General features: G+C 43.0%; 2 protein-coding genes across 6 annotated transcripts; both read left to right on the top strand.

Moving 5' to 3' along the window:
• Positions 1 to 37,642: 37,642 nt before the first annotated feature.
• On the top strand, positions 37,643 to 55,329 carry LOC106576239 (pendrin). 2 transcript variants are annotated; one of them, XM_014153305.2, is made up of 21 exons: positions 37,643 to 37,797; positions 39,511 to 39,660; positions 39,815 to 39,954; positions 40,271 to 40,381; positions 40,585 to 40,781; positions 40,985 to 41,149; positions 41,326 to 41,478; positions 41,846 to 41,928; positions 42,648 to 42,795; positions 43,302 to 43,415; positions 43,501 to 43,578; positions 49,470 to 49,565; positions 49,818 to 49,924; positions 50,477 to 50,546; positions 50,637 to 50,729; positions 50,843 to 50,938; positions 51,161 to 51,412; positions 52,386 to 52,440; positions 52,990 to 53,135; positions 53,242 to 53,325; positions 53,435 to 55,329. In XM_014153305.2, exons 2-21 carry the CDS (start codon positions 39,521 to 39,523, stop codon positions 53,456 to 53,458), a joined length of 2,352 nt encoding a protein of 783 aa, XP_014008780.1. In that variant the 5' UTR covers positions 37,643 to 37,797; positions 39,511 to 39,520; the 3' UTR covers positions 53,459 to 55,329. The 2 variants fall into 2 exon arrangements, with proteins under 2 accessions (XP_014008780.1, XP_014008779.1); XM_014153304.2 differs by having other exon boundaries at positions 39,508 to 39,660.
• LOC106576240 (chloride anion exchanger) lies at positions 55,247 to 69,963 on the top strand. Of its 4 annotated transcripts, none has more exons than XM_045699880.1 (21): positions 55,247 to 55,549; positions 60,060 to 60,228; positions 61,090 to 61,229; positions 61,698 to 61,808; positions 61,982 to 62,142; positions 62,298 to 62,462; positions 62,835 to 62,987; positions 63,934 to 64,016; positions 64,112 to 64,259; positions 64,414 to 64,527; positions 64,940 to 65,017; positions 65,295 to 65,390; positions 65,541 to 65,647; positions 66,460 to 66,529; positions 66,646 to 66,738; positions 67,211 to 67,306; positions 67,670 to 67,897; positions 68,005 to 68,059; positions 68,195 to 68,340; positions 68,489 to 68,566; positions 68,789 to 69,963. In XM_045699880.1, exons 2-21 carry the CDS (start codon positions 60,113 to 60,115, stop codon positions 68,813 to 68,815), a joined length of 2,265 nt encoding a protein of 754 aa, XP_045555836.1. In that variant the 5' UTR covers positions 55,247 to 55,549; positions 60,060 to 60,112; the 3' UTR covers positions 68,816 to 69,963. The 4 variants fall into 4 exon arrangements, with proteins under 4 accessions (XP_045555836.1, XP_014008782.1, XP_045555837.1 ...); XM_014153307.2 differs by lacking the exon at positions 55,247 to 55,549 and adding an exon at positions 55,589 to 55,656; XM_045699881.1 differs by lacking the exon at positions 55,247 to 55,549 and adding an exon at positions 58,961 to 59,555 and having other exon boundaries at positions 67,670 to 67,774.
• The last annotated feature ends 2,126 nt before the right edge of the window (positions 69,964 to 72,089 follow it).

The following is a 72,089-nucleotide window of genomic DNA, read 5'->3' as shown; positions in this document are numbered from 1 at the left end:
ACATTTCACATTCTTAAAATAAAGTGCTGATCCTAACTGACCTAAAACAGAATTTTTACTGGGATTAAATGTCAGGAATTGTGAAAAACTGAGTTTAAATCAAATCAAATTTGATTGGTCACATACACATGGTTAGCAGATGTTAATGCGAGGGTAGCGAAATGCTTGTGCTTCTAGTTCCGACCGCGCAGTAATATCTAACAAGTAATCTAACAATTTCACAACTACCTTATACACACACAAGTGTAAATGAATGATTAAGAATATGTACATATAAATATATGGATTAGCGATGGACGAACGGCATAGAAAAGATGCAGTAGATGGTATAGAGTACAGTATATACATGATATAAAGTGGCATTGTTTAAGTGACTAGTGATACATTTATTACATCCAAATGTTAATTCTAAAAGTGGCTAGAGATTGAGTCTGTATGTTGGCAGAAGCCACTCAATGTTAGTGATGGCTCTTTAACAGTCTGATGGGTTTGAGATAGAAGCTGTTTTTAAGTCTCTCGGTCCTAGCTTTGATGCACCTGTACTGACCTCGCCTTCTGGATGATAGCAGGGTGAACAGGCAGTGGCTCGGGTGGTTGTTGTCGTTGATTATCTTTTTGGCCTTCCTGTGACATCGGGTGGTGTAGGTGTCCTGGAGGGCAGGTAGTTTGCCCCCGGTGATGCGTAGTGCAGACCTCACTACCCTCTGGAGAGCCTTACGGTTGTGGGTGGTGCAGTTGCCATACCAGGCGGTGATACAGCCCGACAGGATTCTCTCGATTGTGCATCTGTAAAAGGTTGTGAGTGTTTTTGGTGACAAAACACATTTCTTCAGCCTCCTGAGGTTGAAGAGGCGCTGTTGCGCCTTCTTCACCACGCTGTCTGTGTGGGTGGACCATTTCAGTTTGTCCATGATGTGTACGCCGAGGAACTTAAAACTTTCCACCTTCTCCGCTACTGTCCCTGCTGTTTCCTGAAGTCCACGATCATCTCCTTTGTTTTGTTAACGTTGAGTGGGAGGTTATTTTCCTGACACCACACTCCGAGGGCCCTCACCTCCTCCCTGTAGGCCATCTCGTTGTTGTTGGAGATCAAGCCTACCACTGTAGGGTCGTCTGCAAACTTGATGATTGAGTTGGAGGCGTGCATAGCCACGCAGTCATGGGTGAACAGGGAGTACAGGAGAGGGCTGAGAACACACCCTTGTGGGGCCCCAGTGTTGAGGATCAGCAGGGTGGAGATGTTGTTTCCTACCCTCACCACCTGGGGGCGGCCCATCAGAAAGTCCAGGACGCAGTTGCACATGGTTTGGGTTAAGACCCAGGGTCTCGAGCTTAATGACGAGTTTGGAGGGTACTATGGTGTTAAATCCTGAGCTGTAGTCGATGAACAGCATTCTTACATAGGTATTCCTCTTGTCCAGATGGGTTAGGGCAGTGTGCAGTGTGGTTGTGATTGCGTCCTCTGTGGACCTATTGGGGTGGTAAGCAAATTGGAGTGGGTCTAGGGTGTCAGGTAGGGTCGAGGTGATATGAGCCTTGACTAGTCTCTCAAAGCACTTCATGATGACGGAAGTGAGTGCTACGGGGTGATAGTCGTTTAGCTCAGTTACCTTAGCTTTCTTGGGAACAGGAACAATGGTGGCCCTCTTGAAGCATGTGGGAACAGCAGACTGGGATAGGGATTGATTGAATGTATCTGGCTAAGGTGTAAGTAAACTAAATGTATTTGGCTAAGGTGTATGTAAACTTCCGACGTCAACAGTAAATGAGAGAGCAGCATTGTGATTCACATCAATGACTATGCAGATATATCCTATCGCCGTAGACTACACCACTGCTGTTGTCTTTATCTCCGAGCGTTTATTCAAATTGGATAATCTTTATATGCCAACAGCAGTCGCACCATTGAAAGACAGCTTGGAATGTCGCCCACAAAAACCTAATCCTGCTCTTTTCCCACGATCCATCAAACACATTTGGTGTGTCATCATAGTGGTCTCTGACGTGTGGTCAGACACGCTCAGCTGGAACAAATTTAAACTTGCGCCTTTTTTCAATTTTGATTTGAATGTCATTGAGAAAACAGAGAAGTGTCTATTTTTTTTCTCGCTAACATCCTCTGAATTTAAAAGTCATCCTTGAAGTAATCATCTAGTTTTTCAAAAGTATCTGTAATCTGATTACAATTTTTTTATTGGTAACGTAACAGATTACCGTTACCGGATTTTATTCTACTCCGTTACCATACCTCTTCAGGCCATTTCAATGCTACGGCTATACAAAAATAGGAGTCAACCTCTGACTCTCTGAACAAAGATACCAAGGCAATCTGACTACTAATGTCAAAAGTGTTGGAAGACACAGCTGGTGAGGACGGCTCACTAACAGGCACAGCAGGAACGGAGGCTAGCCTCACTGTCTCTGCCTTCAGTTCCATCTGGCGCATGTTGAACTCCATCTGCTGCTGTTCTCTTTCTGCCTCAATTTGACACATTTCCAACTGGAGATTTTCTCGCCTAATTTGGGCTCTCTCTTCCGCCTCCAGGTGGAGCTGTGTCGAACGGCCATCCCTCATGGCATCACCGTTTGACAGTGGGGAGAGTGGCTCAAAACGGGGCAATGTGGCTGGAGCTTTAGCCTCGCCCTCAGACACCAACGGGCTTATAGGAGCAGCAACATCCCCTACATGGGTAGTAGGCTCAGGCGGCGGTAACACAAGCACTTGCTCTTCCAACAAAACATTTAACACCAGTTGTTTAACCTCTGCTTTAACTAAACTCTGCAACTAAATCAACTCTACAACATTTGTCAAAAACCTCCCATGTAGGCTTATCCAAAAAGGATTTCAAATCAAATGTAGCCATTTTGAACTACCACTAATACACAAGAGCCAACAAATAGAAAACACTAATGCTACATCAGCTATTCCCAGCGGTGACGCTCAACACTGAACTAGACCACTACAATAATTTGCATGAGCGGCATGGGTGTCAGTAAAGACTTGATCCCGGATGAGCCCCCACTTATGTTACGAACCCCTTTAGCCCTGCAGTCTAGGGGGGATGGAAACGAGACCCGTAACATATCTCATGCAATGTAACGGCGTTGGTAGTCGTGATTAGGAATGAGGCGCAGGAAGCAACGAGCACAGGGAGTGTTGTTCTTTTAATAACACTTTGAGAAAGAAAATCAAAGTTCCCAAACACAGGGGAATAAATAAAGTATGACAATGCCAAGCCGAACATGAACAAGACAGTCTGACACAACAATTAATCCCGCACGAAAAGGAGCGGGCCAGCTAACCTAAATAGCCCTTCTAATGGCTAATTTACCACAGGTGTGAAAAATAAAAAAAAGGGAAAAGCAAAGGGAATCGGTGGCAGCTAATAGGCCGGTGACGACGACCGCCGAGCGCCACCCGAGCAGGAGGGGGCGCCACCGTCGGTGGGAATTGTGACATGCAAATCATAATAGTGAAAAGGAACAGTGAGAACTAAAAGAAATCCACAGACAACCTAAACCTACCGTCAAACACTTTAGGTTTATTGGAAAACACACGGTAATGGGGTGTGGGAAAGGGGCTGAGCTGGACCCAAGGAAAGAACTAATACATATCAAAAATAAATAAGCTAGTCTTGCCTGCTTCAAGAACAGCTCGCTAACTAACCAATAAAATACAGTGGGTGGTCCGCCCAGTTCTAACTAGGGTACTTAGACAAAGTTTTCCTAAGGGTTATGTATGCCCAAGGGCGACTTGGCTTGGTATCCCCTTTTCCCACCAACAAACGAACAGCCATACACCACAGCAATACATGCTCACATAACGGACAATGTGAGTTGTAGGCGCAAAAACAAAAGAGAGATCCAGAAACAACTGATTGGGTTTCTTTTAAACCAAGGGAAAGGGGATGTGACTGGGTAAGAGAAAAGGAGCAGGTGTGTCTTCAGATTGGCGACTGATTGGCGACTGATGACTGCCACCTGTGACTACAGCAGAAGGAAAGAAAACAAATACACACAGGATACCTGTATCCGTAACACTCCCCAACCAGATAAAGCCAGCAGCCCTTCTATGTTAATCAAGCATCAGAGTTGAATAATATGATCAATAGGAATATAAACTTGAGATCATATGAGAAGAGTGAAATGAGAGAGCATGACATTGATTTCTGATGTGGGAGATGTAGGACTACTGTACCTGCTCCAACATCTGTTCCTTTACCACTGGGTCATTGAGGTCAGCTCCTGAGTTAGATTTCAGAGACATCCTTACAATGGTCTGCTTCATTCTCTTTTCTAGAAGGACATAGGAATGGTAAGATGAGATAGCCACTCAAATTAGATTCAGCTTATTTACAAGAAATATACATTTTCTTCCACTGTCCTTTAAAGGCTGTGAACTACTTTGGAACTGTATAGTATCAAGCCTCTATGTTCTATGTTTACCAGTATGGAAATATTATCTCATAATAGAAACCACATGAACACACATTTGCATGTGTCAGGACAGGTTTGAATCTGGCATAGTGTCCTCTAATGCAACCTCTGTCTATCTTTCCCTACTGTCATCCTCGCTTTCTATCTGTTTATAGAAAATATAAATGTAAAATAAAAAAAGATTATAGCCTTACTTCCAGTGTAAAGGAACAGTCTCTTCAGAGAGCAGTCTCTATTGTTCAGGGAGGCCTGTTCAGTCTGTCCATGGCCCTTACAGGTCAGAGAGCAGCAGTTACTACCACCCAGTTGAGGATGATTGTTAGGGCTCAATATTACAATATTAGATGGATTTACACTAAAGCGTTAAGGAAATAGTATATAAGCATAAACACTCACATGGATCGACTGCTCAGGTGTCACTGAAGGACTGAAGGACTGCTGGCTAAAGAAGAGGTCAGGTGCTGCACCTGGAAAAAAATGGATTTGACTTTATATTTTGGAGAGCAGAGTTTATATAAATACAGCCCATCAGTGCAATTGTGTGTCAACATTACAGATGTCACAAACATCTCGCCCCCTGATAATCAAAAGACAGTATTAGGTCAAAAGTTGTTTACTGAGATGTCAGGTTCATTGTCATTGACAGTTAAGATGGACTCCTTCAGTCCTGCTTGAATTATTGATAAAGTCAATTCAGTCTAGACATCACTGAACACCTCTCAAATCATAGGGTTGGATTATGACCATTTTAATTGCTTTTGATTCATCACTCAATGTACTTTCTATGAAGAATGAAATTTCACACTGTTCAAACTCTAAATGGATGTTTAATCAGAACAGAGATGAAAGGAAATACAAAATAACAATAATTACATTCTAACTAAATAGCGTTCTGAAACAGTACATATCACACAGGAGTTAAATGCTACATTTTCAGTTAATACCCTTTACTTTACCTTTCTTTACTCTATTTTAAAACAATAAAAGTATTACAGTAAATTATAGGTCAAATAACAATGCTTATGAGTCAGTCTATGTACATACAGTATCATGAAGTAATATCATGTAACAGAGATGATAATATTAAGAAAGGTAGTAGTAATAGTAATATTATAATAATAAGAAAAGTAGTTATAATATTAATAATAGTAATAATAGTAATATTAATAATAGTAGTTATAGTGGTGTAATAATATAATGAATTGAATTGCAGGTTCCTTCCAGACCATGAGTGTGGTAGTCTCTCTGGTAGATCAGTGTGGTGTCTGTCTGCAGACTGTCCAGGCTGCCATGGAGAGCCCTCTAGTGGAGGTCTCTTGAAACATCATATACTGGATGAGAGGACATTTATGAGAGGACATCAATGTATCCTATATGACCAGGCCTTGCCATTATGTTTTAGATTATTCAAAAGACTGGGTCTAGACTCTGTAAAAGGGAGGGAGTTAAAGGGAGGAAAGAGCAATGCAGTAGGTTGAGCCTTATTCAATGGGGAAGTACAATCAGAGCATTGTATAAAGTAATACATTGAATAGAGCTGACATGAGAGTCAAGACAGTACATCTCTATTCTGCAGTAAACCATGACAGTTCTATGTAATATTTGTCTATCTGCAATGTTCTGAATGTCCCACCCCACTGAACAAGCCCTAAAATAGGAGCTCCAAAGTTGAGCAATGTACCTTGACATATGAAGGGTAATTCCTGACGACAGGAAGCATCCAGCCACTTCAGTTCTCCGTTACCAACCCGGACCATCTTACCACAGTGGTAATTGATGGGGTTGAGGGGGAAGCAGCTGTGCCACTCACTGTACTTCACCACCTCATCAACATCACCACTGGTCCACAGCCAGGGGGCGTTCCACTCAAAGATGGACCGCTCCAGACCGCTCCAGACCAATGCAACAGAATAATGAGTTGTTAGACCGCTCATCTGTATGTGTTCTACTGCGGATGGGCCTCTGGGAGATAACACTGACAGGAGATTTACGATGACTTTAGGGATACCGCATTCCAGAGCATGAGTTAATGTATTCTGTTCTATACGGTACCAGGGAGACATGGCTCCCGTATGGATTTGGAGGGCCAGACACTGGTCTCTACACAATGAAAATGTATCCTTCATACAAATCTTAACCTTGTGACCCATTCTATACATCTGGTGTTCGTCATGTAGGTTGAAAGGGGTGTATCTTGGCTATAAAAGACCTTTGTACTTTTGTCTCGGGGCTCTCAACAAATCATCTGAGGGTGATTCGTCGACCAGCCATTATTATCGTAGAGCACTCAATCGATTCACTGTATATGTGTGCGTTGTATTGACTTGCTCCCTTATTAATATGTGATTAAAGATTTAGTTTAAGTATAACTCTGACTTGTGTGATAAGTTTGTCTCTCCTGATTTGATAGTAAAGAAATTAACCACCACACAGGACAGGAAAATTGGTAAATTCGCGCACTTACCAAGAGAACATAACAGGTCATACCTTCTGGTTCTGATCTGGTAAACTCACTAAACACACATGCATCATTTGTAAATGAGTGTTGGAGTGTGCCCCTGGCTATCCGTACATTTAAAAAAAAAAACCAAGAACATCTTAATATAAGGAATTTGTAATGATTTATACTTTTACTTTTGATACTTAAGTGTATTTTAGCAATAACATTTACTTTTGATACTTAAGTATATTTACGCCAGCATCCCGGAGTTGCCTCTTCACTGATGACGTTGAGACTGGTGTTTTGCGGGTATTATTTAATGAAGCTGCCAGTTGAGGACTTGTGAGGCGTCTGTTTCTCAAACTAAATCAAATCAAATCAAAATCAAATCAAATGTATTTATATAGCCCTTCGTACATCAGCTGATATCTCAAAGTGCTGTACAGAAACCCAGCCTAAAACCCCAAACAGCAAGCAATGCATGTGAAAGAAGCACGGTGGCTAGGAAAAACTCCCTAGGAAAAACTCCCTAGAAAGGCCAAAAACCTAGGAAGAAACCTAGAGCGGAACCAGGCTATGAGGGGTGGCCAGTCCTCTTCTGGCTGTGCCGGGTGGATATTATAACAGAACATGGTCAAGATGTTAAAATGTTCATAAATGACCAGCATGGTCAAATAATAATAATCATAGTAGTTGTCGAGGGTGCAACAAGCACGTCCGGTGAACAGGTCAGGGTTCCATAGCCGCAGGCAGAACAGTTGAAACTGGAGTAGCAGCACGGACAGGTGGACTGGGGACAGCAAGGAGTCATCATACCAGGTAGTCCTGAGGTATGGTCCTAGGGCTCAGGTCCTCCGAGAGAAAGACAGAAAGAGAGAAAGAGAGAATTAGAGAGAGCATATTTAAATTCACACAGGACACCGGATAAGACAAGAGAAATACTCCAGATGTAACAGACTGACCCTAGCCCCCCGACACATAAACTACTGCAGCATAAATACTGGAGGCTGAGACAGGAGGGATCAGAAGACACTGTGGCCCCATCCGACGATACCCCCGGACAGGGCCAAACAGGAAGGATATAACCCCACCCACTTTGCCAAAGCACAGCCCCCACACCACTAGAGGGATGTCTCCAACCACCAACTTACCGTCCTAAGACAAGGCCGAGTATAGCCCACAACGATCTCCGCCATGGCACAAACCAAGGGGGGGCGCCAACCCAGACAGGAAGACCACGTCAGTGACTCAACCCACTCAAGTGACGCACCCCTCCCATGGACGGCATGGAAGAACACCAGTAAGCCAGTGACTCAGCCCCTGTAAAAGGGTTAGAGGCAGAGAATCCCAGTGGAAAGAGGGGAACCGGCAAGGCAGAGACAGCAAGGGCGGTTCGTTGCTCCAGCCTTTCCGTTCACCTTCACACTCCTGGGCCAGACTATACTTAATCATAGGACCTACTGAAGAGATAAGTCTTCAGTAAAGACTTAAAGGTTGAGACTGAGTCTGCGTCTCTCACATTGGTAGGCAGACCATTCCATAAAAATGGAGCTCTATAGGAGAAAGCCCTACCTCCAGCCGTTTGCTTAGAAATTCCAGGGACAATTAAGAGGCCTGCGTCTTGTGACCGTAGCGTACGTGTAGGTATGTACGGCAGGACCAAATCGGAAAGATAGGTAGGAGCAAGCCCATGTAATGCTTTGTAGGTTAGCAGTAAAACCTTGAAATCAGCCCTTGCCTTAACAGGAAGCCAGTGTAGGGAGGCTAGCACTGGAGTAATATGATCAAATTTTTTGGTTCTAGTCAGGATTCTAGCAGCCGTATTTAGCACTAACTGAAGTTTGTTTAGTGCTTTATCCGGGTAGCCGGAAAGTAGAGCATTGCAGTAGTCCAGCCTAGAAGTAACAAAAGCATGGATTAATTTTTCTGCGTCATTTTTAGACAGAAAGTTTCTGATTTTTGCAATGTTACGTAGATGGAAAAAAGCTGTCCTTGAAACAGTCTTGATATGTTCTTCAAAAGAGAGATCAGGGTCCAGAGTAACGCCGAGGTCCTTCACAGTTTTATTTGAGACGACTGTACAACCATCCAGATTAATTGTCGGATTCAACAGAAGATCTCTTTGTTTCTTGGGACCTAGAACAAGCATCTCTGTTTTGTCCGAGTTTAAAAGTAGAAAGTTTGCAGCCATCCACTTCTTTATGTCTGAAACACAGGCTTCTAGCGAGGGCAATTTTGGGGCTTCACCATGTTTCATTTAAATGTACAGCTGTGTGTCGTCCGCATAGCAGTGAAATTTAACATTATGTTTTCGAATGACATCCCCAAGAGGTAAAATATATAGTGAAAACAATAGTGGTCCTAAAACGGAACCTTGAGGAACACCGACATTTACAATTGATTTGTCAGAGGACAAACCATTCACAGAGACAAACTGATATCTTTCCGACAGATAAGATCTAAACCAGGCCAGAACTTGTCCATGTAGACCAATTTGGGTTTCCAATCTCTCCAAAAGAATGTGGTGATCGATGGTATCAAAAGCGGCACTAAGATCTAGGAGCACGAGGACAGATGCAGAGCCTCGGTCTGACGTCATTAAAAGGTCATTTACCACCTTCACAAGTGCAGTCTCAGTGCTATGATGGGGTCTAAAACCAGACTGAAGCGTTTCGTATACATTGTTTGTCTTCAGGAAGGCAGTGAGTTGCTGTGCAACAGCTTTTTGTAAAATTTTTGAGAGGAATGGAAGATTCGATATAGGCCGATAGTTTTTTTATAATTTCTGGATCAAGATTTTGCTTTTTCAAGAGAGGCTTTATTACTGCCTCTTTTAGTGAGCTTGGTACACATCCGGTGGATAGAGAGCCGTTTATTATGTTCAACATAAGAGGGCCAAGCACAGGAAGCAGCTCTTTCAGTAGTTTAGTTGGAATAGGGTCCAGTATGCAGCTTGAGGGTTTGGAGGCCATGATTATTTTCATCATTGTGTCAAGAGATATAGTACTAAAACACTTTAGTATCTCCCCTGATCCTAGTTCCTGTCAGAGTTGTGTAGACTCAGGACAATGGAGCTTTGGAGGAATACCCAGATTTAAAGAGGAGTCTGTAATTTGCTTTCTAATGATCATGATCTTTTCCTCAAAGAAGTTCATAAATTTATTACTGCTGAAGTGAAAGCCATCCTCCATTTGCGAAGGCTGCTTTTTAGTTAGCTTTGCGACAGTATCAAATAGAAATTTCGGATTGTTCTTATTTTCCTCAATTAAGTTGGAAAAATAGGATGATCGAGCAGCAGTGAGGGCTCTTCGATACTGCACGGTACTGTCTTTCCAAGCTAGTCGGAAGACTTCCAGTTTGGTGTGGCGCCATTTCCGTTCCAATTTTCTGGAAGCTTGCTTCAGAGCTCGTGTATTTTCTGTATACCAGGGAGCTAGCTTCTTATGACAGATTTTTTTAGTTTTTAGGGGTGCAACTGCATCTAGGGTATTGCGCAAGGTTAAATTGAGTCCCTCGGTTAGGTGGTTAACTGATTTTTGTCCTCTGACGTCCTTGGGTAGGCAGAGGGTGTCTGGAAGGGCAACAATCTTTGGGTTGTCTGAGAATTTATAGCACGACTTTTAATGCTCCTTGGTTGGGGTCTGAGCAGATTATTTGTTGCGATTGCAAACGTAATAAAATGGTGGTCCGATAGTCCAGGATTATGAGGAAAAACATTAAGATCCACAACATTTATTCCATGGGACAAAACTAGGTCCAGAGTATGACTGTGGCAGTGAGTAGGTCCAGAGATATGTTGGACAAAACCCACTGAGTCGATGATGGCTCCGAAAGCCTTTTGGAGTGGGTCTGTGGACTTTTCCATGTGAATGTTAAAGTCACCAAAAATTTGAATATTATCTGCTATGACTACAAGATCCGATAGGAATTCAGGGAACTCAGTGAGGAACACTGCATATGGCCCAGGAGGCCTGTAAACAGTAGCTATAAAAAGTGAGTGAGTAGGCTGCATAGATTTCATGACTAGAAGCTCAAAAGACGAAAACGTCATTGTTTTTTTTTGTAAATTGAAATTTGCTATCGTAAATGTTAGCAACACCTCCGCCTTTGCTGGATGCACGGGGGTATGGTCACTAGTGTAACCAGGGGTGAGGCCTCATTTAACACAGTAAATTCATCAGGCTTAAGCCATGTTTCAGTCAGGCCAATCACGTCAAGATTATGATCAGTGATTAGTTCATTGACTATAACTGCCTTGGAAGTGAGGGATCTAACATTAAGTAACCCAATTTTGAGATGTGAGGTATCACAATCTCTTTCAATAATGGCAGGAATGGAGGAGGTCTTTATACTAGTGAGATTGCTAAAGTGAACACCGCCATTTTTAATTTTGCCCAACCTAGATCGAGGCACAGACACGGTCTCAATGGGGAAAGCTGAGCTGACTACGCTGACTGTGCTAGTGGCAGACTCCACTAAGCTGGCAGGCTGGCTAACAGCCTGCTGCCTGGCCTGCACCCTATTTCATTGTGGAGCTAGAGGAGTTAGAGCCCTGTCTATGTTCGTAGATAAGATGAGAGCACCCCTCCAGCTAGGATGGAGTCCGTCACTCCTCAACAGGCCAGGCTTGGTCCTGTTTGTGGGTGAGTCCCAGAAAGAGGGCCAATTATCTACAAATTCTATCTTTTGGGAGGGGCAGAAAACAGTTTTCAACCAGCGATTGAGTTGTGAGACTCTGCTGTAGAGCTCATCACTCCCCCTAACTGGGAGGGGGCCAGAGACAATTAATCGATGCCGACATCTTTCTAGCTGATTTACACGCTGAAGCTATGTTGCGCTTGGTGACCTCTGACTGTTTCATCCTAACATCATTGGTGCCGACGTGGATAACAATATCTCTATACTCTCTACACTCACCAGTTTTAGCTTTAGCCAGCACCGTCTTTAGATTAGCCTTAACGTCGGTAGCCCTGCCCCCTGGTAAACAGTGTATGATCGCTGGATGATTAGTTTTAAGTCTAATACTGCGGGTAATGGAGTCGCCAATGACTAGGGTTTTCAATTTGTCAGAGCTAATGGTGGGAGCCATCGGCGTCTCAGACCCCACAACGGGAGGAGTAGAGACCAGAGAAGTCTCGGCCTCCGACTCCGACTCGCTTAATGGGGAGAACCGGTTGAAAGTTTCTGTCGGCTGAATAAGCGACACCGGTTGAGCATTCCTACAGCGTTTCCCTCCAGAAGCCATGAGAAAGTTGTCCGGCTGCGGGGACCGTGCGAGGGGGTTTATACTAACGTTACTATCTGTACTTACTGGTGGCACAGACGCTGTTTCATCCTTTCCTACACTGAAATTGCCCTTGCCTAACAATTGCGTCTGAAGCTGGCCTTGCAGCACAGCTACCCATGCCGTAAGGCGATCGTTCTCCTGTATATTATAAGTACAACGACTGCAATTAGAAGGCATCATGTTAATGTTACTTAGCTTCGGCTGTTTGAAGTCCTGACGAACCATGTCCAGATAAAACCTCCGGGGTGAAAAAGTTGAATGAAAAAAGTTGAGTGAGGGAAAAAGTTAAAATATATGGTAATGAAAAAGTAAAAAACCGTCAGGTAGCAAAGTAAGATCGGCAACAAAACGCACAGCAGCGTAAACAAGTCTGCAAGTTGTGACCGGAAACTAGACACTAATGTACTTGTCCTCTTGCTCAGTTGTGCACTGGGGCCTCCCACTCCTCTTTATATTCTGGTTAGCCTTCCCTGTGGCTCAGTTGGTAGAGCATGGTGTGTGCAACGCCAGGGTTGTGGGTTCAATTCCCATGGGGGGCCAGTACTACAAAAAAAAAGGCATAAAATGAAATCGAAATGTATGTATTCACTACTGTAAGTCACTCTGGATAAGAGCGTCTGCTAAATGACGTAAATGTAATGGTTAGAGCCAGTTTGCACTGTTTTGTGAAGGGAGTAGTACACAGCCTTGTACGAGATCTTCAGTTTCTTGGCAATTCATCGCATGGAATAGCCTTCATTTCTCAGAACAAGAATAGACTGTCGAGTGTCAGAAGAAAGTTCTTTGTTTCTGGCCATTTTGAGCCTGTAATCGAACCCTCAAATGCTCCAGTCTAAAGAAGACCCGTTTTATTGCTTCCTTAAATCAGCACAACAGTTTTCAGCTGTGCTAACATAATTACAAAAGGGTTTTCTAATGATCAATTAGCCTTTTAAAATTATAAACTTGGATTAGCTAACACAACGTGCCATTGGAACAGGAGTGATGGTTGCTGAAGACTAATGGGCCTCTGTACGCCTATGTAGATATTCCATAAAAAAATCTGCCGTTTCCAGCTACAATAATCCTTTACAACATAAACAATGTCTACACTGTATTTCTGATCAATTTTATGTTATTTTAATGGACAAAAAGTGTGCTTTTCTTTAAAAAACAAGGACATTTCTAAGTGACCCCAAACTTAGAAACGGTAGTGTATGCGCTAACACAAAACCACAAATACATATACACTCAAGGAGATATCTGCCATTAAAAGCCCAATAACTGTCACTTGTACACCTTTGTGCAGATCCATGCCTGACACTCACCAGGATGGATGGAGAAGTTGTACTACTGGGGGAGGATGTGGGCTTCCTGTTTGGGGAGTTGGGACCTAATGAAGTGGTAGTTGATATGGTGGTGGACTATCCATTAGTAGTGGTAGTTGGTGAGGTGGTGGACTGTCCATTAATAGTGGTAGTTGGTGAGGTGGTGGACTGTCCAGTAGTAGTGGTAGTTGGTGAGGTGAGGGACTGTCCATTGGTAGTGGTAGGTGGTGTGGTGGTGGACTGTCCATTATTAGTGGTAGTTGGTGAGGTGGTGGACTGTCCCATTAGTAGTGGTAGTTGGTGTGGTGGTGGACTGTCCAGGAGTAGTGATAGTTGGTGAGGTGAGGGACTGTCCATTAGTAGTGGTAGTTGGTGAGGTGGTGGACTGTCCATTGGTAGTGGTAGTTGGTTGGTGGTGGCCTGTCCATTATTAGTGGTAGTTGGTGAGGTGGTGGACTGTCCCATTAGTAGTGGTAGTTGGTGTGGTGGTGGACTGTCCATTAATAGTGGTAGGTGGTGAGGTGGTGGACTGTCCATTAATAGTGGTAGTTGGTGAGGTGGTGGATTATCCAGTAGTAGTGGTAGTTGGTGAGGTGAGGGACTGTCCATTGGTAGTGGTAGGTGGTGAGGTGGTGGACTGTCCATTAGTAATGGTAGTTGGTGAGGTGGTGGACTGTCCATTAGTAGTGGTAGGTGGTGAGGTGGTGGACTGTCCATTAGTGGTGGTAGTTGGTGAGGTGGTGGACTGTCCATTAGTAGTGGTAGTTGGTTGGTGGTGGACTGTCCATTAGTAGTGGTAGTTGGTTGGTGGTGGACTGTCCATTAGTAGTGGTAGTTGGTGAGGTTGTGGACTGTCCAGTAGTAGTGGTAGTTGGTTGGTGGTGGACTGTCCATTAGTAGTGGTAGTTGGTGAGGTGGTGGACTGTCCATTAGTAGTGGTAGTTGGTGAGGTGGTGGACTGTCCATTAGTAGTGGTAGTTGGTGTGGTAGTGGACTGTCCATTAGTAGTGGTAGTTGGTGAGGTGGTGGACTGTCCAGTAGTAGTGGTAGTTGGTGAGGTGGTGGACTGTCCATTAATAATGGTAGGTGGTGAGGTGGTGGACTGTCCATTTGTAGTGGTAGTGTAGGAGAAAATTCATGACTATAGGTGATTTTCCATTACATGTATTATGCACTTCAGAAGTCGTAAGCAGAATCAATATATGGTTAATGAATAGACATGTGCAAGCAGAATAAAGGCTGAGATCAGGTGAATGAACAGAGCTGGGTCAACATGGAGTTAATCACTAGACATGTACAAACAGAACGTAAGAATAAAATGTATGCCTGTGCTGTTATAGACCTGAGGGAAGTCATTACCTGGTCCTGTGAGTAGCATTGAGACATGCAATTACATTATGTATGTATGCCTGTGCTGTTGTAGGCCTGAGGGAAGTCATTGCCTGGTCCTGGGACTGGCTTTAGGGAATGTAGTTGTATTGTATATGTATGTCTGTGCCATTACAGGCTTGAGGAGAGCTATTGTGTAGTCCTATGAGTATCATTGGACAGACACCTGCATTATGTATGTGTCTTGTTTTTTGTATCATTGCTATGGATACGCCACCAATAGAATCTGTAAACAAGCAAGATTTGAGACAGAAAGATAATGGTGGTGAGAGGCCAATGAGTGTATATCATCTACATAGAGGGGAGTGACCATGTGTGTTATCTGAAGGTGGAAACCTATAAGACCTGAGGTCTGTAACAAGAGAAGGTAGTTGTTCCATGGAATTGCTCGGCTTCTGTTACTTTTATAATAAAGTCTATTTGAATTTACAAGTTACGGTATTTGAGAAATATTTCATTCAATATTTCCACGACAGTAGTTGATGAGGTGGTGGACTGTCCATTAATAGTGGTAGTTGGTTGGTGGTGGACTGTCCATTAATAGTGGTAGTTGGTTGGTGGTGGACTGTCCATTAATAGTGGTAGGTGGTGAGGTGGTGGACTGTCCATTAATAGTGGTAGTTGATGAGGTGGTGGACTGTCCATTAATAGTGGTAGTTGATGAGTTGGTGGACTGTCCATTAGTAGTGGTAGTTGGTTGGTGGTGGACTGTCCATTAATAGTGCTAGTTGATGAGGTGGTGGACTGTCCATTAGTAGTGGTGAGGTGGTGGACTATCCATTAATAGTGGTAGTTGGTGAGGTGGTGGACTGTCCAGGAGTAGTGGTAGTTGGTTGGTGGTGGACTGTCCATTAGTAGTGGTAGTTGGTGAGGTGGTGGACTGTCCAGTAGTAGTGGTAGTTGATGAGGTGGTGGACTGTCCATTAGTAGTGGTAGTTGATGAGGTAGTGGACTGTCCATTAGTAGTGGTAGTTGATGAGGTGGTGGACTGTCCAGGAGTAGTGGTAGTTGGTTGGTGGTGGACTGTCCATTAGTAGTGGTAGTTGGTTGGTGGTGGACTGTCCATTAGTAGTGGTAGTTGGTGAGGTGGTGGACTGTCCATTAGTAGTGGTAGTTGATGAGGTGGTGGACTGTCCATTAGTAGTGGTAGTTGATGAGGTGGTGGACTCTCCAGTAGTAGTGGTAGTTGGTTGGTGGTGGACTGTCCATTAGTAGTGGTAGTTGGTGAGGTGGTGGACTGTCCATTAGTAGTGGTAGTTGGTTGGTGGTGGACTGTCCATTAGTAGTGGTAGTTGGTTGGTGGTGGACTGTCCATTAGTAGTGGTAGTTGATGAGGTGGTGGACTGTCCATTAGTAGTGGTAGTTGGCGAGGTGGTGGACTGTCCAGTAGTAGTGGTAGTTGGTGAGGTGGTGGACTGTCCATTAATAGTGGTAGGTGGTTGGTGGTGGACTGTCCATTAGTAGTGGTAGGTGGTGAGGTGGTGGACTGTCCCTTAGTAGTGATAGTTGGTGAGGTGAGGGACTGTCCATTAGTAGTGGTAGGTGGTGAGGTGGTGGACTGTCCATTAGTAGTGGTAGTTGGTTGGTGGTGGACTGTCCATTAGTAGTGGTAGGTGGTGAGGTGGTGGACTGTCCATTAGTAGTGGTAGTTGGTGAGGTGGTGGACTGTCCATTAGTAGTGGTAGTTGGTGAGGTGGTGGACTGTCCATTAATAGTGGTAGGTGGTGAGGTGGTGGACTGTCCAGTAGTAGTGGTAGTTGGTTGGTGGTGGACTGTCCAGTAGTAGTGGTAGTTGGTTGGTGGTGGACTGTCCATTAGTAGTGGTAGTTGGTGAGGTGGTGGACTGTCCATTAGTAGTGGTAGTTGGTTGGTGGTGGACTGTCCATTAGTAGTGGTAGTTGGTGAGGTGGTGGACTGTCCCTTAGTAGTGGTAGTTGGTGAGGTGGTGGACTGTCCATTAGTAGTGGTAGTTGGTGAGGTGGTGGACTGTCCATTAGTAGTGGTAGTTGGTTGGTGGTGGACTGTCCATTAGTAGTGGTAGTTGATGAGGTGGTGGACTGTCCATTAGTAGTGGTAGTTGATGAGGTGGTGGACTGTCCAGGAGTAGTGGTAGTTGGTTGGTGGTGGACTGTCCATTAGTAGTGGTAGTTGGTTGGTGGTGGACTGTCCATTAGTAGTGGTAGTTGGTGAGGTGGTGGACTGTCCATTAGTAGTGGTAGGTGGTGAGGTGGTGGACTGTCCATTAGTAGTGGTAGATGGTGAGGTGGTGAACTGTCCATTAGTAGTGGTAGGTGGTGAGGTGGTGGACTGTCCATTAGTAGTGGTAGGTGGTGAGGTGGTGGACTGTCCATTAGTAGTGGTAGGTGGTGAGGTGGTGGACTGTCCATTAGTAGTGGTAGTTGGTTGGTGGTGGACTGTCCATTAGTAGTGATAGTTGGTGAGGTGGTGGACTGTCCATTAATAGTGGTAGTTGGCGAGGTGGTGGACTGTCCATTAGTAGTGGTAGGTGGTGAGGTGGTGGACTGTCCATTAGTAGTGGTAGTTGGTGAGGTGGTGGACTGTCCATTAGTAGTGGTAGTTGGTTGGTGGTGGACTGTCCATTAGTAGTGGTAGTTGGTGAGGTGGTGGACTGTCCATTAGTAATGGTAGTTGGTTGGTGGTGGACTGTCCATTAGTAGTGGTAGTTGGTTGGTGGTGGACTGTCCATTAGTAGTGGTAGTTGGTGAGGTTGTGGACTGTCCAGTAGTAGTGGTAGTTGGTTGGTGGTGGACTGTCCATTAGTAGTGGTAGTTGGTGAGGTGGTGGACTGTCCAGTAGTAGTGGTAGGTGGTGAGGTGGTGGACTGTCCATTAATAGTGGTAGTTGATGAGGTGGTGGACTGTCCAGGAGTAGTGGTAGTTGGTGTGGTGGACATCTTGGTAGAGGGAGTTCCAGTTGAAGTAAGGCTGGTGGTTTCAGGGGTAGAGGAATATGTGCATATAAGTGCCTGTTTCCTATCTTGTCAGAAACTCTCTAAAATATTCCATTGTATTAAAACGTGGAGCTCCTTCGTGTATATTCTATACAACTTAGTCATAGATGATGATTAAGAGTCAACACTAGTTTGATAACACTCTCACAGGGTTCAACTTACCCCCATAGCACAGGAAAGCTTTTAGAGTGTAACAATTTTCTGATGTCCATTTTCTGTCATTTTCTGAGTTCAGCGTTACACAGTTTCCACCTCTCACATGCATTGTATCGTCCTATTTCTGAAATTGGTCCCCGCTCGACCAATTCCATTGGTTTGTCTGGTGCTTTAGTCCAATCCAGGTGTGGTCCCACTTAGCTACCTCATCAAAGGCATCCTGCTATTTCTGGTTGCAGATACTCGCCAGATCTCTGCAGTTTATTGTCTTGTAGTCTTTCAGAGCTTCCTGCTTTGTCTGCGTTATATGTAACAGCTCATACACATTCTCTGTTGTTCCACTACCATGATCAACTTATAGGAGGGAAAGTTAATAAGTGACATCAGATTTCATGGAAGAGTTAGACTTTTGAAAGAGAGAGAGAGAGAGAGAGAGCACGCACGCAGCAGCTTACCTAGTTGTTGACACAAATACTGCTTACGACCGCCACAATTCTCTGGTTGCCAGTGAGATGAAGCAGAGATGACACAGTCATGTCCCATGAACTCGCCAAAGTCTGCTGCCCAGTTAAAGAACATGAAGTCCTCTCCATCAGACCACTTCCACTTTTTAGTTGAACCAGGCCTATGGAGCCCAATCCACACATCACCACTGAAATTACCCAAAGAGGATTGAATTGCCTTCCAATCCTCTTCTGTGTGTATGATGGACAGGTTTGTGTAGTGCTGTCTGCAGTACTCTTGTGCCTAGGCCCAGTTTTCTCCTCAAGGACAAGACTGTAATTTTTGGCTGAGTAGGTGACTGTTTAAAATACAGTGGAAAATGCTTATCAGACTGCTTGTTGTGTTGCGTGACAAACATTACCATCTTTAGCTTCCACTATCTATTCTAAAATATAGGCAACACAAACTGTTTGATAGCAGAGTAACAGAGCACGTGACAGAGGCAAATTCATACATTCACAAACTCATTCAAACCTCCAACCAATTTGTTTCGTGAATATGGACATGTCCTCTGCATCAATGACAAATAGTGAATACATAGTAGTGATAATACTGTATTATATTCTATAGACTACAGAATATAGACTTCATACATCATTGGTCTGTAAAAGCTCTCTTTAAAGAGCTCTGATGCTTGATTGATGACATTCAATAAGTTACACCCTTAACAGAGATGATGGAATAAACAGAAACACAACATGACAGAGGTAGATATCCATGTCTATGTTATCCTGTTTAAGAGGGCCTATTAACAAAGTCAACCTCTGTGAATATTAGATATTGACTAGATGTTCAATGACCAAAATAAAGGACAGCTCAAATATACATTAACTGTATGTACTAACCTTTACCACTGCAGTGTCTCAGAGAGTACCCTGAGGTTGCATGTTGGAGGTGCTGTATTGTAATGTTGGATGTATCACTAGATAAGGCCTTCAGGAAACATTTGTTTCTATGGGATAAATATCACAAGGAATGCGGTAGTACTTATCAGACTGGTGCTGATCTTAAACTTATATTGCGGCCTGTATTTCCCTAAGCACAAAGAAAGACGCTTTTTGAGCCTGTACCTATGATCTTTTATGTCTGCCTTTTCCCCAACAAATGTGAAGTACTGGCACCTGTCATTATTGTTGCATTTCTGCCTGCATTGACTTGAATTTCCGGTTGTTAATGGCTGATTCGTAATATTGTTCCCCAAAAAATCCACTCCATCCAATAGGTCCCTCTCACAACCTGTAACCAAGACATACTGTATTTCACCACTCAGACCATCAGAAAGGGACAGAGGATCAAGCACAACTAGGCAGCAAAAGGACATTACCAGCAGTACAGACTTTGTTAGGAAGAAAAAACACATGAACACACTGAAACACAATAGGGATGTATAAACATGTATAAACATTCAGACAAAGTGTCACGCCCTGACCGTAGAGATCCTTATTATTCTCTATGTTTGGTTAGGTCAGGGTGTGACTCGGGTGGGAAACTCTATGTTTTCTATTTCTATGTTTTTGGGCCGAGTGTGGTTCCCAATCAGAGGCAGCTGTTTATCGTTGTCTCTGATTGGGAATCATACTTAGGCAGCCTGTTTTCTTCCTGTGTTCGTGGGAGGTTGTTTTCTGTTTAGTGTCTGTACCTGACGGAACTGTGCGTTTTCATTTTCGCTTTTGTTATTTTGTTTGAGTGTGTTTATGAATAAAGTAATCATGGACACTTACCACGCTGCGCCTTGGTCCACTTCAACTACCACTTACGACGAGCGTTACACAAAGAGATGAACACACAAATGGCTGAATCCTAACTTGAGGCACAAGCACATAACATAGATTTTTGTGTAAATCGTGTATTGAAAGTAGTGGTTAGCTTGTTTCCAGAACTGCATGTGCTTTTCCTAATCCATTGTCATTTTAAGTCAAACATGGCTTGACAATTCCATAAGGAGTTGGCAATATAGCAGAAACAGTCTGGCAACCAGGCTAGGTAGTGGTAGTGTGTGCAAAAATGTAGGTTAAACACAAATCTAAAGTTGTGATTCAAGCCAAAGTCATTAACATACAGCATTGACCATAAAAAGAGACATGGCATTTGCACAGCACAATACTCATAATGTGAAGGGACCTGTAGCAACTGAAAATGTAATATTTGCCAATAATGTAACAGCTGCTAATAACGTAATAATTTTAGTATTTATAATGTAATAAAAGTTGATAATGTAATATATTGCCAATAATGTAATAAATATGCTGAAGGAATTACGTAATAAAATGTTTGCTTTATTATTACATTATGTGTTGATTATTACATTAGAAAGTGGGGGGAGGGAGGGTGCTATTGCACTTCCGTTCTGACCATGCAAACATCGTCGGAGAAAATAAAATAAAAACACTACTCAATATGAAGTCACACCTTGCAGTCATGTGACTGGCTAAATTCTAATGATCACAAAAATATTCAACAGGAGTTTCACTCCTCCTTATCCCAGGATTGACCAGGCCACTTTGCCAGAGTGGAGATGGAACCAAGCTTAAACTCCAGGGGATGTTGTAAGGACATTTGGTACCATTCTGATTATGTCCCCTTAAGGGCTTCAGCGAGACGTTATCCCATTTTAGGAAAGTTAAAAGATCGCGTTAACCTGTGGACCATCAGAGGACGTTCAGTACAGGTCCCGGTTTTTGGTCACAGTATAATGTTATAATAAGGTATTTTGATGTCCTTTAGGGAACGCTATGAAAATGATTCTATTTGGTTCTGATAGGGACGTTATCCATGGGACATTCAATGACTACAAGCCAAGGGGACATTTCAAGATGGTCAAGGGGAAATCTCATGATAGTCAAGGAGACATCGCATGATTGTCCCAAGGGAACCTTCTCTGTTGGACCATTGTTTAGCTCCTTGTAAGTTACCAGGACATCACTGAGGACCATGTCAGGATCTTTTCAGGATGTTCTCAAGACTTTCATTTTACTAGTCATTAGGAGGTTGTGTGATGGTCCCAAGGGAACGTTCTCTGGGGGACCTATATCTAGTTCCCTGTAAGTTACCAGAACGTCACTGAGGAGCATGTCAGAGCCAAGTCAGGACCTTTGTAGGACGTTTTCAGAACTTCCCTTTTACTTGTCATTAGGATGTTGTATGATGGTCCCAAGGGACCGTCCTTGCGAAATGGTCTTATTTCAGCAATTTGAGTTTGGTTTTTCATTATAGTTGTCTAATGTTGGTGGGGAATATTATTATGTTTTAATGTTACTCTTGAATCACTATAAATATAATTGTTTTTCATGAGTGTATTTTTTACCAGAGCTGAGATTTACTTTAAGGTACAAAGTGTAGGAATACAGGTGAAATCAGTCATTGACACAGATATGGTGGCGTAGTGGGATGATTAGAATTCAGTGAGTTGAAAATCTAGGTGAGGACATGTTGAATAATAATTACTGTATGAATAAACATACACAATGTCAAAGTGTGCAAAATATTTAAGTCGAAAACACTATGTTAAAAGTGTTGTTTGAGTGTGTTTGTGTGTGTGTGTGTGTGTGTGTGTGTGTGTGTGTGTGTGTGTGTGTGTGTGTGTGTGTGTGTGTTTGGTTTTACTATCCTTGTGGGCATTGTTAATTTCATCAGCAATAACTATGGTGCAAAATACTCAACTACCTCTTACTAAAAACTATGATAATGAAACGAGATAACCTTAAGAGAAAAAAATAAAAACAATTACAAATGACTTTAACATTAGATGTCCTAATGTTTTTGTTTGCAGGTTTATATCTGTAAAAAACATTGCATATCAGTTGAGATTGTAGAAATTGTTTGCAACAACAAAAAATGTGCATGCAGAAGCACACACACACACACACTCTCTCTCCCTCATTTACGCAGACAGACACACTGAAAGACTCGCTAACTCATTGTATCAACGAGTGACAGTATATTGGGGGCTCAATTGTGTCATTTGAAAGTCTTGATATTACTGCTAAAGTCCAGTTTAGAGCAACAGTATGGTTCAGGAATGTGGTTTGGTGTGTAGTCAGCTATTACTGAAGCATAACACTTCGAGATGCTTGAACAAAAAAAAAAAAAGAGGGTGAATATTATATTATTGGTTAAAGTTATTACACAATTCATGGAAAAAGAAACACCCACTTCAGAATGTAATAATCAACACAATGCAATAATTATCACATTATGCACAAAAGCGTTATTACGTTGTGTGATCAGCGTATTTATTACATTATCAGCATTTATTACATTATCAGTATTTATTACATTAGAAATGCAAAAGTTATTCCATTGTCAGCAGCTATTACATTGTCATTTTATTACATTATCAGTTGCTACAGGACCTAAAAGGTTAATCAAATGGTAACATCTGTCTGAACAAAACGAATTGAAAATAGTATAACGTGAGCAACACTTACCTTTCACTACCTTCAGGCTGTATTGTTCAATGTAGTACATGTTGTGTCCAGGGACTTTGACAAAGCAGCAGTAGCTGCTGCTGTCTGCAGGCTCAAGGTTTGAAATGGTGAGGCTCATTCCTGCACTAAAGTTACCTGTAAGACTGTATTTGTATTCGTCTTTACTGTAGGTGACCTTGTTTGTACTCTTCCAAGCTATGTAGTCAGAACAGATTCATCCACTCTGTGTATTAAAACAGTTTTTACCCCAGGTTGTACCAAGAATGACATTCTCTGCAATGGGATAGCTGGATTTAAGGGTCACAGATGTCCCTCCAGTACTGACACCTCAGTACCCATCACTGGTGAGGACCTGGCTGCTGTGGGGTCAAAGGTCACATCAGAAAGATGTTACTAATAGGATGGTCTATCCCTGTTTTCTATATACTGTAGATTGTGACAATAAAAACATTGGGACTTTGTTATTTACTTTTAAAAAAAATCTTTAATATCATATTACATTGTCCACACAAGCAGGGAGCTCTGTTTTAAGAGCAGATTGCGTCTGTATGTTATGAAAATTCCTGAAAGTTTCAAAAGCTAACAGGAGTATCCCTTCCCTTTGCAATCGTATTCTTCTTAAAAACAATATTACAACATATGATCAATGCTGAGGACATTGAGGCCCATACACTATATTGTCAATGAGAGGCACAGAATTGCATTTCACTATAAGATAGTATACTGTGTCATGAATATTCTTTGAAAAAGCTCCAATAAGCTACGGTTAAAATGAGACTCGTACGTATCTGGATGTTGACAGGTTCTGCACCACTACCCAACTACTTTGAATACATGGTCAGCTAGATAACAGTCATAGCAGGTTGGTTTATAATACCAAGAGAGGAATATTCATCCCATCTGATTAATACTCAGTAGCAGGTGTAGAAGTACTGGCTGTATCATGGCCTGTCACAGGTGTCGTATTGAAGAGACCAAGGCGCAGCGTGTATAGTGCTCATTCTTACTTTTAATGAAAACACTTCAAAAAAACAAAATAACAAACAACCAACAGTTCCATCAGGTAACAACAACTAAATGGAAAATAACCACCCACAAAACCCAAAGGAAAACAGGCTGCCTAAGTATGGTTTCCAATCAGAGACAACGAAAGACACCTGCCTCTGATTGGAAACCATACTTGGCCAAACAGAAAACGATGCATAGAAAATGAAAACTAGAACAAATTCCCCTTGAACCAAAAAACCCCAAAACAACTCCCTTGCCACGCCCTGAGCATTTTACTATGGCAAATGACCCTTTTCACTGGTCAGGACCTGACAGTACCCCCCCCCACGAAGGTGCAGACCCCGACTGCACCTCAAACAAAAATCCCACAAAAACAACCCTAGTCTGGTGCGCCATTGAAGCTGGCTATACACACCAGGTCTCCAGCGCGCCTTCACAGCCCAGTACGTCCTGTGTCACCACCTCGTACTCTCCCTGAAGTTCGTGTCCCTAGTCCGGTGCGTCCTGTGCCTGCTCCTCGCACTCCGCCTGAAGTGCGTGTTCCCAGTCAGGTATGTCCTGTGCCTCCTCCTCGCACTCTCCCTGAGATGCGTGTTTCTAGTCCGGTGCCACCTGTACCGGTGTCACGCATCAGGCCTCTAGTGCGTCTCCCTAGTCTAGTACGTCTTGTGCCTGCTCCTCGCACTCGCCCTGAAGTGCGTGTCACCAGTCTGGGGCCACCTGTCCCGGCTCCACGCACTAGGCCTCCAGTGAGTCTCTCCAGTCCGGTGTGTCCTGTTCCTGCTCCCCGCACTCGCCCTGAGATGTGTGTTACCAGTCTGGCGCCACCTGTGCCAGCCCCACGCATCAGGCCTCCAGTGCACATTCCCAGTCCGGAGCTTCCGGTGACAGTTCCACGGCCCGGAGCTTCCGGCGACAGTTCCACGGCCCGGAACCTCCTGAGACGCCCCCCCCCCCCCCGGTCCGGAGTCTCCAGCGAAGTGCCCCGGTCCGGAGTCTCCAGCGACACCCCCCGGTCTGGAGTCTCCAGCAACACCCCCCCGGTCCGGAGTCTCCAGTGACGCCCCCCCCCCCGGTCCGGAGCCTCCAGCGACGCTCCCCGGTCCGGAGCCTCCAGTGACGGCCCCCCGGTCCGGAGCCTCCAGCGACGCCCCCCCGGTCCGGAGCCTCCAGCGACGCCCCCCCGGTCCGGAGTCTCCAGCAACGGTCTGTGGTCCGGAGTCTCCAGCGATGGTCGGCGGTCCAGAACCTCCAGCGACGGTCGGCGGCCCAGAGCTTCCACCGATGAGGGCGGATTTTCAGGATGAGAGGGTTCGTCGTCCTGCACCAGAGCCGCCACCGACATTAGCCTGTTGGGGATAGGGGGCAGTATTTGCACGGCCGGATAAAAAAACGTACCCAATTTAATCTGGTTACTACTCCTGCCCAGTAACTAGAATATGCATATAATTGTTTGATTTGGATAGAAAACACCCTAAAGTTTCTAAAACTGTTTGAATGGTGTCTGTGAGTATAACAGAACTCATATGGCAGGCCAAAACCTGAGAAGATTCCAAACAGGAAGCGCCCTCTCTGACCATTTCTTGGCCTTCTTTGTCATCTCTATCCAAAACAGAGGATCTCTGCTGTAACGTGACACTTTAAGGCTCCCATAGGCTCTCAGAAGGAGCCAGAACGTTGAATAATGACTCTGCAGTTACTGGCTGAAAAACAGTAGCGCATTTGGTAAGTGGTCGATCTGAGAATAATGAGACGGGTGCGCGCGTGCACGTGAAGAGTCCATTTTCTTCTTTGAGTCTTTGAATGAAAACAACTTCTCCCGGTCGGAATATTATCGCTATTTTACAAGAAAAATAACATAAAAATGTATTTTAAACAGCGTTTGACATGCTTCGAAGTACGGTAATGGAATATTGACATTTTTTGTCACAATATGCGCCGGCACGTCACCCTTCGTATAGTGTCTTGAACGCACGAACAAAACGCCGCTATTTGGATATAACTATGGATTATTTCGAACCAAACCAACATTTGTTGTTGAAGTAGAAGTCCTGGGAGTGCATTCTGACAAAGAACAGCAAAGGTAATCACATTTTTCTTATAGTAAATCTGAGTTTGGTGAGTGCCAAACTTGGTGGGTGTCAAAATAGCTAGCCTGTGATGGCCGGGCTATCTACTCAGAATATTGCAAAATGTGCTTTCACCGAAAAGCTATTTTAAAATCGGACACCGCGATTGCATAAAGGAGTTCTGTATCTATAATTCTTAAAATAATTTATGTTTTTTGTGAACGTTTATCGTGAGTAATTTAATAAATTCACCGGAAGTGTTCGGTGGGAATGCTAGTTCTGAACGTCACATGCTAATGTAAAAAAAGCTGGTTTTTGATATAAATATGAACTTGATTGAACAAAACATGCATGTATTGTATAACATAATGTCCTAGGAGTGTCATCTGATGAAGATCATCAAAGGTTAGTGCTGCATTTAGCTGTGGTTTTGGTTTTTGTGACATCATATGCTAGCTTGAAAAATGGGTGTCTGATTATTTCTGGCTGGGTAATCTGCTGACATAATCTAATGTTTTGCTTTCGTTGTAAAGCCTTTTTGAAATCGGACAGTGTGGTTAGATTAACGAGAGTCTTGTCTTTAAAATGGTGTAAAATAGTCATATGTTTGAGAAATTGAAGTTATAGCATTTGAGGTATTTGTATTTCGCGCCACGGGATTCCACTGGCTGTTGACTAGGGTGGGACGCAAACATCCCACCTAGCCCAGAGATGTTAAACACCCACCCTAACCCTCCCTTTTTTTTCAGGTTTTGCGTTCGGAGTCCGCACCTTTGGGGGGAGGGGGTACTGTCACGTCCTGACCATAGAAGCTTTTATTTTCTATGGTAGATTAGGTCAGGGCATGACAGGGTTTTGTCTAGTTTAAACTTTCTATGTTATGTTCTAGTTTCAGTTTTTCTATGTTGTTTTTTGGGATGATCTCTAATTAGAGGCAGCTGGTCATCGTTGTCTCTAATTGGGGATCATATTTAAGTAGATGTTTTTCCCACTTGGGTTTGTTGGAGATTATTTTGAGGTAGTGTATGTTTCACCTCTTCGTCACGGTTTGTTATTTTGTTTAGTAGTTTATTTGTATGTCTTGCATAGTTTCACAGTTACAATAAAATGTGGAACGATACACACGCTGCGCCTTGGTCTCTTTCATCATACGACAAACGTGACACAATAACCGAAAGGTTGCTGGTTTGAATCCCCGATCCAACTAGGTGAAAATCTGTCAATGTGCCCTTGAGCAAAGTACTTAACCCTAATTGCACGCCAGGGTTGCCATCGTTAGTGGCTGATCTCCGGCTGTGACCCCACTCTCTGAGGGTGTCTCAAGGGGAGTGGGATATGCAAAAACAACATATTTCCAATTCATTTGTGAAACAGGACAAATGTAGACACCTAATTATTATAATGATGTTACAACAGTCTCCATCTTTACAGTTCTCTGAACCATACCACCATGATGTGGGCAAGAAATTCAACACAGTTTCGATTTGTGCCTCCCTCTCACCATCCATGCTAGAGGGTGAAAATAGTGATAATACCATTGTCACTAATCAAACATATTTTATTTAAGAATGTCGACGGTTACATCCATAAGTGAGTGTGAATGAAATAAACTGATGAAGTGTCTTGTAAGATCAGGTTAGAGTAGAGTTGTAGTGTACCAAGACTAAAGACTAGTTGTTGTTGGATGCTAACAGCCAATTGGACTCCGGCTATAGAGTGAGGTGGACAAGAATCCAATGTATTGTAGCACCAAAAACCATCCCAGCATAGAGGGCAAAACATGTTCATAGAGAACTGGCAAAAGTATGTTTTTGTCATGAACTCATACTGGATGAGTGTCCTCTGATGTCTGCCGAACCAAAGATTGCTTGGGGTGCTCGGCAGTCACCTTTATAGGGTAGGTTACCTGACCAAGAGGCCATCTTGGTTCAGGAAATGTCCTTTGATAGTGTATTCACATCAATGAATTCATGAATAGTGTGTAACATATATTTCGCATTATGAAGAATTTTACACTTGTCACGCCCTGACCTGAGAGAGCCGTTTTTCTCTGTTTGGTTAGGTCAGGGTGTGACATGGGGTGGGCATTCTATGTGTTATATTTCTATGTTCAATTCTATGTTTAGATTTCTTTGTGTTGAGCTGAGTATGGTTCCTAATCAGAGGCAGCTGTCTATCATTGTCTCTGATTAGGAATCATACTTAGGCAGCCCTTTTTCCACCTTCAGTTGTGGGATCTTGTTTTTGTACAGCTCAGTTAGCATGCAGAACGTGACTTTCATTTTTTCTTTGTTTGTTGTTCTGATTTTGTGTTCTGAGTTTAATAAAAATAGAAATATGAACACGTACCACGCTGCACCTTAACTACCATCTTGAAAATTCACAAATATCCTTTTTATTCCCCTTCTCTTCACTAATCAAATTACCCTGTACAACAAACGTATCATACTACATTCATACACCAACAAAAATTCTCTGTCTGTTGCCAGTTCGTTTTGTTTCGTGAAACCCACCAGCGTTTGTTCTGTCTGTCTTGCTCCTGTTATCTAGTCCTTCCCAGTTTTGACCGTTCTGCCTGCCCTGACCCTGAGCCTGCCTGCCGTTCTGTACCTTGCCCCACCTCACTGAATTATTGACCCCTGCCTGCCCTGATCCTGAGCCTGCCTGCCGTTCTGTACCTCGCCCCACCTCACTGGATTATTGACCCCTGCCTGCCCTGATCCTGAGCCTGCCTGCCGTTCTGTACCTCCCCCCACCTCACTGGATTATTGACCCCTGCCTGCTCTGTCCCTGAGCCTGCCTGCCGTTCTGGACCTTTTGCACCCTCTCTGGATTACTGACCTCTGCCTTTCTTTGACCTGTCGTTTGCCTGCCCCTGTACTAGAAATAAACTTTTGTTTCTTTGACACTGTCTGCATCTGGCTCATACCTGAAACCTGATACTAATATAAATGTACTTTCATAAGCATAAACCTAACTATTTTATAAACTTTGTCTGTGAACTAAAATAATGTTATTTATATAATATATTATTAGGTACTAGGGTTACTCACAGTAAGCTTGGCTATTTTAGTTTTCTTGGACCTTCATCATCATGGCTGGTCCTCTTCATCCAGACCCACACTGACCTTAGAAAACAAACACTACTTCATTTCCATACTGTCAGTTGGATGCAAAAACTAAAAACACACTGTACAAGGGACTCTGAACAACAGACCCAACATAATGGGGGCCATTTGCTTAACTGTGACACAAAAAGGCAGAGGTGGGACCAAGTCATTGTTTTACAAGTCACAAGTAAGTCTCAAGTCTTAGCACTCAAGCCCCAAGTCAAGTCCCAAGTCAAAGACAGGCAAGTCTGAGTCAAGTCTCAAGTCAGACCGTCAAGTATCAAGTCAAGTCAAGTCCTAAACTTTGAGTTGAGTCCTAAACAAGTCATAATGTGCTCTTCACCAAACGTAATACCATTTCATATTTTTAACAAGAGTAAGTTGGAATATTACATTTACGCAAATCATGAATGCTTTTAAAAATATCTATATATGTATTACTTTCCAAATAGACATTATATTTCCATGGAAATACATGGGTAGCCATGAGAAAGACACACCCCCTCAATAGTGATCGACTATCGAGGATCGCTATGGGGCGCAGTCGGGCGATGCAGGCTTGTACAAAATTGCCCAACCTTAACACACACACACACACACACACACACACACACACACACACACACACACACACACACACACACACACACACACACACACACACACACACACACACACACACACACACACACACACACACACACACTCTCTCTCTGTGTGGTTACAGTAGGCTAATGTATGTCAATGGTTTTAGGAACAGCAGTAACATCAGGCAGGATTTAGGCTACCAACTGCCTAGCCAGTTGTAGCTCAATCTTGGGTGCAATGATCACGTTCCCGCACTGACTGACTGTGTGGAGGCTCAATGATTTAACATTACGTTAGTCTACACTAGTAAAGTAATAAAATATATAGCTGTCGGCTATATTAGCCATGACTTACCATTATTTTTGCAGCTTCAAATGTCGAACAAAGTTGGAAATTGTTGCGCCTCCGTCTGTAATTTTCTTCCCGCATGATTTGCAAGTTGCAATCCATTTTTTGTTGATACAGCGTCGTCTTTATAATCCAAAAATAAAAATGTTGGGTATCATCTTTCCCAGGGCTCCATCTGAATTCACCCACCGACGTTCCTCTGCGCCGCCACGCACAATGTTTTCTCATCTGGCACAATTTGATTGGCTGCTGTCCGATTGCAACTGTAATCCGTTAAATTAAGAGTTGATGCGCTGCACACTTTTTAAAAAAGCATAATTTTCAATATTTGGGTTTGGGGAGGGAATCAAGTCAGGTCGAGTCATAAGGCTCAAGTCCAAGTCAAGTCACGAGTCATTGGTGTTAAAGTCAAAGACGAGTTGCAAGTCATCATATTTGTGACTCGAGTCTGACTCGAGTCCAAGTCATGTCCACACCTCTACAAAAAAGTGCTTACAGGGCTTCCAAGATCAACTGTTTTTCCAAAAAACATCTCCATTCAGCAGTTATCTCTAGTGTAGGCCTTGGATGAAGTTCCCATTCTTGGCAAACTCCTTTCTGATCTGTGAGATGTGATCAAACCAGATAAAGCCAGCAGCCCTCCTATGTTAATCAAGCATCAGAGTTTAATAATATGATCAATACATTCTTTTGGAGAGATTGGAAACCCAAATTGGTCTACATGGACAAGTTCTGGCCTGGTTTAGATCGTATCTGTCGGAAAGATATCAGTTTGTCTCTGTGAATGGTTTGTCCTCTGACAAATCAATTGTAAATTTCGGTGTTCCTCAAGTTTCCGTTTTAGGACCACTATTGTTTTCACTATATATTTTACCTCTTGGGGATGTCATTCGAAAACATAATGTTAAATTTCACTGCTATGCGGACGACACACAGCTGTACATTTCAATGAAACATGGTGAAGCCCCAAAATTGCCCTCGCTAGAAGCCTGTGTTTCAGACATAAAGAAGTGGATGGCTGCAAACTTTCTACTTTTAAACTCGGACAAAACAGAGATGCTTGTTCTAGGTCCCAAGAAACAAAGAGATCTTCTGTTGAATCTGACAATTAATCTGGATGGTTGTACAGTCGTCTCAAATAAAACTGTGAAGGACCTCGGTGTTACTCTGGACCCTGATCTCTCTTTTGAAGAACATATCAAGACTGTTTCAAGGACAGCTTTTTTCCATCTATGTAACTTTGCAAAAATCAGAAACTTTCTGTCCAAAAATGACGCAGAAAAATGTATCCATGCTTTTGTTACTTCCAGGCTGGAGTACTGCAATGCTCTACTTTCCGGCTACCCTGATAAAGCACTAAATAAACTTCAGTTAGTGCTAAATACGGATGCTAGAATCCTGACTAGAACCAAAAAATGTGATCATATTACTCCAGTGCTAGCCTCCCTACACTGGCTTCCTGTTAAGGCAAGGGCTGATTTCAAGGTTTTACTGCTAACCTACAAAGCATTACATGGGCTTGCTCCTACCTATCTTTCCGATTTGGTCCTGCCATACACACCTACATGTACGCTACGGTCACAAGACGCAGGCCTAATTGTCCCTAGAATTTCTAAGCAAACGGCTGGAGGTAGGGCTTTCTCCTATAGAGCTCAATTTTTATGGAATGGTCTGCCTACCCATGTGAGAGACGCAGACTCAGTCTCAACCTTTAAGTCTTTACTGAAGACTTATCTCTTCAGTAGGTCCTATGATTAAGTATAGTCTGGCCCAGGAGTGTGAAGGTGAACGGAAAGGCTGGAGCAACGAACCGCCCTTGCTGTCTCTGCCTTCCCGGTTCCCCTCTCTCCACTGGGATTCTCTGCCTCTAACCCTATTACAGGGGCTGAGTCACTGGCGTACTGGTGTTCTTCCATGCCGTCCATGGGAGGGGTGCGTCACTTGAGTGGGCTGAGTCACTGACGTGGTCTTCCTGTCTGGGTTGGCGCCCCCCCCTTGGGTTGTGCCGTGGCGGAGATCTTTGTGGGCTATACTCGGCCTTGTCTTAGGACGGTAAGTTGGTGGTTGGAGACATCCCTCTAGTGCTGTGGGGGCTGTGCTTTGGCAAAGTGGGTGGGGTTATATTCTGCCTGTTTGGCCCTGTCCGGGGGTTTCATCGGATGGGGCCACAGTGTCTCCTGATCCCTCCTGTCTCAGCCTCCAGTATTTATGCTGCAGTAGTTTATGTGTCGGGGGGCTAGGGTCAGTCTGTTACATCTGGAGTATTTCTCTTGTCTTATCCGGTGTCCTGTGTGAATTGAAATATGCTCTCTCTAATTCTCTAATTCTCTCTTTCTCTCTTTCTTTCTTTCTCTCGGAGGACCTGAGCCCTAGGACCATGCCTCAGGACTACCTGGCATGATGACTCCTTGCTGTCCCCAGTCCACCTGGCCATGCTGCTGCTCCAGTTTCAACTGTTCTGCCTGCGGCTATGGAACCCTGACCTGTTCACCGGACGTGCTTGTTGCACCCTCGACAACTACTATGATTATTATTATTTGACCATGCTGGTCATTTATGAACATTTTAACATCTTGACCATGTTCTGTTATAATATCCACCCGGCACAGCCAGAAGAGGACTGGCCACCCCTCATAGCCTGGTTCCTCTCTAGGTTTCTTCCTAGGTTTTTGGCCTTTCTAGGGAGTTTTTCCTAGGGAGTTTTTCCTAGCCACCGTGCTTCTTTCACATGCATTGCTTGCTGTTTGGGGTTTTAGGCTGGGTTTCTGTACAGCACTTTGAGATATCAGCTGATGTACGAAGGGCTATATAAATAAATTTGATTTGATTTGATTTGATGAGAAGTAGAGGGCATTGCAGGGGCAGATGTAAAATGAACACACATTTGCATTTGTTCCTAGTGAGAGTGGGGAGAGAGAGGTGGCTGGAGTAAGCGCCATGTAGCATCTCTGTGTCCGACATGTGACAGTGTTTGCTGTAGTGGGACCCTGTTTGGGCTAAAATGTCATCCCTGTCCCTCTATTACATCCCCCAATAACCCCAATAAGATGGTAGTCTTGTTGCCCGGCTGGTCTAGCCACAGCCTCTGGAACAGATGTCTATGGTGTCAGAAAAGGTTTGAATCCAGCCTAGTGCCCTCTGATGCAACCTCTGCCTATCTTTTCCTCTCTCTGTCTGTTCAATAACAGATGTCAGTCTTACTTCCAGTGCAAAGAAAAGGTCTCTTCAGAGAGCAGTCTATCTTGTCCAGGGAGGCGTGTTCAGTCTGTCCATGGCCCTTACAGGTCAGGGAGCAGCAGTTACTACCACCCAGTTGAGGTTCAGACACACAGTATGGAAAGGAGTCCCCATTGGACCACTGCCACATTCTGGTAGAAGTCTTCCAGTAGAGTCCGATCCACATATCATACTGCTGTGTTTCTGTTATGCTTTGGAATGCTGTGTAATCCTCTTGGGTGAGGATACTCGCTAAGTCATCTCCATCGGCTCTGCAAGCCGTCTGTGCCCCCTCCCATGTCAATGAACCTTGATTTGTGTAATATTTAAGCTCTGATTAACTGTTTGATTGTGTGCCTAAGGACAGAAAATACACAATTGTCCTACAAATGTCCTGAAAGACATGGACATTGATGTTAAATAATGTACATAGACAGTTGTCAAAGGATACTGTCACTCATAAAGGTGAAATGATCTGAAATGTACTATGTACTGTACCATGTTTTTCTGAATGAATAACCCCATTCAAGTAAAGTTTTTACATTACTTTGGAGTAGTAGTTTAAAAAAAAATTGATTGTGTGCTTAAGGACAGAAAATAAAAAATGTCCTGAAAGACAGATATTGATGTTAAATAAATGTTCCTAAAAGGTTGTCAAAGAATACTGTAACTCATAAAGGTGACATGATTTGAAATGTAATATGTACATTTATTTAAAATAATGCTTTTTGACACCAAAATATTGGTCATGAAGTACACAATTTGTTATACGGTAAGAAAGTGCTTGTTGTATCCCATTAGTAAAAGTAAAATGTAGTTTCTGGTTGGCATCATCAAATTACAATTCGATATTCTTAGGTTGGCATATGACCAAGACCAGAGTCATTATCACCATGTTGAGTAGCACAACCGGATATGTGCTAGTCTTCATTTGATTGGTAAATCAAGGCTTTGCGCTCAGGGAAATGATGGGTAAATCTCAGTTGACACTCTCCGGAACTTTGCCGACTAGTGAGTATGTTTGAAACCTCTCGCTTTGGGCTGGATGTGTCAATGTGTAGTTCTACGAGCAGAACTACTGTCTTAACTCAATTATACACAAAATCCCTAGCTTGAAATTGACTTTTTACTGGAATCTGTGCAGCGCAACTTCCCCTACATTACCCCCACGTGGGTCAGCCCCTAGCAATTCGAGTTCCAGCCATTGAGCTTTTGCCCCTTGCCATTTGAGCGACAGCTAGCAAGATGTACATACAGTAGAGCGAGAGAGAGAGAGAGAGAGAGAGCAATGACGTGCATTCAGTGCCTTCGGAAAATATTCAGACCCTTTGACTTTTTCCTGAAGAAAATGTCAAGGGGTTTGAATACTTTCTGAAGGCACTGTACATGCATATATTTGACGTAGTATGCAATTTTCGGGGACCACTTTAGGCTCGTGAGCACTACTTTCAGAACTACTGGCTAAAAAGTATACAAAAGCATACTTAACCCTAAATCTGTCTTTCTGGGAAAGGTCTACTATTTATGGGCCCTCTTGGCTCTGTTTCCTTTGGTGACTGTTGAATAACTTAGCTAGCATGCATAACCATTCTCATTTGCCTCCTAAGGCCATGGACGCACATATTGAACAATATGATAACCACATATTACATTACAATCATAACTCACGTGTTATGATTCATGTGTTCAGAGCTCCCAGGTGAGGTGAAGCATGGCGGCCCCAGCCAGACTAATCATGGGCTACAGGTAGCCTAGTGGTTAGAGCGTTGGACCAGTAACCGAAAGGTTGGTTGGTTGAATCCCCGAGCTGACAAGGTAAAAATCTGTTGTTCTGCCCCTGAACAAGGCAGTTAACCCACTGTTCCTAGGCTATCATTGTAAATAAGAAATTGTTCTTCACTGACTTGCCTAGTTAAAAAAAGGTTAAATAAAAATGTTAAAAATCAGAGTAGTTATTTTCAGTCTGAACATTTTTTACCAGTATTTTGAATATCCACTAGAGGGAGTTCAAGATCAGAGGTCAGTTGATCAAGACTGACAAATTTGACAGCAGTAGTATCCTGTACATGCTGCAAAAGAGCATACTGCATAGCATACTGCAGTATAATTACAACTAACCCCTGTGTATGCCTTTTGGCTAGAAACATGCTGTTTGAATATATGAGTATCATAGACCTTCCAGTGCTTGGGGGACTGCAAAGAGGAGTTATACCCAGATCAGAGACCTAAATGCTGGATGGGTTGGGAATGATTTAGCAAGTCTCTCACACAACAGCTCCCCGGTGGAGAATGAAGAGTGATAAGCTGCTGTTAATGAAAAAGACCTGGGCTTTCCTGACTACAACTCTCTGTCTTAACGTTATGATGTTACATATTGAATCCTCTTAACCTGCCTGGTAAACCCAACCAGCCAAATATAATCAAATTCATCTTTAAACCTCCCCTCTACACACATTTATCACACACAGGCACACGGACACACACACACTCACACATTGTCAGGTCTCAGATGTATAGCTAGCTGACTGTAGTAACATGGCAGGGCTTGGCACGAAGCAAACCCATTTGATCTTATTAAATCATAGCGTTTGGCATAGCACAGAATGTCCAGCAAGGTCCGTCACAACTACAATACTGGAAAATGAATGACATTGTTTTCATGATAGGCCTTGAGCCAGTAAAGAAGCACTGTTCAGTCAGTCCAAGGACAGGGTCAAGTAACGCTCAGGGTATTCAGTTCCACTTTCAGTAATCTGTCACACCTCCACTGGTCAACAGGAATTATAGACACACACACACACACACACACACACACACACACACACACACACACACACACACACACACACACACACACACACACACACACACACACACGACAGGATCTACAGTGGGGCTCTGAGAAGTCAACTCTTGTGCTTCTTCCACTGGCAACACTCAGGGACACACACCTCCCTCACGCCTCCGCTCCCCAACTCCCCCAGCCCCCATCCTCATAAGCCTTACACACACACACACACACACACACACACACACACACACACACACACACACACACACACACACACACACACACACACACACACACACACACACACACACACACACAGGGATGAGGGTACCACCAGTGTTTCCATCAGGAGTTTGACCCTAAAGACTTGTGGCGAGCAGAATCAACAACATATGTATCATTCAAGACTGTTGCTTTGTGAGAAGGTGTTAAAGTTCAGTTAGCCATTGTTATGTAAATGACAGCTGAAAAGTACCCAGGGCATTGCTTTGGCTCCAAGTCAGAGCAGGTCCACCGGAGCCATGGCCCAGTGAGACATGGGTGCCAGCCCGCATAGAGGGAAACAGAAAAGTCTGAGCCATTTGGGTTAAACACTGGGGTAAATCCTCAGTGGAAATGTGCTATGAGAGAGAGAGATTGAATAATTAGTCAGACTATTTGTGAGAGGATATTTCATTTTCAATGTTTGTGGTCAAACCTATTCACTTTTGAAAAGGAGCAACATTCTGGAATATAGAACAACTACCCAAGGAGATCAGGTAAGTGATTATGACACAATACTTTTGTAGAAGTAGAATGATTTTTAAAATGTTTTCATTTGTGACACGTGGATTTGTACATTTGTTTGCAACTGTGTGGTGATCCAACAGCAAAACAAAATGGAAAAACATCATGGTCAAATTGTGCACACAGTTCTTCAGACATAATCAGAAAAGAACACACACACACACTCATACACACACAGCAGGGCTTGGCACAAAACAAACCCATTTGATCTTATCAAAACATAGCGTTTGGCAAGTAACTTCTATGACAGACTGAACAGTGCTTCTTTACTGACTCAAGGCTTATCATGAAAACAATCAAGACAAGAGCATCAAGTTCACTGTGATGATACTTGTATCAATATGTGTAACATAGTCTACACACTGTTTCATGTTCTAGTATTGTAGTGGTGAGGGACCTTACTGAACATTCTGTGCTAAGGACAGGGTCAAATAACGTTCAGTGCATTCAGTCCCACTTTCAGTAATCAGTCACACCTCCACAGGTCAACATGAACTATAGATGCGCACCCACACACACACACACACACACACACACACACACACACACACACACACACACACACACACACACACACACACACACACACACACACACACACACACACACACACACACACACACACACACACACACACACACAGCCACCCTTGGCAGAATCTTCAGTTGGGCTCTGTAGATTCTATAGCTCCCTTGTGCTTCCTCCACCGGCAACACTCGGACACACATACCCCTTACCCCTCTGCTCCCCAACTCCCCCCGGCCCCCTCCCTCATATAAGCCTTAAACACAAACACACACAGGGATGGGGCTCTAAGAAAGAAAGAGAGAGAAGGAGAGTATGACATTGAAGAATTAGTCCTAGACTGTTTGTAAGAGGATGTGTAATGTTTGTGGTCAAACCTATTCACTTTTGAAAAGGAGCAACATTCTGGAATATAGAACAACTAACCAAGGAGATCAGGTAAGGGATTATGACACAATATTTTTGTAAAAGTATAATTATATTTTTAGATGTTTTAATTTGTGACACATGGATTTGTAAATATTTATGCAACTGTGTGGTCATCCAACAGCAAAACAAACTGGACAAACATCATGGTCAAACTGTGAACACAGTTCTTCAGACATAATCAGAAAATAATGAAAGTAATATCCTAGAACAGAACACTGAATTTAAATGATTAGAGGTTATCAAAGAGGGATATCTAAGTTGGACTGTAGTGCACCTTTTGAAAAGCCTGTGGTGGTGGCCTTTATATAACAATTACAATAATATATGCCATTTAGCTGATGCTTTATTCAAAGCGACTTACAATGGTTTTGATTGGGGGACAAGCCCCCAACTCTGGCTCTGATCCACTGACTCGTAAATATACAGTTAATGAAAGAGAGAGTTTGTTCTGTGTTGAACACAAACTCCATCTTTCACACAAGCCTCTGGTGTTATATTAGGTGTAGGTGTAGAATGTCAGACCCACCCCTACCCGGACCATCCAGTGTTTTCCTATGTCATACAAGTGTATCTTATTCACTCGCAGACTAACATGTGCTTTAAAAAATATATTTCAGAACTGTGGTTAGCTTTCCCCAGATTTTACCCTAGTTAGGCTAGGCTAGGCTAGGCTAGGCTAGGCTAGGCTAGGCTGTGTTTTGGATGTATTCTTAGCCTGGCACCGCTATGTCGTTGGTAACCCTGTTCCTTAGTGACAGCTTTGGGGTGAGATCAAGCTAAGGATGCTCTTGGCTATGGTGCGATGCTGAAACCCAACACGCAGAACTACTGGGTCAAAAACACAGAGAGAGATCTTATGACCAAAACTTTGTCTAACTGTCCCATTGTAATACTCTGGAGCAATCAATGACTCCATGAATGAAGGAGTTTTCCTCTCAAAGAACCTGAATAACATCACAAGGTGTGAAAAATATATATATATATATATATATATATATATATATATATATATATTAGAAAAATCTACCATAGAAATCATGGATACTATAGCCTAACATGACTGTGCCTAAATTATAGTACTGTCCTGTTTGTGTATTTGACCTTTGACCTTAGAGTAATCTTGGTGATAAGCTCAGACATCATGTAATGAATTATATTCTATTGACTGTTTTGGAAAGATACAAATCAAATGGCCTCTTAGATAAAAACATGGAGGAGGCTCTTCAGCTAAATCTAACACCTGTTTTTTCTGCAGTCACTATATCAGGTCCCGACTTTGTTTTATTGTCACAAAATCCTTGTGTCATTATAATTCACACTTGATAAGATAAAGCAAAAGTTTCACTGGCTAGCTATGTGTGCCATTCCCCAAAATATATGGTGACAAGCAGAGAGAAATAAAAGGCGAGAACAGCATATACATTCAAACAGGCTTTCTCACTACCCCGGAAGTGCCAGGTTTGATTGAATAGGTCTGTAAGATCACTCACATAACAGTGGACAAAAATCTGATCAAACTGCAGTTCCTCACAATAAAATGACAGCTCTTAATAAATATTGTAAAACATTTTTTTTTAAAGACCAGCTCTATCCCATTGTCTGTCACGCAAATCTTCAGAAACTCTTTCTAACTCAAGAAGTTTACACTTCATAAGGGAAGGCACTGGTGCTCACTGGTGGTGTTCCATGTAAACTTCTCCATCATGTCTGTCTCCTCAGCAGGTGGAGCGGTATGGATGCCCTCCCTCCAGAGAATCTGTACCCATACACTGTGTCCAGACCCATCTACTCCAACCCCACATTTGAGGAGGACAACGAGAGGCAGGCCCGGGAGGAGAGGACCCTGAGGGAGAGACTCAGCCGCGCCTGTGGGTCAGTTTGGACAAGGTTTTAATAGTCTTACTGAAAGGAAAACAGGCAACATTTTGTATGTTTGGTCTGTGAGAAGTGAGTCTGTCTGTCTGTGTCTGTGTCTATGCTGACTGTAATAATGTTTGACATTAAATGTGTGTTTTTTACAATGCAGCTGCTCAGGTAGGCAGGCCCTGAAGGTTGTGAAAGGAGTCTTTCCTGTCATTGACTGGCTCTCCAGATACCCAATAAGAGAGTGGCTTCCCAGTGATGTCGTCTCTGGTGTTAGCACTGGTCTGGTGTGCAGCTTACAAGGTGTGCGTCCCATTTTTCTCTAAACCGACTGTAGTCGAAGTGTAGATTCCACAAATAGCAACTTTTTGATTATCCAGTGTGACCAAATGGCGTTCTTTCCACACTATTGTAATCACCCATGGCAAGCTGCTTTGAACCATTTCATGTTTAGACAGTTTTGTTTAGTGCTCTTTGAAATAACAGGTTGTTGAAACTGAAAGTCATCAATCTTGACAGAGTAAACATGTCAGACTGCAGTTGCCCCTCGTCAATTCTCATACAGACGTGAGAAGACAAACACTGCTCATTTTCTGTGGTTTATTTCCTTGTGTCTCAGGCCTGGCCTATGCCCTGCTTGTGTCTGTGGCTCCAGTCTATGGACTCTACTCTGCCTTCTTCCCCATCCTCACCTACTTCTTGCTGGGCACCTCCAGACACATCTCTGTAGGTAGGGCCCACCCCTCCACCTGACTGACACCTGGACTGACCATTGACCAATGACTAATGAACTCATCCATCTCCTGTGATTGGGCGTTTAATGAATGAGGCAGAGACGTATCAAGTCATATATGTAACAATGCACTTACAAAGTTGGCATCAATTGCACGTGCACTTATCAGGTGTCTCCCTTGCCTGTTCTCCACCCCTCAGGTCCGTTCCCTGTCACCTGTCTAATGGTGGGCTCCGTCGTGTTGACCCTCGCCCCCGATGACCACTTCCTGCTTCCTGGGAATGGCACTGGTGTGAATGGAACAGAGTCTGATGGGATTGTGGTGGACGTGGAGGCTATGGAGGCCCAGAGGATCATGGTGGCGTCCTCCATGACTGTGCTGGTCGGGCTGTTCCAGGTAATTATTGAGTTAAAGATTCAGTGCAAGAGGAAGACATTGATATCCCACAATGATCTGACATCATCTTGTTCATATTAATATACGGTCTTGACGAACAACTCTGAGCCCTGATAGCCTTTAACTTGGATCCAGAGTTTTTGCTGGTCAAGTCATATGGTCTACTGTATCTCCATGGTGACCAGGTGTTCCTCCCCATACAGGTGGTAATGGGGCTGCTCCAGGTGGGCTTCCTGGTCCGTTACCTGTCAGACCCCCTGGTGGGCGGCTTCACCACAGCCGCTGCCTTCCACGTCCTCATCTCCCAGCTGAAGATAGTCCTCTCCGTCCCCACTAACAACCACAGCGGCTGCTTCTCCATCCTCTACGTGAGGGTCTAATACTCTGATACACACTGTAGAAGGACATCTGTTTAGATCCCTTTTGATTGGCTGTTAGTGTCGGAGAATTAATTTGAAGGCCAACGTTGCATTAAACAAAATGCACATCTCATGGATAGAGTCAGACATAAAGATCACCAAATATGACCAATTCTTCTGTTTAGACGCTCATCGACGTGTTTACCAACATCAGACAGACCAACAGAGCTGACCTCGTGGCTGGGCTGCTCACCATTGTCATCGTCATGGCTGTAAAAGAGGTCAACTCCAAATTCCAGCACAAGATTCCCGTCCCCATCCCCATCGAAGTGATTGTGGTAGGAAATGGAATGGCTCACAGTCAATATTTTACTGTTGTGAAATGATAACGATCAGTGTTTGAGATTCTATAAAATGCAGAATATCCAAACATGTAATAGGGTCTACGGAGAATTCTGAAGACATTATGGACTACTATCTATTAACGAGGTGTTTTAAGAACTTCACCACAAAGTTACACAATTTTTTGTGATAAAATAACTATAACCTAAAGATGAAATTACTATATATGTAAGTATCTACTGTGTCCCATATGTGTGTGTTACATGTGTGATACATGTTAAGTGTACAGTAAACCATCATGTCTCACCTCTCCTGTGTTCAACTGTCTCTATCTCCACCCCAATCCACCCCCCTCTCTCCCAGACCGTGTTTGCCGCTGGGATCTCCTACGCCACCGAGCTGGAGTCGCGCTACGGCGCCAGCATTGTGCACAGCATCCCCAGGGGGTGAGAGCCCTTCCTGTGGCACTTCCTGTTTCCTGTCCCCAAAAAAGAGGATGTTCTGGAGTTTTTTATTGACAGACTTAGAATCTTATGGTCATCCTCGTTAAGTCATTCATTAGGCGCTGTCCAAACCAGACCAACTTGGCTTGTAGTGTTACCATCAGACTATTAACAAATGGTTCCAACAATAATATTAACAAATGGCATGGAGAAACATTCCCAACAATACCAATGTTAAGGTCTGTGTGTAGCTTGTGTAGAGGAGTCAGGCGCAGGACAGCAGATATGAGTAAGTAAACGTAATTTACTCAAAAATAGGCAAATACAATACAAATAAGCAAGCCCACATAACGGACCGAATAACATACAAACAATCACTCACAAAAACCCATGGGGGAACAGAGGGTTAAATAATGAACAAGTAATTGGGGAAGTGAAACCAGGTGTGTAAAACAAAGACAAAACAAATGGAAAATGAAAAGTGGATCGGCGATGGCTAGAAGGCCCGGTGACGTCGACCGCCGAACGCCGCCTGAACAAGGAGAGGGACCGACTTCGGCGGAAGTCGTGACAACCAAACATAACTGAAAGACTATTTAAACAACAATATGAGTTAAATTCAGTTAAATTGGCTACTGTACACTTCCTAAATCAAACACAATATCAAAACAGTAAAAAATATGATGTTTTCCAATGTAACTTGTGAGGTGTTTATCCAACAGGTTTGCTCCAGCTCAGCCTCCCAACACAGAGCTGCTGTGGAACATTCTGGGCTCCAGTTTCTCTACAGCGGTAGTGGGCTATGCAGTAGCTGTCTCTGTGGCCAAGGTCTACGCTGCAAAACACGACTACACGATCGATGGCAATCAGGTGTGTATGTTTGTGTGTGTGGTACATTCCAAACTTCCTGCCAATCAAGTTCTTTCCCCAAGCAGAATTTCTCTCACACTGCGGGAGTCGACCTGTGATGTGAGAGTGTCTATAACCAATAGTTTAATATGACCTTCTTAATGTCTCTCTGAAACAATGTGAGCATTGTGGCCAAAATCTATTTTTTGGAGTCACTCCACACAAACACACACATAGTCAGGACACCACTAAAACACTGTGTTGGTTTTTATAGTATGCTTCATTCAATGGGTTTACAGTAACTCAACACTCCCTACCAAAACCGGATTTGTATATTGCAAATTAGCACCAATGCAAATATTTTCGAAATCAAGGCCCTAGTCTCTATGACATCACAGCGGAGCACCGGTACAGTATGTTGAAGAACAACATTTGCAGATTGACACTGGTTTCTCAGCTGTAACGTGTGCGATGCTCCATGTAGAATTTGCAGTAGATTGACCAGGCTCTCTCCCTGTGTGTCCTAGGAGCTGATAGCGTTCGGGTTCAGTAATGTGTTCTGTGGCTGCTTCTCCGGCTTTGTGGCAAGCACTGCACTGTCCCGCACCGCTGTACAGGAGAGCACCGGCGGCAAGAGTCAGGTACAATATACAGTACTTATAGGCAAGAAAAACACACACACACAATAACAGGGTGCCGTTACAAATGTGTGTACTATTCTTACAGATGGCTGGTATAATCTCAGCTGTGATGGTAATGATTGTGATCCTGGCTCTCGGGAACCTCTTGGAACCCCTGCAGAAGGTGAGGAAAGAGATCCAAGCTGTATAATGGGTCAACTCATCAACCACATCCAATGATAATGCAGAGTGTGAAATGGGATTGCTGTAGACCAGTGGTTCCCAAACTTTTTTAAAGTCCTGTACCCCTTCAAACATTCAACCTCCAGCTGCGTACCCCCTCGAGCACCAGGGTCAGCGCACTCTCAAATGTTTTTTTTTTGCCATCATTGTATGCCTGCCACGCACACACTATACGATACATTTATTAAACATAAGAATGAGTGTGAGTTTTTGTCACAACCCGGCTCGTGGGAAGTGACAAAGAGCTCTTATAGGAGCAGGGCACAAATAATAATATAATAATAATCAATACTTTTGCTCTTTATTTAACCACCGTACATATAAAACCTTATTAATAAAAACAAATTTAACTCACCACAGGTTAATGAGAAGGGTGTGCTTGAAAGGATGCACATAACTCTGCAATGTTGGGTTGTATTGCATTTACATTTTACATTTAAGTCATTTAGCAGACGCTCTTATCCAGAGCGACTTACAAATTGGTGCATTCACCTTATAATATCCAGTGGAACAACCACTTTACAATAGTGCATCTAAATCTTTTAAGGGGGGGGGGTTAGAAGGATTACTTTATCCTATCCCAGGTATTCCTTGAAGAGGTGGGGTTTCAGGTGTCTCCGGAAGGTGGTGATTGACTCCGCTGTCCTGGCGTCGTGAGGGAGCTTGTTCCACCATTGGGGTGCCAGAGCAGCGAACAGTTTTGACTGGGCTGAGCGGGAACTGTGCTTCCTCAGAGGTAGGGAGGCGAGCAGGCCAGAGGTGGATGAACGGAGTGCCCTTGTTTGGGTGTAGGGCCTGATCAGAGCCTGAAGGTACGGAGGTGCCGTTCCCCTCACAGCTCCGTAGGCAAGCACCATGGTCTTGTAGCGGATGCGAGCTTCGACTGGAAGCCAGTGGAGAGAGCGGAGGAGCGGGGTGACGTGAGAGAACTTGGGAAGGTTGAACACCAGACGGGCTGCGGCGTTCTGGATGAGTTGTAGGGGTTTAATGGCACAGGCAGGGAGCCCAGCCAACAGCGAGTTGCAATAATCCAGACGGGAGATGACAAGTGCCTGGATTAGGACCTGCGCCGCTTCCTGTGTGAGGCAGGGTCGTACTCTGCGAATGTTGTAGAGCATGAACCTACAGGATCGGGTCACCGCCTTGATGTTGGTGGAGAACGACAGGGTGTTGTCCAGGGTCACGCCAAGGCTCTTAGCACTCTGGGAGGAGGACACAAGGGAGTTGTCAACCGTGATGGCGAGATCATGGAACGGGCAGTCCTTCCCCGGGAGGAAGAGCAGCTCCGTCTTGCCGAGGTTCAGCTTGAGGTGGTGATCCGTCATCCACACTGATATGTCTGCCAGACATGCAGAGATGCGATTCGCCACCTGGTTGTCAGAAGGGGGAAAGGAGAAGATTAATTGTGTGTCATCTGCATAGCAATGATATGAGAGACCATGTGAGGATATGACAGAGCCAAGTGACTTGGTGTATAGCGAGAATAGGAGTGGGCCAAGAACAGAGCCCTGGGGGACACCAGTGGTGAGAGCACGTGGTGCGGAGACAGATTCTCGCCACGCCACCTGGTAGGAGCGACCTGTCAGGTAGGACGCAATCCAAGCGTGGGCGGCGCCGGAGATGCCCAGCTCGGAGAGGGTGGAGAGGAGGATCTGATGGTTCACGGTATCAAAGGCAGCAGATAGGTCTAGAAGGATGAGAGCAGAGGAGAGAGAGTTAGCTTTAGCAGTGCGGAGAGCCTCCGTGACACAGAGAAGAGCAGTCTCAGTTGAATGCCCAGTCTTGAAACCTGACTGATTAGGATCAAGAAGGTCATTCTGAGAGAGATAGCAAGAGAGCTGGCCAAGGACGGCGCGTTCAAGAGTTTTGGAGAGAAAGGAAAGAAGGGATACTGGTCTGTAGTTGTTGACATCGGAGGGATCGAGTGTAGGTTTTTTCAGAAGGGGTGCAACTCTCGCTCTCTTGAAGACGGAAGGGACGTAGCCAGCGGTCAAGGATGAGTTGATGAGCGGGGTGAGGTAGGGGAGAAGGTCTCCGGAAATGGTCTGGAGAAGAGAGGAGGGGATAGGGTCAAGTGGGCAGGTTGTTAGGCGGCCGGCCGTCACAAGACGCGAGATTTCACCTGGAGAGAGAGGGGAGAAAGAGGTCAAAGCACAGGGTAGGGCAGTGTGAGCAGGACCAGCAGTGTCGTTTGACTTAGCAAACGAGGATCGGATGTCGTCAACCTTCTTTTCAAAATGGTTGACGAAGTCATCCGCAGAGAGGGAGGAGGGGGGGAGGGGGAGGAGGATTCAGGAGGGAGGAGAAGGTAGCAAAGAGCTTCCTAGGGTTAGAGGCAGATGCTTGGAGTTTAGAGTGGTAGAAAGTGGCTTTAGCAGCAGAGACAGAAGAGGAAAATGTAGAGAGGAGGGAGTGAAAGGATGCCAGGTCCGCAGGGAGGCGAGTTTTCCTCCATTTCCGCTCGGCTGCCCGGAGCCCTGTTCTGTGAGCTCGCAGTGAGTCGTCGAGCCACGGAGCAGGAGGGGAGGACCGAGCCGGCCTGGAGGATAGGGGACAGAGGAAATCAAAGGATGCAGAGAGGGAGGAGAGGAGGGTTGAGGAGGCAGAATCAGGAGATAGGTTGGAGAAGGTTTGAGCAGAGGGAAGAGATGATAGGATGGAAGAGGAGAGAGTAGCGGGAGAGAGAGAGCGAAGGTTGGGACGGCGCAATACCATCCGAGTAGGGGCAGAGTGAGAAGTGTTGGATGAGAGCGAGAGGGAAAAGGATACAAGGTAGTGGTCGGAGACTTGGAGGGGAGTTGCAATGAGATTAGTGGAAGAACAGCATCTAGTAAAGATGAGGTCAAGCGTATTGCCTGCCTTGTGAGTAGGGGGGGAAGGTGAGAGGGTGAGGTCGAAAGAGGAGAGGAGTGGAAAGAAGGAGGCAGAGAGGAATGAGGCGAAGGTAGACGTGGAGAGGTTAAAGTCACCCAGAACTGTGAGAGGTGAGCCATCCTCAGGAAAGGAACTTATCAAGGCGTCAAGCTCATTGATGAACTCTCCAAGGGAACCTGGAGGGCGATAAATGATAAGGATGTTAAGCTTGAAAGGGCTGGTAACTGTGACAGCATGGAATTCAAATGAGGAGATAGACAGATGGGTCAGGGGAGAAAGAGAGAATGTCCACTTGGGAGAGATGAGGATTCCAGTGCCACCACCCCGCTGGCTCGATGCTCTAGGGGTATGCGAGAACACGTAGTCAGACGAGGAGAGAGCAGTAGGAGTAGCAGTGTTATCTGTGGTAATCCATGTTTCCGTCAGCGCCAGGAAGTCTAGGGACTGGAGGGTAGCATAGGCTGAGATGAACTCAGCCTTGTTGGCCGCAGACCGGCAGTTCCAGAGGCTGCCGGAGACCTGGAACTCCACGTGGGTCGTGCGCGCTGGGACCACCAGGTTAGAGTGGCAGCGGCCACGCGGTGTGGAGCGTTTGTATGGCCTGTGCAGAGGAGAGAGAACAGGGATAGACAGACACATAGTAGACAAGCTACAGAAGAGGCTACGCTAATGCAAAGGAGATTGGAATGACAAGTGGACTACACGTCTCGAATGTATTGGAGACTCTCAGTCTTAAATCATTTCCCACACACAGTCTGTGCCTGTATTTAGTTTTCATGCTAGTGAGGGCCGAGAATCCACTCTCACATAGGTACATGGTTGCAAGGGGCATCAGTGTCTTAACAGCGAGATTTGCCAAGGCAAGAAACTCTGAGTGCGGCCCAATCCAGAAATCTGGCAGTGGCTTCTGATTTAAATTCAATTTTCACAGAACCGCTTGTTGCAATTTCGATGAGGGTCTCTTGTTCAGATATCGGTAAGTGGACTGGAGGCAGGGCATGAAAGGGATAACGAATCCAGTTGTTTGTGTCATCGGTTTCGGGAAAGTACCTGCGTAATTGCGCAACCAGCTCACTCAGGTGCTTCGCTGTATCACATTTGAAATTGTCCGTAAGCTTGAGTTCATTTGCACACAACAAATCATACAATGATGGAAAGACCTGTGTGTTGTCCTTGTTACTGCAGACAGAGAAGAGCTCCAACTTCTTAATCATAGCCTCAATTTTGTCCCGCACATTGAATATAGTTGCGGAGAGTCCCTGTAATCCTAGATTCAGATCATTCAGGCGAGAAAAAACATCACCCAGATGGGACAGTCGTGTGAGAAACTCGTCATCATGCAAGCGGTCAGACAAGTGAAAATTATGGTCAGAAAAGAAAACTTTAAGCTCGTCTCTCAATTCAAAAAAACGTGTCAATACCTTGCCCCTTGATAACCAGCGCACTTCTGTATGTTGTAAAAGCGTTACATGGTCACTGCCCATATCATTGCATAATGCAGAAAATACACGAGAGTTCAGGGGCCTTGCTTTAACAAAGTTAACTATTTTACATTTACATTTAAGTCATTTAGCGACTTACAAATTGGTGCATTCACCTTATAATATCCAGTGGAACAACCACTTACAATAGTGCATCTAAATCTTTTAAGGGGGGGTTAGAAGGATTACTTTATCCTATCCCAGGTATTCCTTAAAGAGGTGGGGTTTCAGGTGTCTCCGGAAGGTGGTGATTGACTCCGCTGTCCTGGCGTCGTGAGGGAGCTTGTTTTCACTGTAGTGTCCAAAACATATTTCAAGCTGTCAGGCATTCCCTTGGCAGCAAGAGCCTCTCGGTGGCTGATGCAGTGTACCCAAGTGGCGTCAGGAGCAACTGGTGGCGTTGCCCCTCCACTATGTCTCCCTGTCATGAATTTTGCCCCATCAGTACAGATACCAACACATCTTGACCACCAAAGTCCATTTTATGTCACAAAGCTGTCCAGTACCTTAAAAAATATCTTCTCATGTTGTCCTGGTTTCCAGTGGTTTGCAGAAGAGGATGTCTTCCTTAATTGACCCCCCATAAATATAACGGACATATGCCAGGAGCAGTACCAGGCCCGACATGTCTGTTGACTCATCCAGATGTAACGCATATAATTCACTGGCGTGTATGCAAAGCAGGAGTTGTTTCAAAACATCTCCTGCCATGTCACTGATGTGTCGTGAAACAGTGTTGTTTGATGAAGACATTGTCTGTGTAGATTTTTTGGCCTTTTCCCCCAGCGTTGTCCCAACCAGGAAGAATTAAGTCCTCCACAATAGTATGGGGCTTGCCTGTCCTAGCCACTCGGTAGCTCAACATATAAGATGCTTCTAGACCCTTCTTATTAATGGTATCTGTTGCTTTTATACATGTCTTAATACTCGAAAGTCGTCTTCATTCTCGCTCAAAAAACTTCCGTGGCTTATTTTTCAAATTGTCATGATTCATTTCTAAATATCTGCACAACAGTGAAGGTTTCCCGCGATAGAGTAACGGTTTATTATTATTATTATTTATTTTTAAAAACCTTAAACCTTTATTTTTAAAAACCTATTTAACTAGGCAAGTCAGTTAAGAACAAATTCTTATTTACACTTGACGACAGATTTTTACCTTGTCTACTCGGGGATTCAATCTAGTAACCTTTCGGTTAATGTGATTGGATGTTAATTATTTGACTAGGCTACCTGTATTTGACATTGTGTTGTTATTTCGCTGAACACTAAATGGTTTAATTTTATTTTTACCAGTGAAACGAGGCTACTCAGACGAGGAAAAAAAAACTCACGTTGGAAAATATAAATGTACTGTTCAAAAAAAGGTTTTCATTTTTTTTTTTTTTTGACGTAACCCTGACGGCATTGCACATACCAGTTTGGGAATACCTACTGTAGACTAACACACTGATCCAACTCTGTATTGGTCCCACAGTCAGTGCTGGCAGCCATCGTCGTCGCCAACCTGAAGGGAATGTTCATGCAGGTGACAGAGGTGCCCACACTGTGGAGACAGAACAGAGCAGACTGTGTGAGTTACACTGACACTCAGCAACAGCGTTGAGCACCATCCACTTTCAGTCACCTGAAGTAGATGACATGAAAGCATGATCAACTTGGTATACATGGAATAACTATACATGTAATCACTGGCAGTAAAGATACCGTAGAGTGTGTTGATGACACCCAATCCACTGTATGTTACTTCAATGTAACAATTGTACTAGGACTTTCTCTGCTGGATCTCATCGTAAGTTAAAGCTGAAACTTGTTCTTTTCCCAGTTCATCTGGCTGGCGACCTGCCTGGCTTCTGTGGTGTTGGGACTGGACGTGGGACTGCTGGCTGGCCTGGTGTTTGAGATGGGAACTGTGGTGGTCAGGACACAGTTGTGAGTGACACGTAACATCTACAGCACATAACGCACTGCATAGTACCAATCACATACATTACTAGATGCATTCTGTGAAGGCCTAGATTAGATGTCATATTTTGATGTAGATATTGTTGAGTACACTACAGTATTTTCCCTGTATTATAAATCCATTAACCCTGAATCAGAAGATCAAAAGATTTCCCTGGCTCGCGTGTTTGACCACGTGCTCTTCACCGCTGTGTAGACAAGAGTCTACAAATGTCAGTAGGCGAAACTATGAGTAACACTGAGCAGGCCTCTTCTGTAATCAAAGGCTATTAAGATGGCTTTGAAGTCATCAGCTCGTGTTATTAGAAATATTAACCTTCCCAACCCCACTGATGTATAACATCAAACAAATAAGCACTCAAAATAACTGCTAAGAGATTCTAGGATTCGTATGCTTGATGTGTCCTAGTTTAAACGGTCATTATTTATATTTTCTGTCTACAAAATAGAAATGATTAGGATGACACTAAGAACAATATATTTTATTTATACAAAATATATGTTCCTCCTCATCCATAGTCCTGCATGCTCTACACTTGGAAACATACCCGGCACAAACATATACAGGAACATGAAAGACTACAAGAATGTAAGACATCTGATATGTTTCAACTCTAATTGATATATACCATAAATAGATGCCAGAAATAAATGCAATAATGAGGCCTTCCCCTGTCAGATTGCAGAAGTTCCCGGAATTAAGATTTTTAAGTGCAATGCTCCCATCTACTTTGCCAACATTGACTACTTCAAAGAGAGATTGAGAGCCACGGTGAGTGAGCTCATTATATTTCCCCTTGACATTGTATAGATTGTGGATAGGCCTTATCATTCTACAAGTTGGCAAGATTAAAGTTTGTTGTGCATTTGACCTTTGACATGCAGGTGGGGTTTGACTCTGTCAGAGTGTTCAAGAAGAGGAATAAGGCCCTCAAGAAGATTCACAAACTCATAAAGAAAGGGAAACTGAGAGCGACAGAGGTACGATACAATCTGATTATTGATAACATTCATCTGTTCAGCTCAGAATCTTTTGAGATAGGGAATTTCCATCTTTTAGTCTCCTTTCAATCCTTTGCACTCATTTAATTTTGCTTTGTAAAGTGAGCACAGTACCTCGTAACCAGTTAGGATTTTATGATAGGCTGTGGAAATACATTTGACTTATTGATTGATTGGTTGGTTGAACCTCTGTTCACCCAGACCGGGGAGGTGGTATCCGAGGTCTCCCTGGGTGTCGACAACAAGGGCTTCGAGAGCGAGCAGGACAGTGGGCGGGAATCCGGGCAGGTGGAGGACGGGGATTGGCCTGTGCCAGAGGTGGAGGTCCGTGTGGATTGGGCCTTGGAGCTGCCAGTCAGGGTGTCGGTACCTAAGGTCCAGATCCACAGCCTGGTACTGGACTTCTCAGCCGTGTCCTTCCTAGACGTGGTGGCCGCCAAGTCCCTCAGACTGGTAGGTCGGACTCTACTACTGGTACCATCCATATAATATTCTACAGAATAGATTTTACAGACTACAGTTCATTCAAAGACAAAAGATCCCTTACTACAGTGTTATAGTGAGTCATCTTTCTGACATAATTTGAGTTAGTGATCTACTGTATGACGAGGCATCGTGCCCCAGCTCATGACAATGCACAAATGACACAACTAAAGTGGCGGTCAGTGACGTTTAAGATGAGGGAGGACAATTTTTAGGGCGGGAAAAAAATATTTTAGGAGCATGGCCTTATTACTATTACAGCATACTGGATGATTGCCATTCATATTCCATTCACCCAGCTTGATGTAAGTTTAGGCTACATGATACTAACATTTTCCCTACCCCCATCATGAGGTTGCTACAACCTAGCCTATGAATGACAGTTTACAACGCAGGTGCACCGGTCGAGAGAGAAATGAGAGTAATCAAGGTGACAGACAATGACACATTCAATACTGCATCGCACACTCTTGCATGCATCTAGCTGATTCAGGGTGTATTCATTAGTCTAACAGTTGCAAATTAGTTTCTTTTGGACCAATTCAGGTATGTTTATCCCTGTTTTGTTACATTTGCTTCCTTTTAAGAAACGTTTTTCAACAGAATCTTTGGAATGAATAGTAGTCGCATACCAACAGCATTAGCTCGTTACCTGTATAAAAGACACCTGGGAGCCAGAAATCTTTGAGAGGGGGTCAAATACTTATTTCCCTCATTAATAAAATGCAAATCATTTTATAACATTTTTGACATGCGTTTTTTCTGGATTATTTTGTTGTTATTCTGTCTCTCACTGTTCAAATAAACCTACCATTAAAATTATAGACAGATCATTTCTTTGTCAGTGGGCAAACGTACAAAATCAACAGGGGATCAAATACTTTTTTCCCTCACTGTAAATGGCTTAGTGTCACACTAATCTATCCCCCTCTGTCCTCTACAGGTCATTAAAGAGTTCCTACGCATCGGAGTCAATGTCTACATCGCAGGCTGTGACGGTACGGTTTGGGATAAAAAAAATACAGTATATGTCACTATTTAAAGTCTTGAGCAGAGTAAGCAGTGTTATCGGGACAGTGCTATCACTTTCTTACAAAGAATTCTGCTATAAAATGTTTATTCAATGCTGCCAAGCGGATTAAAATGAACTAAAAGCAGATTGTACTATCAAAATGTCCATGTCCTAATATTTTTTTTATTTCACTAGGCAAGTCAGTTAAGAACAAATTCTTATTTACAATGACAGCCTACTGGGGAACAGTGGGTTAACTGCCTTGTTCGGGGGCAGAAGGACAGATTTTTACCTTGTCAGCTCGGGGTTTGGATCCAGCAACCTTTTGGTTACTGGCCTAACGCTCTAACCACTAGGCTACCTGCCGCCCCAAAATAACACTAATAATAACCATAATAATGGCTGTGTTTTGTTGGCCTGCTTGGAGGTTCACATTCTGATAACTGGTGGTGTCTGTGCACTGGACAGCTCTGCCTTCTGCATTGGGTTCTTTGGTGTTGTTATTGGTCTCTCTAACTGGCATCTAACACTCCAGATGAAATTGTACGGAAAATGGAAGCCTTGGCGTTCTTCGATGAGGAGGTGACACGAGATCTCCTCTTTCTCTCTGTCCACGACGCCATCCTCTTCATCAAACTGGAGACAGCCAATGGGAGTATGCAGGATGCCATGGTTGAGGGGGTGAGGGACCCGGAAATCAGTGGTTTATACTCTGATTTGAATTGATGCTCAAACAACTGACTAAAGACTGTATTAACCTTGCCATCTTGTCTTTGTCTGTGCCCAGCTTTCTCTAATGCAGGATTGCAAGGAGCCACCGCCTTTCACTGAGGAAGAGGACCTGATTGAGACCTATGACAACCAGCATAGAGTGAGAACTATTTTCATCACTTCATTCTCTTTTATTGTCAATCGCATCAGAATGTTTGACAGCCATAATGTTGTCCGTTATTCATCCGAGACTCTCTGCTCATCCATAGGCAATCCATGGACTCTCCAACTAACACAGAAATGCAGAAGAGCTGACCCTGTATCTGTGTTCTCTGTGAACGGAGGATCAACCAGTATAAATTACTTTCCATAAGGGACCACGGTCAAATCAGGGGACACTGACAATGGATTTTCCCCAGACTACAGCTCAAACTCAGGGGAAGCTGCTCTTAGCCAACTGAGTGTAACTTTGGACTTTGGAGTGGACTAAGAGGGTGATTTGAGGCAGCCGATCATTGATATCACTCTTTAACAACCGTAAAGTGTTTAATTATATCAATGAATAATAAATTGATTTATATTATTGTAAACACTCTGCTATGTCAAGGCCCTTCTCCTTTACAAGTGTAATAACATAAATAGGGAAAAACTACAACAGGAGTTATGCATGTCCTTTTCCTTGTGCGCATTTCAACAACAGGACCATTGTTTGTGTTTGTGTCGTGGGCTTTCAGAAGAACAAATGCATAAATACAGAAGTACTGCTCATCCGTGCAGTTGCAGTTGATCTGTGTTATAAACACTCAGTTTCCTCCCTCCCGAGATGGGCACTCCCGTGCAGCGGAAGGGACATCAGAGGACATCGGCTGAACCTGGAAAACGGGAAGAAGAGACACTTCTGTTTTATTTGTGACCTACTTAGTTAAATGGAGTCCAGAAACAAGAGTGGTACTACATCCCAGATCCCTTCACAGACTTCTTCTCCTCGACCCATCCCCTGCACAGGAAGTGATGTCATACAGGAAGAATTGAAGTGTGTTTAAATAAAGATCTTCTATTATATTGACAAGATATTCAAGTGACTGCTCTAACAATGGAAATACATGTCCTCAAAGATGGAAGGCGGCGAGATCAGGTGAGACCATTCTAGCCAATGAGAGAGTACTTAAGTGTGTGAACAACAGGCCATAGAGATAGATAGAAGAGTCATCTTTGTATCTGTGCAATCATAGCTTCTGTACCAGCATGGGCAGCGGCATTGAAGCTATCTCCATTTTAAAGTAGTCCATTTTTTTCTTATTCATTAGCTGATTTCTCCCAACTTATTGACGTTCGACTCAAACTAAATTATTTCGCTGCTCTATCATTTGCAACATACTTCAGTCTGAGACTTCCATCACTGAAGTTGTTTGTGATGATGTCAAAATGAGGGGTGTTTTACAAAACAGTCATCAGCGATAGGATCATCTCTAGAAATTGTCGGGAGTTACTTAAATCCAGACTCATTGCAGAGAAGAAACTAACATCCGTGGGCGTGGAGTAAGCGTTTGGCTGGAGCAAGGAGTTTGGGTAGCCAGGCAACCCAACTCATATGAATCCCCACCCAGTTGATTACTGTAAAATGGTGAAAGCCCTCAATGGCAATGTAAAAAGTAATATCCATGATGAGTCTATCTATCTCTGACAACAGGCATAACTCCGATATAAAGTTGTTTTTGCGTAGCTTGCATTCTAACCATTATGAAACTTCTATTCAATCAAATAAGCGTCACGTAGCAAATTATCAATTCTATTTTTTGTTGACCAAATTCGATACAAAAATTCCTCACTTCATTGGTTTATTTTCGTGGACAGATTTTTGGCAGAGTAAAACTTTTCGCTTAGCTTCTTCCTCTTTGGTTTAAAGGGCTTGGTTGATTGTTTTTGATTAAGGCCATTAAGAGATGAATGATGCAACGTTGCGTTCTCAGCCATCAACTCTACAATAAAAGGCAGACTAGACTGTTGTAAAAAGTGTGTACTAGCAATACCAAGAGCAGGACTGTAAAGTTGTTTTTCTTTTAATCCTGTCTAAATATGGACTGCAAGCGTTTCTGATGGCTTTGAAGAGGTTTTTGTAATATTTCTGGATTTTAGTGTACAATTAAAGCTTTGTGGAATATTACATTTAATGTCATATTTCCTTTCTCAGTCAATCAAAATATCCTTATCTGCCTCTGGCCATATGCGAGGTATGAGTTGTTTGTGCAGATTACGGCCCTAGTTTTCCCCTGATGTTCCTGTGTGGGTTACTGTGAAGTAAGCTTGATAGTGCTGTGTTACTACTTGTGGGACGATGTTTATTTTGCTTTCAAATCTGGCGCCTACTGGAGCACCGTGTAAAGGTATTTATCACCGTTGGTACACATTCTCTTTACACACACACACACACACACACACACACACACACACATGGCATTCATTCTTCACCACATTGGACTACAGTGGCTGGGTGAGTCTGAACATGTTTCTCAAAGAAGGTATATCCAACACTTGTTCTTACGAGTTATATTTCATTTTATCACTTGGGGGAGTAAAGTCTTAGATGGGAGAGGCAAGAACTTGTACAGTGGGTTGAGTAGTGTAAAGCCAGCTTTAAAAAAACGTATTGCTTTCCGTTCAGTCTCTAACATAGTCACTACTGTAAGTCACACACACCTTTTTATCAGATTCGGTCTATTTCAGTGAGCAACTACCTTACTATTTGACTGTTGGCATCTATTTAGATCAAGGTGTTCTATCTATAAGCAGGTTACTGTCTCAGTATGTACAGGTTGCTCCATTCTTAATGATTGTGAAACGATAGCCGCATTTATACCTGGTTCTAGCTGTCACGATCGTCATAATAATTGGACCAAGGCGCAGCATGAGTAGCGTTCCACATTTTTATTATAATGTGAAACTTAGCAAAATACAAAAATCAACCAACGAAATGTGAAGACAGTGAAGTGCAAATAGGCACCTACACAAAAACAAGATCCCACAAACACAGGTGGGAAAAATAACTACTTAAATATGATCCCCAATTAGAGACAACTATTACCAGCTGCCTCTAATTGGGAATCATACAAATCCCCAACATAGAAATAGAAAAGTAGAACCCCATATAGAAATAATAAACTAGAATACCCCCCAGTCACGCCCTGACCTACTTCACCATAGAGAAACAATGGCTCTCTATGGTCAGGGCGTGACACTAGCTTTGTCCTGATCTTGTCCACGTTCTGTTTGTGCCCACATTTTTTAGACAGGTGTAGAAAATCAAAAGACACATTGTGATCTGATTGTGATCATATCTTCCTGTCCACCTCTGGTAGTCAGACACACATTGTGTCTGGGTATCTTACAAGTGTAGACAGATCTGGACAGAGAAACAATTTAAATCATAATTTTTCCCACCCTATAAAATCATTGACAGGTGGCACCGTTGACTGATTACATCAATATGTGTCCCACAACCACAAAAAATAAATTAATAGCATTTTGAAAGAATAGCTGTGAAAGAATTTACATAAAGGAAGGGACCAGAACATTTGGTCACAATGCAGACACAGTGGACAGGTAACAGACACATTGTAATGCCATGTGTAGACACATTTCTGGAAATATGGGCACAATCAGAATGTAGACAAGATCAGAACAAAGGACTCATGTCAGCACCAGGTATCAATGGGGCTTAGAGCATCCATCACCTGATCTGCTTTCATGGCATCATGATGAAAATTATGATTATATTATCAGTAATTCATATTTGACAGCAACTGTTAACTTTATAAACCATGTCTTGGGTGTGAGATTGTTAAATAATTCTGTGTTGAAGATGGGCTTATTGTGTTCTAATCTCCACCGGTGGTTGTGGATTGTTATAGTTGCTAGGATTCTCCCATATAGAACCTGTTCCTCGGGACAACCTGACATACGTTGTATTTTTGCTAAGTTTCTCTCCCAAGCCCAAGTGTTTATCATCACAATGTAAAAGGTTCTCAGTTTTCTCTGCTGAATACTACCGCACTGTTTATTGGTTGTTCTATAGTTATTATTATGTTGTGTGGGCCATGCCAAGCTCATATCAGGAGTGACTAATTGATTTAATGATTTACGGACTATTTGAATACTCACTAAATGATACATGGAAAAGTATGTGCATTCATATATGAGACATGTTAATTTATTGTACTTTATTTAATGTACTCCATTGTACTATTGTACAAGCCAATTGTATTCACATATGACGAATCAACAATAATTGTACTTTAAAATGACTTACTTACAAAAACCTACACACAAAAACCTAAAACGCAGACAGACCATCACAAATAGTTATTAAACAGTTATATTAGTAATTCTTCACATAACTCATTCACATACCTCAGTCACATCACTGTCAAATAGGTCACAACCAAGTCACTCAGCTCACCTTGCTCTGTGAGAGACCGTTCTTTTCTTTAATCAGCCTTTATGAATGGAAAGGGCAGGAGTAGGGAGTCAGTGGAAACTGTTTGTCCTTGGAGTCGTTAACGGAGCGATCCAGCCTTCATCAGCCATTAGAAATCTGACAACACACATGTCAAAGCCTTGGAGAACAAAGGCCCGGTCTATAACAAACAGAACATAGTAGCATGATGAGGCAGTAACAATTAATCATGTTAACATGAGGATCTGCTTCTTTTGATTTAGGAGACTCTATCTTGATTAAATATAAACAAGAACATGAGCAGGTCAAAACAGACGCAGGTTAGCGTTTTTTGTTCTGGAGGCACTAGTGGTCACTAGCTGGCACAGTCGCAAAGTCATCAAATCAGATTTGAAACCTAACCATAACCTTAACCCTAACCTTAACCACACTGCTAACAGTAATGCCTAACCATAACCTTAAATTAAGACCAAAATATGTATTTTTGTTTTCATGGATTTTTACAATATAGACCATTTTGACTTTGCAGCCGGCCCATCTAGAGGAAATCGCTCAGTTCTGCCTCCAGGGCAAGATTCATGACAATAAACGTCAACCTGTGAAACATACACCCCAATTATGTTTCTTTGGGTACTGTAAGTAATAAATATACAGTAAAAACAGAGAATTAAGTAACCTTCCCCTACACACACATGCACATACTGTACACACACACACACCTATGAGGTCATTCCCACAGACATGCTATTTTCACTTGACTGGAATGCAGCATTGAAAGCCAACAAAAACATGTACTATTTTACAGTGATAAAACTGTGATGATAACATAAAGCAGAGATACCTGTAGCTTATCAACTGGTCACGCAACAAGATCTGGGTCAATGTAATATGTTTTCATAGAGAGGGAAAATTCTGTTTAATCTGGTCCATCATTTATGCTGCAGGGTTTCCCCAAAAGGCCCGCATGCCAAATTCAGGCATGAAATAGAGAGGCATATGTGATCGTATCCCAATGTAATCAAGGTTTGAAATGATTCTGTTTTTGTCAAATACTAAATATGTTTGGGCTTCTTTGGGTAAATTTGCGGTGTACAAATTATTTATGACTATGTTCCAGCCCCCCGACCATTCACTCAAGAATAAATTGTCCTGTGTCTGAATGTAATTAAGGACCCCTGATGTATGTTGTATATAGATAGGCTGTAAATAGGTATGCTGTAGGCCTTTGTTTGACACAAGGGGTCAGCATGTACTGTAGATATGATGAAATTGGGTCATAACAGTCCGGACAAAACAATTACTATTATATTTTTACATTGTTATTCTTGAATTTCTTCAGATGTGTGCTTTAGATAGGCTTCATGTAAGACCTAGTGTTAAGTACAACAAGACATCCCCTGCACTGACACCCCAACCCCAGATGAACAGTAATATCCCTTCTGTGTCGCTGCAATGAATCTCACAACATTAGCCAGTTTGAAAGTTGAGAGCGGGATATTATTGTATAGTCCTACTGCTACCCCTCATCATACTCATCCATGTTTAACCTCAACCCTAACCTGAACCTCTACCACGAAACGTCCACTGATCTCCAGTGTACAGCCACGACCACTGTCCAGTCCTCCCCAACCTGCCCATAAGTGGGGATCTCAGACACACTCAGTCATCATTGAAAGTTGATGCAATGTGCCAGGGCATTTATCAATAAGAACAATGGTCAAGGATAAGGCAGGGCTGGCGTGTGAAGACTGCATCATAATTGCTGTTAATAATTATAGTTAAGAACGATAAGCAACCCGGTAGATAGGATTTATGGATGGCAACATTCCCAAGGGTCCCAGATAATCTCGGGGTGTTCCTCTGTGCGGAGAGAAAGAGAGAGAAAGACAGGCAAAGTTTGGATACACTGAAGCTGCGTACACAGATAAACTAGGAAGGTAAGAGTTAGTGTTATGTGTTATTCTAATAGCTTGCTTATCATTTATTACTATTAAAGATAGATCGATTAAGATACTTACAGTAGGCTACTTTCTATCTTTCCATCTGATATCTGGATGTGGCAGTTGGTGACCTACCACTTTCTTAAGAGTATTTTTTGTTGTTGTTAGTTAAAATTCTTTGTAATATAGGACAACCTTTCCTAGTTCTCCCGTGTATTCTAATGGTATCACAACCCTTATTTAACCCAGACCACTCTAAACAGGTCAAAGCTGACAGGCAGCACAGGCCCTGCCCAGCCATGCCAGTCGCAGCTGGTCCACCGGACATCACAGAGCTGTGACACTAATGACACAGGCTGATGTAGTTAGTTAGTGTGTGACTGTAGTTGCACCTTTGTTGTGCGGCCGCTCCACAGTAATTGTCTGTGTCAAGGTACTTTCAAAGGCAGGAGGGAAAGATATGACAAGAACCTGTACTAAAATGTGATTGATGGGTCTCAGAGACCCTGTGAGGAACAGGTGCCGCACCACTCAACGAGAAGTAGAGGGTAAAGATGAAGCAGTATGTGGTCACCAGGCCACTCTACTCAGAGGACGCCTTCGCAGACGAACATGAGAAGATCCACAGGCACCATAAGACCGTGCGGCACCATGTCAAGCAGTACTTCACGTAAGAATCAATCAAGTTTCTTCTGTTGTTTTGCTTTTGTTGTTTTGTATAACACTGAAGGTAGCCTTATGATAAGCTGCAGTGCATGGACGCAAAACTTCGGTGTAGATTCAATCAGATCAAGCGTTAACCGGCGATAGCAGACACTCCGCATAGCTGGTGTTTTGGCGGTATCGGACGTGTAACTGCATTAAGAGCTGTCAAATAAGTGAGGGGCTGCTCCTGTGGTCATTGTTACGAAGCCACACCCGTCCCACTCGTGTTTAGTTTAGAACTATAAAGTATAGGCTAACAGAAATAATATCATTAAACTAAATCAGAAGGATTTCTATCAGCCTAATGGAGGTGTAGATTATTACAACACACATTCCAGTAACAAGGCTGCTTGGGATTATAATTAATGCAACTCAGCACATCCAATGGCATTGTCCCCGATAGGTAAACTGCCGGAAGTCGTTTGCTGATTTGACATCTCTAATGCAGTTACACCTCAGACATCGCTGAAATAAAAACAATGAAACTGCTATGCAGTTGTCGGTTATTTCGGGTTAAGACAGAATGGATTGAATCTAGCCCTTCATCTAGTTATTACCACTCAATTCACTTTAGTAGCTTAGTCTTTCTTTGGTGTGGACGAGTGGGCCCACATGACATTTTACCTGAGATGCCCTGATTGTCTTTAGTTTGCTTAAAGATATGGTAACTTCTCCTTCAAAAGCATACATCTAGTTTAAAGATCAGCCCTATCATCCTATATACTCTATGTCTAAACTTTGTGCATAAAGATGGTTAGATGTTATCAACTATTAGTAAGTAATGTCTGTGGAGACTAACTAAAAATGGTGTGTGTGTTAACTGTAGTTGTGACCTCAAGCGCGCTAAGAATGCAGCGCTCTCTCTGCTGCCTTTCATTGGTTGGATGAGAATCTACCAGCTGAAGGAATGGTTGCTGAGTGATATTGTATCTGGGGTCAGCACTGGACTCGTAGCTGTTCTACAAGGTGAAGCTAACACCCACACTCTAACCCACCTCAATCACCTAGTGTGCATTTTCAGATCTATCAAAGCAGTTCATGTAGCACTTTTTAAGAAATAATTTGATAAAGAACTGTAGACCTCATTAACGTCCCAAAAACATCAACTTTGATCATTGAAAGAAAATGAAGTAAGAATATCGATGAACTATGGTTTTACGGAATGGTAATCAGGTCCGATAGTGGTATCACCTGAAATACATGATCTGGTCCTAGAAACCTATAGTTGTTTATTGAAAGAAGAGATGGTAACGTATCTTTATTAGCAGGCATCATTGTCACAGTACTAGCATTGACACACAGAAGAGTCAATAGATACTTAAAACATCTGGATCATGATGACTCTTGAATGCTGTCGTAGTCTCCAGTGACTTATGGTGGAGTTATTTAACATGCACTGTAAACTGTTGTTCATTGATTTTGTTTGATTCACAGGTCTGGCATACTCCCTGCTGGCCTCCCTCCCTCCGTGGTACGGACTCTTCACTGCCTTCTTCCCAGTGATCATCTACTTCTTCCTTGGCACTTCCAGACATATCTCAGTAGGTAAGTACTGTGCATATGTGTGTGTGCATGTACAGTGTTTTGCTCTGACCATCACAAGCTATCACACCTTTTTACTGTACTTAACACCCTCTCTCTGCCCACCTCTCCACTTTCCATCCCCTGCTTCCTCATCTTCACTCCCTCTCTCTTTCTCCTCATCCCACTCACTCCAGGTGCGTTCCCTGTTCTGAGCCTCATGGTGGGTGCAGTGGTGACGAGGCTTGTGCCTGACGAAGGCCCCCCAGTCAACATCACTGGGTTTGAGGGGCTGACCAGCGACGAGCAGAGAGTAATGGTGGCCGCCTCTGTCACCTTCCTCATGGGGATAATGCAGGTAAAACATCATCATTACCTCAGCATTATCACTCATGTACTGTGCATTACTCATATCTCTCTGTAATCTGAATTTAAAATTAACAATGACTCCCTCTCCCTATCTATGGACATGTTCTCCCATATTCTAACATGAGTCCTCTGCTTCTCTCCCAGCTGGCAATGGGTCTGCTGCAGGTAGGCTTCATCGTCATGTACCTGTCAGACACGCTGGTGTCTGGGTTCACCACTGCGGCTGCCGTCCACATCCTGGTGTCCCAGCTGAAGTTCGTGTTGGGCCTGGTGGTGCCGGGACTCAGTGGACCGCTGTCAATTGTTTATGTGAGTCCGGGAAGAGAGACAGGATGAGGTCAAATGTCTTTCAATGCAACAGTATGAATTTTTTCTACTGATATCCAAATATGCAATGACTTAGCTATGACAGCAATATATTCATTAACTCCCTCATATCTTATCCCTCATATCTGATCTGTTTCTATAGCTCTGAGGAATAACACTGTGTTGATAAAACAAGTGTCTCATTGTATCTTATCTTACACAGTTAAGCACAGGTCTTCCTCAAGTGCCCCCAAGATTTCAGAAAAAGCTAGAATTCATGAGTCATGGCTTGGTGTAGAGACCTCTGACTGAACTCTCACACCCTGTAACTGGTTCTTCATTACTGTCATCCTTATTAACTGACGTCTTCCTCAGACCCTGGAGAAGATCTTTGTCCAGATCGAGAAGACCAACGTGTGTGACCTGGTGACGTCCATACTGATCATGGTGGTGGTGTTCATAGTGAAGGAGATCAACGATAGATACAAAGCCAAGCTGCCTGTTCCCATCCCTATAGAGGTTATAATGGTGAGTGGCACTGTGTGCACTATGTCTTTACAGCCTGGGCTTCAGCTCTATATGTCAGCATACACAGATAAGAATTGGGAAACATTGTGGCGAGAACCAGCCTCATACGGGGCACCATTGAATTTAAACTCTTAGAAAAAAGAACCCAATGGGTTTTATCTGGAAACAAAAGGGTTCTACCTGGAACCAAAAAGGGTTCTACAAAGGGTTCTACAAAGGGTTCTCCTACGGGACAGCCGAAGAACCCTTTTAGGTTCTAGATAACACCTTTTTTTCTAAGCGATAAGAAAAAGGCATCGTCATACAGGGCACTGTTCATGTAGATGTGTCTCACTATTTAATATAAATTTGAATAGGAGCATGTACTTGCACAAAGTACAGATCATATTATCACAGATAAGCATCGGAAAGCATTGCTATTCTTATCCTGAACAGTCACTCCCTTGTTCCTATCTTGGCTATCCCCATAGGAAAACACTTTTTGGTAACAGGTAGAACCCTTTTGATTTCCATGTATAACCTTTTACATAGATGGTTCTAAATGGAACCCAAAATAGTTCTTTCTAACTGGAACCAAAAAGGGTTCTACCCAGAACCAAAAATGGTTCTCCTATGGGGACAGCCATAGAACCCTTTTGGAACCCTTTTTTCTAAGAGTATTGATCCAAAGTACAATGCCATTGTAGCAAGGAGACAGCTTTTGTGAAACGTACAGTATTGATATTTTATTCTCACACTGACTCACATTACGGCAGATGAGGACAGTCAGGTGAATTGTAGGAAAATAGATGAACTTGTTTTGATGTACTAAAGACCTGCAGTGTGTCACAGCTTTGTGTAAAATTTGGCAAGGTAACCAGATTCTCTTGAAATATACTGTTTTATCACCAGATTGCAGTAGTCCTGCTAATAACTGATACATTGATTTTGGTAATGACTTTTGCAGACTGTCATCGCTTGTGGCGTTTCCTATGCATTCAACTTCCAAGAGATTTATAAAGTTGATGTTGTCGGTCGTATTCCAGTGGGGTAAGCACATATAAAAAGATGTTTGCTGCATGTTAAAATGGCTGAGAATAGATGGGAAAAGAATCTAACAATATCTCTCCCTGTCAATCTGTTAGGTATGAGTCACCTATGGCCCCGAACATGCAGATCTTCGGGCAGACTGCTGTTGAGGCGTTCCCTATGGCCATAGTGGGCTTTGCTGTAGCCTTCTCTGTCGCCAAGGTCTACTCAGTCAAACACGATTACATCATAGACGGAAATCAGGTGAGTCCCAAAACCAGAACATTAGGAGGAGGGGTTGGAAAAATGTGTTTATTGTTGCTTGTGAATGAGGGGTGTCAGCCTAATACAAACTATCAACATAAGACTTGAACTAATATCAACGGTTCCAAAACATGTATTTGTGCTTGTTGTCTAGGAGCTGATAGCTTTTGGGGCCAGTAACATCATTGGAGCAGCCTTTAAGTCGTTTGCAGCAAGCACAGCTCTCTCCAGGAGTGCGGTACAGGAGAGTACAGGTGGTAAAACCCAGGTAAACTACTAAACCAAGAGGCTGCCTGAGAATACAGACACACAACCATACTTAGAGTTCCTTCCTGTACAAGTTCTTTATCCAAGAGATGTAGCTGTAAACGTTATGAAATATTGACCTATTTGGGTCTCCCTATCTTTGTTGTAATAATGACTGATAACTTATCATAGTCCAAGCCAGATAGAATTGGACAAATGGGAGAGAGAATGTGATATTGTTTGTCGTGACTCGTGACCTACAGTACATAGCGAGGAATGAAAGAATTGACTCAGAGTTACAATGCACCAAGTTAATAAATAATGATAATTTCTGAAATATATCAAAGGGAAACACTACTTAAACAGTGCTTATCTGTAGTTGTTTTGTGAATAGCCAAATGTGAGTAAAATAAAGTGTTACTTCTTCATTTCAGATCGCTGGGTTACTGTCAGCGCTCATCGTGATGGTCGTCACCTTGGCTATCGGGTTCTTATTGGAGCCACTCCCAAAGGTAAAACTCACTCAGTATTTACAATATAATTGACGTTAGGAGTTGAATGATAGGGAAAGATTTTGATTTCTGCCTAAATAGACATACAAATAACCAGTCCAGAACCTCTCAAAGTCCCCCATATAGGGGACTTAACATCTAAAATTAGGACATTACGTAATGAATCCCACTGTATGAAGTTGATAAGAGCACTGGAATTTAGATGGAAGTCTTGTGCAACTCTTGTGACTGATCATCAAAGATGTCATTGCTTGACCTTTTCCCTCTGTGTTGACAGTCGGTGCTGGGGGCAGTGGTCATAGTCAACCTGAAGGGGATGTTGATGCAGATCAGAGAAGTCCCTTACCTGTGGAGGAGAGACCGACCCGACTGTGTGAGTCTTCTGAGACACTCCCGCTGAACTGCACCTAAAATGTAAACAAGCAGGGATGTCTTTACCAACTGTAATAATGAACTCATATTTCCTCCAATCTCTTCCATCCTGCATCCCCCTGTCTTGCCTCCCCTCCTTGTCTCTATCCAGCTGGTGTGGCTGGGGACCTGCCTGGCTTCCATCCTGTTAGGGCTGGATCTGGGGCTGGCTGTAGGTCTAGGGATGGAGCTGCTCACCGTTGTCTTCAGGGCTCAGTTGTGAGTATGGGCACAAATCTCCAAATTCCCCCCAAAAAAGTTGAACTTGTGTTTGTGTTTATTCTTTGTCAGTTTTCAATGTTATTAGGAGATGGACACACCAGGGTTGGGGTTAATTCGACATTTCAGAATTTGATTCAATTCAATCCAAGAATTGAGATTCAAATTTAAATTGGCCACACCCCACAGGAAGCATAATTGGAATTGAATTTTAATGAAAGGAAGTATAATTCAATTCAAAGCAATTAAAATAAATTCAACTGAGACATGAAACAGATGAGTCTCATTCCTTTGCTAAATATTTTACTCAAAACATCTGCCACCTCTTACTAAAGAATACAGATACCATCAATAAAAATGGGATTATAACTCAGATGTTAGTATTCATATTTTAATGCATTGTGGGAAATCTATTTTTCCAAATATTTAATAACATGTAAGTGAATTATGAATTATTACAGACAACCTACAAAATGAGAATATTAGAATATTTCCAGACCACTGTTAATTATTTAATACTCTTTTTAGGAGGATGCGTTTTAAAAATGAAATGTTTCAAGAAATTGTTAAACATAGTAACCATGCATGATGTCAAAATAAACATGTGCATAATGATGTATGAAATTCAATTCTACTTCCTTTAATTCAAATTCAATTAAAATTCTGCTTCCTGTGGGATGTAGCCAATTTACATTCAATTCAAATTCAATAATTGATTTGGAATTAAAGAACAATTCACAACTCAATTCAGAATTAACCCCAACACTGGAACACAATGTCATAGTGACATTTCTGCATACATTTTATTCCAGCCCACGTTGCAGTGTCCTGGCCAATATCACAGGAACAGATATCTACAAAGACCGCAAGGATTACATGACTGTGAGTAAACTAATGTGGACTAAAGACACTCACCAATATCTTTTTATCTTACAAGACTGTGAAGATGGTGTGTCTACACAGGTTCCTTGTTCTATTGTTTATATATCTCTTTCCAGATCTATGAGCCAGAGGGTGTTAAGATCTTCAGGATACCGTCACCCATCTTCTTTGCCAATATAGATTTTTTCAGAGGCAAGCTGGTGGAAGCTGTAAGTAAGCAATTATACACAATTAGACGTGTAAAATGAAGAATTCTACCAAACACATTTACATGTAGGCCTTACAATTTCCATGACATGGGCCAATAAGGTAATGATTCACGGGTATACTTATTAAGACATCTTATTTTCTCATTGGATTTGATCCAATGCAAAAAGGTCATAAAGAATGATCAAATAAACTCATGAAGGTCAATACCACCTCAGTGTATGAGGTAATATAGTATACCAGGTTGTACAGCAATAGTTCCCATACAAATCGGTGTTACTACAGTTTAACTTGCACCTTACTAAACACTAAACACATGCTGATAAGATAAAGTTTAGCCTTGATCTGTATGACGGCCAAGGCCGTGGTAAACAATATGCCTCATTCACAATAAAGCCCATGTGTAACAGTTACTCCCACTTTCATGTGTGCAATTGCCAATTAGGGTTCAACTTGACTTTGATATGTTTTCAGGTGGGCTTTAACCCTTTGAGGGTGTTGAGAAAGAGAAACAAAGCCCTGAGGACGATCAGGAAACTTCTAAAGAAAGGAGAGCTGCAGATGACATCTGTGAGTAGTGGTGCACTTACCTGTTGCCCTTAGAAACTCATAAAAAGATACAAAGTTACCTCGTTAACACTTTACAAGAGCCCCCTGTGTCATAAAGTTTCATTTAAATGACCATAAGCATGTCATAAATGAGTCTAGCCCAAAACACTAGTTTCACACCTGGCAACAACATACTTTTAGCAATCCAAAATCAACAGACATCAAGCACATGCCTTATCAGAATGGTCTTGGGGTTGCATGTATATGAAAAACAAATGAATCATCATCCCATAATGGTGGGTGGACCTCCAAAGATCACCTTCTACATGTAGTCAGGTTTTCACAATAAGAGGTTGTGGTAATGTTGTGGTTCTCCTGGTGCAGAAAGGCCTACTGCTCACCAGCTTTGGTCCCATTGAGGAGTCTGAGGATGAGAGCAACATGGAGGATCTGGACCAGCCCACTGACTTCAAGGACCTTCCTGTCCAGGTGAACTGGAATTCTGAGCTTCCTGCCAACATCCAAGTCCCCAGAGTAGACGTCCACAGCCTGATCTTGGACTTCTCTGCCGTCTCCTTCCTCGACATCTCTGCCCTTAAGGGACTCAAAGCTGTAAAACAAAACTCTTTTGTTACAACCCTGGGGAATGGGGGGATGATTGTATATTTTACCAGAGTGTTTCTACTTGCTGGGTACTGATATTTTGCTATGTTCTATAGGCACTCAAAGAGCTCATTCGGGTTCAAGTTGAGGTCTACATTGTGGCATGTGACGGTAAGCTGGTTTAAGACAAGCCATCTGTCCCATCCATTCCTTCTCCCCTTTCCTCTTCAACACTGAATTCAATCACTCTGAAACAAATAGAGGTAAGGTGATTGATCTAACGATATCTGTCCCTTGTGTACAAAGCATACATCCTGGAGAAACTGCACAGCTGTAAGTTCTTTGACGACGAGGTGAAGTCGTCCATGTTTTTCCTGACCCTCCACGATGCCATGCTGCATATCCTGGAGAAACATCCAGTAAACTCTGAAAACACAAAAGTCTGCGAAAAGGTATAACATTTACCTATAGAAAAATACTGTGTATCTATTGATGTTTCCACCCTTACAGACTAGATAAGAGGTGCCAAACCTTATCTTGGCCCACATCGGTTCATTCATAGGAACTTGTCTCATTCTTGTGAATCATGTTGTCTTACAGGTTATAACAACAGCCACTATCCATGGCAACCAATGCAATGGTGTGTCCAGTTTGCGTAGCAGGGACAAATTTGTGCGTGTAAGTAACTGAGACCCATCAAATCTATTTGTCATTGTCTTTTCTACATTTGTAATGACTAGTCATCAGCAATCAAAATGATAATTAATTAAAATAAATCTTGTAATGTTGCAACTCATGTGGAGGTACAGATAATTCATAAAACTCTAGGTACAAAGTACAGTAAGATGAGCTGACAAAATAAAATCTAAACTAAAAGTAGTATCTCTTTGCTCTCCCCAGGTCTCAGAGCCAGAAACCAAGTTCTAGTTCCAGAACTACACTCTTAGATGGCAGTATTTTCAGGGTTTTTCGACTGTCCCTTTCCACAGATGGTTCTACATGGAACCCAAAAGAGTTCTACCTGGAACCAAAAAGGGTTATCCTACTGGGACAGCTGAAGAACCGTTTTGGAACCATTTTTCTAAGAGTGTAGTGGTGTGTACAGTACTTTCATTTCCTGGGATGACATGCATTTCCTGTGATCGCTGTGCTTTCTGGTGATAATAGACGTAAGGACACATGATGCTGTCCTAAAATGGACACCATACAGTAACCATATGTATACAGGATACCACTTTATTGAGCTAATAATTGTACATAAAATATAGTTGATTTTTTTTGTACTGTTAAGCAGATACTCAATGGCAATTTTGAAGATTTTGAAAGAAATATCAGAAAATGTCATTCATATCATGTATTTATTTTCTAAAATTGAATCAGAAGTATTCTTTTTTTTAAATAGCTTGACAATGTTGCGTTTTATACGTGTACATAGGGATTTTATAGGAATGTTTACTTTGTTGTATTTTATATGTAAAATGTATGTACTTCTTAGCACAAAGTATTTCCGCCAGCAAGAAATGAAGCAATATGAGCAGTACAGTATTTGGAAATATGAACATCCTGTAACTGAGATATTGATAAGAATTATAGGATGACTAATGTGGTTTTGATATATTGGGCACAGATAAAGCCCTGATAAGAGATGAATGATTAAGTAGAAATCTTTGACAAACTGTTCTGGGTGATACAACAGTAACCATGATTGATAAAGTTGGTGGAGGTTAGTATGGGGTATTTCCAGTATACCCATGTTGGGCAACACCTCAATTGATCAAAAAGAGCACTTTCATTGTGTTTTATAATAGTGATAAGAGTTGAGGACGGATGAGTGTCTCAACGTTTACATAACCTAAAGCCGCTGATCCATTTGCCTGGTTTGGATCACACATATTGCTCTAGAAATGCCATTGTGAATCCTACACAGTAGGTATATACGTCATAGAGGTAAAGGAAAACTAGAAACATTTTCAGATGGGGTGAATAACTCTCAAACAGTGATGCAGATAAGCAGGTTATGTTTGATTTGATTTTGATTTATTAGGATCCCCATTAAAAATACATTACAGACAAAATACATGACCATTTTTATACATTTAAAAACATTAACATGTAGTGTGTGTATGTGTATCAGTTACACATACAGGTCAGTACAGTACATACACGCAACAAGTAGGTCACATGGGGTTTAACATTTCACATTTTGAGATGATGCCTCATTCTTTTGCTAAAGAAATTAATCAATGAATTTAAAGTTCCCATTGCGTGTCTTGTGGTGTAGAAGCCATTGTTAGTAAGAAGAAGAACTAAAGAGGTACAGCATAAACTTGGCACAGACCATGAAGGAATCATCATCCTGATCTCTGTTAAATCAGTTCAAATCAAATGTTATTTGTCACATACACATGGTTAGCGGATGTTAATGCGAGTGTAGCGAAATGTGACAGTGCAGTAATATCTAACAAGTAATCTACCAATTCCCCAACAACTACCTAATACACACAAATCTAAAGGGGTGAATGAGAATATGTACATGTAAGTATATGGATGAGCGATGGCCGAGCGGCATAGGCAAGGTGCAATAGATGGTATAAAATACAGTATATACATGTGATATGAGTAATGTAAGATATGTAAACATTATTAAAGTGGCATTATTTAGAATGCATTGTATAAAGTGACTAGTGATCCATTTATTAAAGTGGCCAGTGGTTGGGTCTCAATGTAGGCAGCAGCCTCTCTGAGTTATTGATTGCTGTTTAGCAGTCTGATGGCCTTGAGATAGAAGCTGTTTTTCAATCTCTCAGTCCCAGCTTTGATGCACCTGTACTGACCTCGCCTGCTGGATGGTAGCGGTGTGAACAGGCAGTGGCTCGGGTGGTTGATGTCCTTGATGATCTTTTTGGGTGCTGTAGGTGTCATGGAGGGCAGGTAGTTTGCCCCCGGTGACGCGTTGTGCAGACCACACCGCGGTTGAGGGCGGTGCAGTTACCGTACCAGGCTGTGATACAGCCTGACAGGATGCTGTTGATTGTGCATCTGTAAAAGTTTGTCAGGGTTTTTGGTGACAAGCCAAATTTCTTCAGCCTCCTGAGATTGAAGAGGCGCTGTTGGGCCTTCTTCACCACGGTGTCTGTGTGGGTGCACCATTTCAGATGGTTTGTGATGTGTACGCCGAGAAACTTAAAACTTTCCACCTTCTCCACTGCTGTCCCTTCAATGTGGATAGGGGGGTGCTCCCTCTGCTGTTTCCTGAAGTCCACAATCATCTCCTTTATTTTGTTGACATTGAGTGATTGGTTGTTTTCTTGACACTACACTCCGAGTGCCCTCACCTCCTCCCTGTAGGCTGTCTCGTCATTGTTGGTAGTGTTTCCTACCTTCACCACCTGGGGGTGGCCGGTCAGAAAGTCCAGGACCCAAATGCACAGGGCAAGGTTGAGACCTAGGGCCTCCAGCTTGATGATGAGCTTGGAGGGTACTAAGATGTTGAATGCTGAGCTGTAGTCAATGAACAGCATTCTTACATAGGTATTCCTTTTGTACAGATGGGATAGGGCAGTATGTAGTGTGATGGCGATTGCGTCGTCTGTGGACCTGTTTTTAGCGGTATGCAAACTGAAGTGGGTCTAGGGTGGCCGGTAAGGTGGAGGTGATATGATCCTTGTCTCTCAAAGAACTTCATGATGACATAATGATTAGATACACTGAGTGTTCCATGACATAGAATGACCAGGTGAATCTAGGTGAAAACTATGATCCCTTACTGATGTCACCTGTTAAATCCACTTCAATCAGTGTAGATGAATGGGGAGGAAACAGCTTGAATAAGGATTTTTAAGCCTTGAGACAATTGAGACATGGATTGTGTACTGTATGTGTGCCTTTCAGAGGGTGAATGGGCAAGACAAAATATTTAAGTGCCTTTGAACGGGGTATGGTAGTAGGTGCCAGGCGTACCGGTTTGTGTGTCAAGAACTGCAAAAAAAATGTACACAACAGTTTCCCGTGTGTATCAAGAATGGTCCACCACCCAAAGGACATCCAGTCAACTTGACACAACTGTGGGAAACATTGGAGCATCCCTGTGGAATGCTTTCGACACCTTGTAGAAAGGGAAAGGAGGATACCTAGTCAAACATGCCCCGAAGAATTGAGGCTGTTCTGAGGGCAAACAGTGTTCCTAATGTTTTGTACACTC

The sequence above is a fragment of the Salmo salar genome, chromosome ssa17 (assembly GCF_905237065.1).
Source record: "Salmo salar chromosome ssa17, Ssal_v3.1, whole genome shotgun sequence".
NCBI lineage: Eukaryota > Metazoa > Chordata > Actinopteri > Salmoniformes > Salmonidae > Salmo > Salmo salar.
Note: the sequence above shows the minus strand (reverse complement) of the source record. Positions and strands in the feature narration are given on the sequence as shown.

Coding starts and splice junctions, on each gene's coding strand:
- LOC106576239 (XM_014153305.2), top strand. CDS start 39,521: ATGGATGCCCTCCCTCCAGAGAATCTGTACCCATACACTGTGTCCAGA. Junction 40,382..40,584: donor CTCCAGACACATCTCTGTAG/GTAGGGCCCACC, acceptor TCCACCCCTCAG/GTCCGTTCCCTGTCACCTGT. Junction 43,416..43,500: donor GCACCGGCGGCAAGAGTCAG/GTACAATATACA, acceptor CTATTCTTACAG/ATGGCTGGTATAATCTCAGC.
- LOC106576240 (XM_045699880.1), top strand. CDS start 60,113: ATGAAGCAGTATGTGGTCACCAGGCCACTCTACTCAGAGGACGCCTTC. Junction 67,898..68,004: donor CCCTTAAGGGACTCAAAGCT/GTAAAACAAAAC, acceptor TATGTTCTATAG/GCACTCAAAGAGCTCATTCG. Junction 68,567..68,788: donor GCAGGGACAAATTTGTGCGT/GTAAGTAACTGA, acceptor TGCTCTCCCCAG/GTCTCAGAGCCAGAAACCAA.